This window comes from Sapajus apella, unplaced genomic scaffold (genome assembly GCF_009761245.1).
Source record: "Sapajus apella isolate SASKATOON/1434 unplaced genomic scaffold, GSC_monkey_1.0 scaffold18, whole genome shotgun sequence".
NCBI classification, from domain to species: domain Eukaryota; kingdom Metazoa; phylum Chordata; class Mammalia; order Primates; family Cebidae; genus Sapajus; species Sapajus apella.
This window is the reverse complement of record NW_022436958.1, coordinates 18,258,366-18,330,454: the sequence shown is the minus strand read 5'-3', so window position 1 is coordinate 18,330,454 and position 72,089 is coordinate 18,258,366. Positions and strand designations below refer to the sequence as shown.

The window sequence follows — 72,089 nt, the reverse complement described above, 5'->3', positions numbered from 1 at the left end:
TTGCAACAGAGAAAGTTTAATTCACCCACAGCAGGCTGAAAGAGACACCTTATTATTACTCAAATCAGACTGACACAAAAATCAGGGGCTAGGGGTTTCAAGAATAGTTTGGCAGGCAAGGGAATTCCTGCATCTGACTGGTTGGCAATGCAATCATAGGGGTGAGGAAAATGGTCCTCCTGTGCACTGAGTCTGTCTCTGGATGGGGCCACAGGATTGGCTGGCCATCTGGGTGGAGCCACTGGTCATCAGAAATGCAATATCCTGAATAGGCATCTCAAAAGGCCAATTTTAAGTTCTACTATAGTGATGTTATCTGCGAGAGTAATTGGAGAAATTGCAAGTCTTACAACTTCTGGTAATCCATTAATGTCTACACTTTGGAAGAATTCAGGCTCCTCCAATCCTCCTAACCTGGGGTTCTTTCATTAGCTTTACAAAGGTGGTTTAGTTTGGGGGAAGGGCTATTAATTATCATTTAAACTATAAACTAAATTTCTCCCAGAGATAGTTTGGCACAAGCCCAGGAATGATTAAGGGCAGTTTGGAGGTTATAGTTAAGTTCAGGGCTGGTTAGATATCTTCCACTGTCATCCTTTTGTCATTCCTATAACTTGTGCAAAGGTGGTTTCAAAGGTTTTCTTATTTTTAAATGGAATTGCTTCCCCACTAACTTACCGGATATTATGCAATTTTCTTTTTCATATCTGCATGTGCAACATCTAGCAGAAGACTTGGCTCATAGTGAGACAGGAATAATACAGGGTGATCATGAGGAATAAAAAAATATCTAGGCAGCAGTTTCACATGGCTAGCAAAAGGAAACTGTTGAAATAGATTCATAAGCTAAGAGCTTATAAGATCCTGAAAAACATGATATCGGCCAAGCTAGCTAATGCCCACTGGACCCAACATGGCGTTGGATTTGACCTAGGTTTTATCTAGGACCTCATTACACAGTCATTAACATGCTAAATGACCATACTCATCAGTGCCATAACAGTTCTGGAAATATCTATATTTGGTATAAAAATGGGCAGCACCACAGTTCCAAAACATCTTCATCTTTTTCTAAGAATCTTCATGGACACTCTACCCCTGGGTTGAAGAAATCCGTATCATGAATAATCCACCCCTGGGTTGAAGAAACCCGTAAAAGTAAGAAGCCCTGAAACCTCTTATGAGACTCTCTAAGTACACCCTCTCTCCCTTTTCTTGAAAAGTGTACTTTTCACTTTGCAATAAATCTTTATACTTTCACTATTTTTTGACTCAGCCCTGAATTTGTCTCATAATTGTGTTAAGAACCTGAACACTAACTGAGGTTGAGGTCCCACTGGCGTTTGGGGACTTCTCCTAGCCCACCAATATCCACAGGAAGCACTCAAGTATGATTGTTTAATTTGAACTTGATTGCTATTCAATGCAGTCCATCAAGACATTACTTATAATCTCAGAATAGGAGCTTAATCAGCATCATTTGAATAGTCTATATCGTGGCTATTTATTAGTGAGGAAGTTGTTCAAGGTAAGTATATTTAATGTGTAAGACTTGGCTTTTTTATGAAACTATTTCTTAATCAATATGTTATTTTCAAGGTAGTATTTTTCCTCTATGGGGAACATATTATTTGAGGAATCCAGAGTGACTGTCAGAATATGGTACTTAGAGATGTAACAGAAATCCATTTAATTTACAAATGAAACCGGAAAAAAATTCAAAAATTCACACGTGAATTTTTTTTCATTTTATAATCATACATGGCCCTTTCCCTGTTAAAATCTTCCTGTGTTCAAATGCCAGTGAACCAGCTCAGCACAAGTAAGACAACTTCCTGAATTGAAAACAACATGGTTTTGCAAAGCCAGGAAGATTTAGCTTTATTTTTATTTTTTTAATTTATTTTTTTGTAAATTTGCAGTAAGTATTCCATGGCATACTCAGGAAGATCAATATATCTTCAGCTTTGTTTTATACAGCAATGCAGGCACAATGGTGAGTGAAAGCTCATCTGGGTTCTTAATTGAATATTCTCCTAGAGATGCACCAAAACAGATCAAAATGACTTGCTTTTAATTTCCTTAGGGGACAACTTGCTGGCATGGCCAATGCTGAATTTCCATCTTGCCTCTTTCTCTTCTTTTTGAGTTTCTCCCTTTGAGCAATACTGTAATAGCTGCTGGCTATGCAATTAGGCATCTCTGCTTCCCCTTCAATATTTTTCACCCTATTAAGCTAGTAGGAAAATGTTAAGCCCTTAGGCATCTGCATCTATTAATAGGAAGAGAAGATTAACTGTCACTATTGCAAAGATTCATGATTAGTATACTGCTGACAGAGTTTCTTTTATTTCCTTCTTTTTGGCAAAAGCAAGCCATGGGCATCGTCATAGCATCATAAAGTAACTCTGCAGTAGGGCCTCTAATCTCCTTCTGATAGGAGATTGTTGGCCCTCAATCTTGAATTGTTCATTTATGAGATTATGACAAAGGAAACAATTACACTTAGTCCAAGACTCTCATGTAACAGATAAAGAAATAAAAGTCATGTGATCTTTCATGGGACATGAGGGTCATTCACGACAAAACAGAAACAAGTAGAGTATCAAGGTCACCTCCTACTTCTAACTCATCATACTGAAATTATTATATTTCCTACTATTTAAGAACCAGAAATTAAACTTTGTATAAGTCAAATACTCAGAAAATTATTCTTTCTGGGATAATAGAAAAAATTCAGGACAGAATTGCCTCAAGAGAATTACCAGAAAAATGGATAGTTGTAAAGTAAAGGCAGTGTAAATTGTCGGTGGTACAAGGCACTCCAAAAGATTTCTTTCTTTAATTAGAAAATGTTTTCTTCAAAGCATCTGGGAATTCTCAGTACATATCATTCATTTGGTTCTAGCTTTTATTTTTCTACAAAAAGACTATTTTAAAACATAATTATGTAAGCTAAAAATTATCAAACACAGAGAGGTCATATGTAGCATAATTAAGTGATTCTCAAAGTGTGGTGCCTGGACCAGCAGCCACAGGATCACCTTGGAAACTGATGGAAATCCAAATTATCCAGCCCTCCTGAATCTGAAATTATTGGGAAGGCAGATACCTGTGTTTTAATAAGTTCTTCTGGTGATTTTGATGCATGCTACAGTTTCAAAACAATTAGCAGAGTCATTAAGAAAACTGTCTCTTAAGTCACTGAGTTTGAATCCAAGCCTGCTACTTAGGTGTGTGACTATAACATATCACTTAATTTTTCTATTCTTCAGTTTCTTTTGTAAAATATAGGCTACATCTTTATAGTGTTGTCTTCCATCCAAGTACTAACCAGACCCAACTCTGGTTAGCTTCCAAGATCAAAGATCAAGCACATTCAGGGCGGTTTGGCTGTACACTTATTTCATAAGGTTGTTATAAAGATTTAGCGAGCTGATATATGTCAATTGCTCCAAAAGGTACTTGGCATATTATAAGCATTACCTGTATGATCATTCTTACAATTACTATGGTCACATGACAACTAATCTACCAGTTTAGCTCATTGGAATCCAGCTTCAAAAACGGCCTTGAGCAACAAGACTGCTAGAAATAATGGGTTAAAAAAAAATGAGAAATGTTCCCATGAGGAAGACAAGACTGAGTTGAAGGGCACACTGCAATACCTGAAAGTTAAGGCTACTCGTGGACTTAGAGATCTCTACACATAATAGTTGATATATTTTCCACAAAAATGCAGTAGAAAACAAGCTTCAATGCAGCACATTTTTCCATGAGCTGTCTAAGGATATGCATCCATTCTGTGGATAAAGGAGCTTTATTTTCCACACATAAGCCAAAAATCTCAATTGCTTCCATTTTTCTTTGTGAGAACCAATATGTTTCACCTGTCCCTGGCCTACAGTCACTTCACAGGAATCAGTAAAGACATATGTAAAAGAAGGAAATATTGAGAAATCCTTTGATTAGAAAACACAGGATTGAAGCTTGTCATCTTATACTCTTTCCTCTCCTTTGACCAAGGATTCTCACACTTTAATATGTGTACACTTGCCTGGGGATCTTGTTCAAAAGCAAATTTTGGGTTTCCAGTAGGGCTAGTAATTCTACGCTTCTAACAAGCTTCAGGGAGGTGCTGATACTGCCAGCTCAGCCTCCACACTTGCTATAGCAAGGATTTATAACACAGCTGATTACTAATAAATCCTGTTTAGTCTTTCTTCATGGACTTTTGGACATCATTTCCTCTGAACCATCCTCGTTCAGACACTTAATCATGCTTCTGATCTTCAGTCTTCCTCAGTTTAATTCAACTGTCCTACCACTGCCAAAGTCATTTTTTTCCAAGCAGTGTTTTGATCACATTCCTCCTGTGTTCAAAAACTTTCAATAGAAACCCTGCCTAAGATTCACGTACTGAGAATCAACCACATGTTGGGATCTCTGTTATATCCTGGAAATATAAAAATAAATAAACTATCGGCTCTATCTTTGAAAAGCTCAAACAACTAAATTTTGAAACAATAAAAAAAGGTAATAATACCTACATACCATGAAATACTGCAAAAGCATCAAGAAAGGAGTTTAAGAATTGCTTATATAAGCAACACACTACTTTTACAGGATGAATGAGGACCTTTGAAAATGAAACCCAATGAAAATGGCAAGGAAGGTCATGGAACAAGAGTAATGAGCGTGAACAAAGGCACAAAGTCAGTGGTGGGCTGCTAAATGTCTAACAGTTGGCTCTTGCAAGCAGGTAAGAGCAGACCGCAGCATATCACTGAGTAGAGATATGTAACAATTTGGAAAGGTGAGCAAGTAGTAGTTTGATTGAATAGAATATGAAGTATGAATTTGGTTGTCACTAAGATTTTTCATAACATAACCATTTTAGACCATTCAAAAAGCCTTGTGATTTTTCTTCCCCACAGTCACCTTTAGAAAAGTAGGGATAACAAGTCCTTAGCCATGCCAACTGGACACAATATATAAATAGTGTGATTGAAATTCACTGTCATTAGAGTAACCCGTTGCTACCAAAGCTAGAGTTTCTCAGCTCTCCAGGAACCAGACTCTTCCTGAGTCTGCGAGGAGAATGGTTTCAAAGGCAGGAGTTTCCCAGCCCCACGCCTGCATCCGGGAATGTCAAGTTCTTTGTCTGGGTTTCCCCATCAGGGGTAGGTAGAGAAATCCAGGGGGGCTGCTTTCTCCAAAAAGCCACCCCCCGACACCCCCCCCCCCCACCCCATACACATACACACAAAGCTCTGGGGAAGTTTGAAAGAACTCCTCTCATTGGACAAGAACATGAATGGGGAGGGAATAACTTAAGGGTTAAAACTCCCACTGCTCCTTACCTGAAGGGGAAATCCCTCTCAGGCTTCCCCTCCCACAACAGCATAGGAGCGCCCTCTCCCTCTTCCCTCTCCCCTCTCTCTTCTCCCTTCTCCCCTCTCCCCTCTCCCCTCTCATAAATCGCTTTTCCGCAAAATTCTTTGGGTCCACAACATTTATTTGAACAGTAAGCTCACGGTGCATCCGGAGTTACTTTCCCCATTCTTCAAGGTAAGAGAAGCCAAGAATCTTTTCGGAACTGGGAGGGAGCTGGAAGCGTTTAGGGACCCCCCCTCCCCCAACCCTTACACTAGGATTGTGGTCCTTTGGCGGCTCAGCTGGACTTGAAAAAACAAAGATATTAGGGTCAGTTGGTCCATAATAGTTGAGTCAGTTCTGGGGCTAGACAAATTTTCTACTACCTAGGGATGTGATCTTTGGAAAATATTTAAGTCAGCTTGCACTGCTGTAAAAAAGAATACCATAGACTGGGTGGCTTAAATATTTATTTCGTAAAGTTCTGAAAGCTTGAAAATGCAAGATCCAGTGTCTGGTGAGGTACTTCTTCCTGTTTTGCAGATGGCTATCTTCTTGTATCTTCACATGGCCAAAAGAAAAATCATCTCTTTCATGTCTCCTCTTAAGAGAGGGCTAATCATATTCACAAGAGCTACCTCGGGACCTAATCAGCTCCTAAAAGCCTCACCTTCTAATCCTAACATATTGTGGGTTAGGATTTCAGCATATAAATTTTAGGTGGGAGGTTAGGTGAACATTCAGTCTGTAACAATATTTAGCAACACTGTACTTACTATTTGTCACTGCGAAAGTGAAAACAATAATTGTACCTGAACTTTCAGAGTTTCTGAAAAGATTAAATCAAATATAATAAGAATAAAGTCCAGTTTAAGTAACAGGGATATGTAGGATTCTCAGTAAATATTAGTGTGATGGTTGATTTTTTTGTCAACTTGACTAGGCCACAGGGTGCTTGGATATTTGATTAAATATTATGCTGGGTATGTCTATAATCAGTAGGCTAAGTGAACCAAATGACTCTCCTCAGTGTGGATGGGCCTCACCTAATTTGTTGAAGTCCTGAACAGACCAAAAGGCTGACTAAGGGAGAATTTGCAGTCTTCGAGCTAAGACATCAGTTTTCTCTGGACTTCTGACGCAGACTCAGACTTGAACTTACACCATTAGCACTCTTGCTTACTAGGCCTTTGGACTGTGACTGGAACTATGCCATTGGTTTTTCCAGGTTTTCAGCTTGCTGGAGCTGGAACCGCATGAATCAATTCCTATGGTAAATCTCTTTCTATAATATATGTATATATACCACTCACTCTTTCCCTTGCAGCACATTTCCTATTGGGTTCTGTTTCTTATTGTTCTATTTCTCTGGAAGACCTTGATGTATACAATTAGTTATTGCTGTTATCAGAAAGACAGCCCAGAGGAACCAAGATTCAAAATCATCTGTTCACAAAGTTGGTGGTCAGAGTGAATGCTGTAGAAAGTCAGATTAGAACCCTAATGTAAGATCTGACCACGCCATGAATGGCATGGTAACCCCTGTGACCTGCACATACACCCCAGGTGAGTTCCTGGAAGAAATGATCAACCCCTGCGACGCCTAACTAACTTGAGACATTCTTCTATTGTTTCTTATTCTGGCCTCAGTTGACAAGGACATTGGACTTTGTAACTGACCTTGGTCAATGTCCTGACTCCACACCCTATGATCCTCCCCAAGCTTGCAAACCTACCACCTCCTCCCAGCTTGCAAAAAGCCTCCAATTGTAACTTCTGTAACTTTCCACTGTTTACCCCAAACCTATAAAACCAACTCTTATCCCTCTACCCTTCGCTGACTCCATTTTCGGACTCAGCCCGTCTGCACCCAGGTGAATAAACAGCCGCGTTGCTCACAAAAAACCCGTTTGTGGGAGGGGTCTCTTCATTCAGAGCATTTTAACACTTAAGAGTCTTCAGTGATTGTGATTAAGGTTTCTCATTTTCCACAACCTTTTATGCCAGCTTGGCCACACATTTGGGATGGGTGGCTATGAAGTTTAAAGGATTCAGGATTTATTATCTTAGACTACAATGGTTATTAGAACTCTTTGGTATCCATGTTGGTTATTCAACCCATGCTTCTGCAGTACTAATAGTGTGGCATTTGATAGCTGATGGGGGGGACAAGATGAGTTTCCCTGAATGCCCTGAATGTTCTGCAAGGTGTAATATCATGGTCACTGGACAAGTGGAGAATTTCTGTGTACAGAATCATCTTTCTACTTCTCAAGCTTCTCATATTTGAAGCTATTTATCTCATATTACATATATGCACCTCTGATAATGACTTGAGCATAATTTTTCTGCTACTAAAGTTAGCTTTCATTACCTGAAAAATATCTTCCATGTCCTTCAATGTCCAGCTTTAACTAACTTCTCCATAAAGCCTTCTCAATTTGTATCAAGTTTTGAAGTAACCACTGGTTCTTCTAAATTCCCAGAGGAGTATATGGCTAGACAGTCAATGGGAGTTTATCACATGCCCCATGATTTTTTTTTGAGATGGAGTCTCACTTTGTCGCCCAAGCTGGAGTACAGTGGCATGATCTCAACTCACTGCAACCTCCACCTCCCTGGCTCAAGCAATTCTTCTGCCTCAGCCTCCCAAATAGCTGGGTCTACAGGCGCACGCCACCACATCTGGCTTTTTTATTATTATTTTTAGTAGAGAGGGGGTTTCACCATGTTGTCCAAGCTGTTCTTGAACTCCTGACCTCAAGTGATCTACCCACCTCAGCCTCCGAAAGTTCTGGGATTACAGGAGTGAGCCACTGCACCTGGCCCCCTGCCTCATTATTTTTAAATAGTTTTATGAAGTTTTTAGAACATACAGGCAAAGATATTTCAGCATTTTTATGTAATCTGCAAACACTCCATATGCTACTTAGTATTTTAAAACTATTACAATGCTGTTAGCAAATTAAGAAGCACTTGCTTATTGATGAAGATGATTATTACTGGAGTCAGCACTGGGATAAGTTCTTGCCTTTAGAGACCATATGCAAATGGAAGATGTCTTTTCTGGAAGTATAATAAAGACTATGGAAGTTCAGAAATGCTCACAATTAATCTGGAGGAAAGTCATTTCTCGATAATGATTTCATAAATATTTTCAAATATTAAACAACCATCCTTGGAGATTTGGATTGGATTATTATTTGTGACAAAATATTTTGCTCTACATTTTTGTCATTACTTCCACATTTTGGTTATATGGGCAATTTTGGAAAAAGAAAGAAGCCAGTACATGCGGGAATCAAGTCTATGGGAACTGACTAGCGATCTAACCATGCTCAAGGCTTCATAACTTGCACTTCACCTTGCTGATATCAGAAGATTCACAAATTAGGACTGGATCAGAAACAAGGCAGTGTTTCTGAATCTGGCACTTGACCTCAGTGCCTGTGACTGAACACAGCTAGGAAAGGCAAGGCCTAATATGGAAGAAGTGGTCAGAAATATCATGGTTTAATATTTTTGAAAAAGTCCTTTTTCACTATTAAGAAAGTTTTCTTGTTTTTTGAAAATGGGTGTGAAACTATATAACTAACAGATTTTCTTGTAAAACAAGACAAGCTTTCAGTAGAAAACAAATACCAACAGGGTTTCCTAAATTGTTCACCTCCTCTCTACCCAAAAGTGATAAGGAAGCACAGCACAATAAAGGTAGAGAACCTCTGAGCATGGACCAAAGTTGATAGACAATTTATGGCAAGAAAAGGCATATCTGCAATAAAGACTTAAAAGCACAAAAATGAAAAATATTGAGGTCGATATCTGATACTGTTGATATATTTTCTAAAATAAATTTTCCCTTTAGAAAAGTTTTAGATCAACAGAAAAATTACAAGAAGAATTCACAGTTCAAATTTCCACTGTTTCCCTATTTTTAACACCTAGAACCTTAGTATATATTTGTATTACAATTAAAGAACAAATATTTATATTTTATTACTAACTAAAGTACTTAATGTTATTCAGATTTTCCCAGTTTTTTCCTGCTATCCTTTGTCAGCTCCAGGATTCCAACCAAGATGCCACAATACGTTAGCCATCACGTCTCTTTAGATGCCTTTAGGCTGTAATGGTTTCTCAGACCTCTGGTGTTTTTTATGATCTTGAAACTTTTGAAGAATACTAATCAGATATTTTGATATATTGCTAGATAAGTTTTCTGATATTTTATTGAGGATTTTTGCATCCATATTTATCAGATGTAAATATTGGTCTTTAGTTTCCTTTTCTCAAAATATTTCTATTAGGTTTTAGTATTAGGATAATGTTGACCTCATGGAATAAATGTGGATATATTTCCCCTACTTCTATTTTCTGGAAGACATTTGGAGAACTGGTATTATTTAATCCTTAAGTGTATGGTAGAAATCACCAGTGAAACCATATTGTCCTGTTACTTCTTGTTTCGAGAAATTTGGCTCTATTTCTTTAACAGATATAGACGTATTCCTAATATTTATTTTTTGATTCATGTATATTATACCTTTAGTAAATGTTCCATAGTGCTTAAATATTCTGTTATTTCCATTCTTCCCTTTACATTTCAGTTTGAAAGTTTCTACTGGCATATCTTCAAGCTCACTGATTTTTTTCCTGGTTCATGTCCAATCTATTGATAAAACTGTCAAATACATTCTTCATTTCTATTACAGTATTTTTTCATTTCTAGCATTGCCTTTTGATTCTTAGTTTCCATCATCTCTCTTCTTACATTACCTATGTGTTCTTGCATGTTGTTCACTCTCTCCATGAAAGCCCTTACCATATACATAATTTAAGTTCACTGTTTGATAATTCCACATTTGTTTCCTATTGGAGTCTGGTTCTGATGCCTGCTTTTCTCTCCATACTATTTTCCTTACGTTTAAGAATGCCTTTTGATTCTTGGTTGAAAGCTTGATATAAATAAATCGGGTAATTGAACTGAGGTAAATTAGTATTTAGTGTGAGATTCTTATGTTAATCTGACAAGGACATAGCCTGTGGTTAATGTTTTCTGTACCTATAGGTGCCAGAGACTTCAAATTCCTATACTGTCCTTGCTCTTGTCTTCCCTATTGTTTCTGGGCTTTTTTTGGAAGTCCTACTCAAATATACTATTTGTGTTAAAGTACTTTCAATTGTAATTTGCTGTTTTTATACTGAAGGCTTGTTGGTATAGCAGTAAGGTATGGGAGAGGGGAAGCACTATAATCTTATAGTTAAATTTGGCTCCTTTAATGGGCCTGTCCCACTTGGTTATGATTTTCACAAGTGTTTTTTGGCTTTGCCTTCTTCCCTTCCCCTTCCCTCTCCCATTTTGGTGAGACAAGGAGGCTAAAGGGCACTAGAGTTGGAGAAATTTCCTTCTGCAGCAATGGATTAGGCTCTAATAAGGTCTTTTTCTCTGGCAAGTAGAAATTTGTTATTGAGAATGCTTTGATCTATTTCAAATTCGTTACTTTTCCACTGTAGGATTCTCTGTTCCTCACCACAAGAAGCCAATGTGGCTACCTCACTACATGCCCCCAACAGTTTGTCTCTCTCAGTCTAGTCCACACTCAGCCTCTAGGAGTCTGTGGAAATTCCTATTTAAGTGTTGTTACCGGTTCATGGCTTGTTTTAAAATACAGAGTATTAATTTTTAAAATGAAGTACAGTAAGGCCAACATATCAGGAAATGATTGCCACTGACAAGACAGTTACTCACAGTTCCCAAGAAGAGAGGGTGTGCCATGCCATAGGGGCCACATGAAGAATCAGGGCCAGTCAAGGGGTAGCAGAAGAAGAGAAAACTGTTGGCAAAAGCCTTATTGGGTTTTTCTGTTGGAAGGAATGGGAAACATAGAGTAAGCAGTTTAATAATTGACTAGTTTGAATAATTTCAGCAAACTCTGAATACGAAGGCCGTCCTTTGCTGTCTGGTATCTAGGCTTGTGAAACTTTATTTTGCAAAACACTACAGAAATGTAGAACAGAAACATTAATAACTCCCATGCACATCCACCCAAGGGTGGTCAATTAAAAGAAGCAGAGCGCTTCTAATACTGATTGAAAGAAACCCCATTCTCAGACCACATTCATGTTAAGAATGAGTAAATTGAGAAGCCAAAGAGCACCCAGAGACAAGGAGCCCATAGGTTTTATATTCTTGACTCTCTTCCCTTCAGCTGGGCAAGAAAGCCTAGATGACTCTGATGAGAAAAATAAGTGGTGCATAAGCAAGTGTAGGATGACCAATAAGGCTCATCAACATAAGCAAGCGAGTGCCCAGTTTCTCAGAAAAGTTAACTAAATACGTAGATTTAATTGTCTCTGTGAGTGTGTACTGTTGTTGCTGGCTGATAAAGTCAAGTGGGCAATCCCAGCACATATTACCATGTCTGTTGGCCAGACCAATAGACAACTTATGTTCCTGGCTTGACAATATGTCTTTTCTTTCAGCAGTAAATCAAACCCAAATGACAAACTACAGGCAGAAAATGCTATGAGACTACACCTTGTGTAATAACACCAGGCAGATAACTTTATTGCCCAACAAACATTTGTCCCAGGTGTGTCATAAAGCACAGAGGGGAAGAGAAAAATTCCCCGTTTTCTCCAAATACATTCCTATTTTTAACATTGAAAGTTGTGAAGTTTTATATTACCCACCGTTTGTATCTCTGTTCCATAACACACACAGCTATGTCTTGTCAAAGTGCAAATGACTTCACTTCCTCAGGATATTTAATGTTGGAAAGGAATGAGGAAGAGGCCCAGCATTTCTTGAGCACCTGCAATGTAGCTAGCTCAGTGGGAGTGGATACATGTTAGAGGGAAGTAGACGGCAAGGCAAGCTAACTTGGATTTGGATCCTTGGTTGTGCGTGCTGTGTGACTTTAGGCTATGAGCTTACTTTCTCATTACATAGTTTCTCCCCCCTCATTTGTAAACTGGGGATAATAATGCAATTTGCCTTAAAGGATTTTGGAAACAGTAAATGTAAAACTATGTCACTATCCCCATGCAGCAATGCCAGCTATTTTTTATTTGCATATATTGTCTCAGACCATCCTTTCAGGAGCTCTATCAATTAGGTATCTTCTACTCCAATTTTATTTTAAAAAATAAAATTAAGGAATATGCTCAAATGAGAAATATGGCAGAATTTGGTGAGGGTTTTACTTACTCCTGTATCTGGGCTTTTTCATTCTAGTCTGGAATTTTGGAATAACATTACTAATATAAAATATTAACATGTATATATATATAAAACATGTATTAACATAATGTATATACCATATATGTTATTGTACTTATTATTTTCTCTTTATTTTAAAATATTAGCTTTATTTATGTCTTCCTTAAAGCTCAAAGTTTAAACTTTGAGTGAAGTGGTAACTAATCTCTCAATTAAGTATTTTTCTTTGTGAAAAAATATTTATACTACAGTGAGAAAGAGTAAAAAGTTCAGCAACTACCAATTTGGTTTATGTGTTCACGCCTTATGTGGTCATTGTACTATATGTCATGTGTCATTGTATTGTATGAATCAAAAGGTAAATCACTGAAACAAATTACAGATAGTAAATTAATAAAATACCTATCTGCATTGCAAATATTATTTGAATTTGTTTTTGAAAAATTGATATAGTTTCAATAAATTGTTAATTATTAATACTAATTTCTGATTGCTTTGTATTATTTCTTGCATGGCAAAATTATAACTAGATCTGAATATCAATCAATTTTCAAATCCAAGGAAAATGTAGATCATGTAAACTAAATTTACTAAAGAAATAGCCTACATACTAAATTTCAGGGAAAAAAGTAAATTATCCAAAAATATATTATATTTGGGATCATAAGCTTAACTTGTAGAAAGAAACAGATTCTTTAAAAAGAATTTCAATAAGTTGAAAATAATTACGTTCTTTCATTTTGAAATTTGACTGCAAATTGAGTAGAATCATATGCATTTTATTTAATTCTAATAATATGCTTGAAAGAAAAAATTATAAATGAATAGTGCATGGGATGTCATATTTTGATTATGTAAATTAAAAATTTTGATGTAGAGTTATTAAGCAATTTTCTCAGATGCTAATATTTAACAGAGCAATGCTAATTTTCTTTTTCTTGCCTTGACTAATTAATGCTACTTTTATAAATTTTTTTAAGATTCTTGCTTAAACTTTAATGAAGCCAGTTAGTCCCCAAAAGAGAGTAATAATATGATGTCTGTTGTTGAAAGATAAGTATAATATTCAATTATTTCAATAAAGCAAGCCATTTCTCAAACATGGGCACTAATGATAGTGGAAAAACTACCTTTTGAGGGTGGGATGGAAACACAGCTTAATGTGTGAGAAGATTTTGAAGACAATGACAAAGATGAAAAGAATCATGTATGTATTGTAAATTAGCCTGCTTTTTATAAATAAAATAAGAGCAATAATAAATGAGATTACTTTTCTTTGCCTTCTAGAAAACAATTTATAGTAATTTTCAATGTTTCAAAGGTTAAAAAAGCAAAGAACTGAACAGTTCATATAATAGTTATATTTCTATATAAAAAGAAATTATATAAATACACAAAATATAGACATACTTGTCCGTTTTTGCAAACACACACACGTGCACGCGCGCGCACACACACACACACACACACACACACACACACACACACATATACACGAGGTATACACCAGAAGCTAAAACAGAGTAGGAGGCAAGAGGAAGTGTGTGATAAAGATAAGAAAGGAAAAGAGACTTCCATAAATACAAGATTTTATATAATTTTGACACACATGTATGTTTTATCTACTCAAAAATATAATGTTATATAAAAAAGCTAATGCTAAAACTTGGAATAATGAATAGAAATCAATGATCCTAGCTATTTGTCAACTTGGACACATTAATACAGAGAGGAAACATTTTTCAAGAGACTTTTAAATACTGTATTCTGTATATTCTTGGTGACATATATGTTAAAGACCCAAAAAAAAAAAAAAAAAGAAAATCAAGCAAAGAAGTCTTTAATCTAACTCACCAGGTATAATGTTAATAATATTATTACCATGGTAACCTTGAAACTATTCTAAATATACCACCAGCATAAGATAAAGAAAACAAATAATTATGTTAATATATTAATTCTATTAGGAACCAAGGTTTTCTGTGCAATAAAAAATAGATGCAGGCCGGGTACAGTGGCTCACGCCTGTAATCTCAGCATTTTGGGAGGCCGAGGCAGGTGGATCACTTGAGGTCAGGAGTTTGAGACCAGCCTGGCCAACATGGTGAAACCCTGTCTCTACTAAAAATACAAAAATTACCTGGGCATGGTGGCATGTGCCTGTAATCCCAGCTACTTTGGAGGCTGAGGCATGAGAATCTCTTGAATTCAGGAGATGGAGGTTGCAGTGACTGTACCACTGCACTCCAGCCTGGGCATTACAGCAAGGATCTATCTCACAAAAAAAATAAATAAATAAATAAATAAAATAGATGCAGATATAAAATCAACCAAATTAAGTGAAAAAATATTAATATGATCGCAAGATGTTGATTTTAAAAAGTTTTCTAGCTCTGGTCTCTGAATGTAAAAAGAATTGAAGTTATCTCATTAGCAATGAGCATCCCTTGTACCTAAATCTTGGTTTTAAATATTATTCTTAACTAAAACAAATCAGAGCTTCATAGAGAAATTGGTATTCCATATAAGGGACAAAAAAATACATTAATTGTAGGACATCTTGTTATGCCAGAAAACAAGGAAGAGTTCAAAGACTACTGATACTGTATCAAATGGACCCAGGATCTTGATGAAATTATTACTGGAATTGTCACTGGCCAAATTAGGTACAACATAAAAATCAAATAAATAGCATCTACAATTGATATTTATATACTCAATACTTAACAACCCATAAAGTCAAAAAGAAAGATGAAATAATTCATAAGCCAATAATCAGATAATTACAGGACCTCCTTACACTGAAATTGAAAATTAAAGATACAAAATTAATTAGTCTGATTTTCTTTTTCTGAGACAGTGTTTTGCTCTTGTTACCCAGGCTGGAGTGCAATGGCAAGATCTTCGCTCACTACAACCTCTGCCCCCAGGGTTCAAGCAATTCTCTTCCCTCAGCCTCCCTGGGACTACAGGCATGCGCCACCACTCCCAGCTAACTTTGTATTTTTAGTAGAGATGGGATTTCTCCATGTTGGTCAGGCTGGTCTCAAACTTCAGACCTCAAGCGATTTGCCTGCCTTGGCCTCCCAAAGTGCTGGGATTACAGACATGAGTCAGCATGCCCAGCCTAGTCTGCATTTTTATAAGACATTGGAGTTGTGGTGTGTTATAAGACACCTGAGTGGCTGATGATCAGACTCTCACCATCAGGTAACAATGCCAGCTAAAATGAGGAGGGAAAATGACAGAATTAGAAAATCACAATTTTGTAACACCCAATGAAATAACTGATTCATACGAAGATCACTAATGGTTGCTAAAATCATTAGGTGGAACAGTTGAATGAAAGCAGATATTTGTATATTATCCAGTAGATTACTTTCTGAATGCAAAAGAATAAAATTTCCAAAAAAAAACAAATCTGGCTATCACTATCGTAGCAAGTGATCAAATATGTTACCACTAATAGTGGGGCCACCTAACACTGTCTGCTATTCAATATGATAAAATATGAAATATACAGTATGACCTATGAAATATTCTTGCCAAAAGTATATTATAAAAAAACCAATCAAGCTTTCAGTTCTAACTTATAATGCCTATGTAATATAATTATTAGAGATGCAAATGAAATAAAACCATGTGTGAACCATCACATGAATCCAAAAATATTTTCATTGCAAGATAATTGTCCTGTTCTCTTCAAAAATTATGGTCACGAAAAAAAAAAAGTGAGGGCCATTCTAGAATGATGGAAACGGAAGCAAAATAATGGCCAAATTAAATGCATGGAACTTAGTAAAATTTATTGAAAAAATAAAATATTTGTTGTCCAATGGGGAAAATTTGAATATGAACTGTGAATTAAATAATATTGTAATTAATTAAGATTATCTTATGTGACATGACATGCGATTATCTAAGCGCAAGTTCTTATTTTAGGAGAGGCAAAATGCAATTTTACAAATTAAGTATGATGTTTGCAACTTGCTTTGAAATGTTTCAGAAAAAGCATAGACAGAAATAAAGCAAACATGGCAAACTGTTAAAAACTGCATGTATGGCTGTTCATTATACTATTGTTTTGTTGCAAATAAGTGTTTTTAAATATTAATGTTAAAATCTTTAGAAAAACTGAAAAAAGTGTGAATAAAACTTTCATTTTGAGTAATGGGTAAGTTAAAAAAAATAACTTTTTATGTGTTACCTATCACTGTTTCTCTTTGTGCTTGAAATATCCTGATTTGAGGCAATGAGAATCGCTTTCCACAGCATGAGTTAAACTTAGCTGATTTGGTTTAACCATGTTATTTGTTCCAGAGAAGCCTGGAATATGATAGTCCCTTGGCAAAACTATAAATTACATTAACTACAGATAAGTGATGTCCTTTAATTACAGGTCAGCAGGACATACCTGCCTGTCAGCGTTATTTGGCAATGATAATTGGACTCATGTTTTGCACGTGGTTTTAGTAGAGACCCAGGGGTTTTGATGGTTAAGGGTGATTACAGAATTGGAAAGTACCTATAAGACTTGTGCTTAATATAAGAGATTCTTCTCACAAGCAGAACTGGACTTCCTACTACCAAGCTGCTTCACGAGCATGCCAGCCATGATCTAAAGTTGAAGATTTGTCTTGATTTGTCAGTGCTTCCTCTGCAACCCAGTGGTGGAAAGACAAAGAAACCTAACCCCAAGATCTCTAGATTCCTTTCAATCCATATCCTTGCCCTGCAGTTGTTGTACTGCCTCTTTTGCCTGTAATAAATCTATTACATGAATGAAACCACTGAACTCCTGGGAGTCTTTTTCAGGATCCAACACTTAAAGCAATTAGCATGTAGTTAAACTTATTCTATATGCTTTTGGCACACTCCCTTATTCTTTTAGCATTTCCTTGCTTTTTGGATTAAGGTATCCTACATATATCTTGTACATTTCCTGCCCTAGACCTGTAATCAACTATTTCTTGAAGGAGTTCTAATTGCTTTTAATGGAATATTACATTTAGAAAACAAAATTGGGGCCTTAAGGATGCTTTACTGTTTCTAGCCCCTTTCAGTGACAAAACTAGAATATATGTTTTTAAAAATAGAACAGTTTACATTAGTATTTCCAATTCCATTTCCAATATCAATATGGTTTTTCTGAACTTTGTTATTTTATATTAGTATATAAGCATATATTAATGCACTAATGTAGTATTAGTGTACTAGTATATAAATGTTTTCTTTCTCTAAAAACATTGTTTCTAAAATATCACAACAAAATTCCTGCAATTTGTATATAATATATAAATTAAATGGTTTTAATCTATAATATCAACCATAATATTAAAAATAAGATACTGTCTGAAGTTTAAGATTTCTTTGTTGTTTATATCTTCAGGATATAGTCCTCTAAGAATGTACAGAATGCAGTCTTGAAATTTTTTCTCTGTGTGGTTATGTTACAAATGTGGTGCATTAGGCCAATCTTGCACTGCTGTAAAGAAATACCTGAGACTGAGGTTTAATTGGCTCATGGTTCTGCAGGCTATATTTGAAGCATAGCAGCATCTGCTTCTGGGGATCAGTCAGGAAGCTTACAATCATTGCAGAAGGCAAGCGAAGAGCAAGCATATCACATAGTGAAAGCAGGAGCAAGAGAGAGAGTGGAGGGGGTAGGTGCCACATACTTTTAAATTATCAGATCTCACAAGAACTCACTATCACAAAGACAGCACCCAGGCATGAGGGATCGGCCCCCATGATTCAAACACTTTCCACCAGGTCCCGGCCTCCAGCATAGGTGATTACCCTACAACATTAGATTTGGGCAGGGATAAATATCCTAATTACAGCATATGGTAAATAGACTATTCACTTATTCACAATCCTGAAACTTCAAAAGCTTTAAATCCAGAAGTTTGCTATTTTGCTATTTGTAAGGTTGAGATCAAAGCTAGTGATTTGCTTCCTCTTGTATTCAATAGTATGGAGTTTGGTTTGTTTTCTAACTAATTTTATTATTTAATTGGTAAAAATTTTAAATTTTGTAGTCAAAGATATATTTAAAAGTCTGTTGAAAGAAATATTGCATCCATTGCTAGTTCCCTTTGCCTATCTCCTCCCATGCCATAGGCAGGTGTTCCTTTTTGAAACTAGGTAAATTATTTGGGTCTATAGATTTCATTATTTTTTTCCTTTTCTTCTGTTACTCAAAGGAAGTATGCTACCTATATTATTCTGCACTTTGCTTTCTCTCCTAGCATGTGTCTTAAATATCTCACACATTCAATATAGAAGATCTTTCTCATAATTCTCATGGCTGCATTTAATCACAGAAAGCTTTTTTTCACTGTCAGTCTATAAAATAATTAATGCATTTTTGAAGTAATTGTTTGGCTTGATTTTTACAAGTGGGATTTCTGACTTATTTGGGTTTTATTCTAGTGTGTGGTGTGAGGTAAGGATCCAATTTTTTTCCAATTTTTCCCCCCAATGGCCATCAAATTCCTCACTCCATTTATTTAAAAGTATAAGTTAGGCCAGGCGCGGTGGCTCACGCCTGTAATCCCAGCACTTTGGGAGGCCGAGGCGGGTGGATCATGAGGTCAAGAGATCGAGACTATCCTGGTCAACATGGTGAAACCCTGTCTCTACTAAAAATACAAAAATTCAGCTGGGCATGGTGGCATGTGCCTGTAATCCCAGCTACTCAGGAGGCTGAGGCAGGAGAATTGCCTGAACCCAGGAGGCGGAGGTTGCAGTGAGCCGAGATCGCACCATTGCACTCCAGCCTGGGTAACAAGAGCGAAACTCTGTCTCGAAAAAAAAAAAAAGTATGAGTTTTCCTTAGTGATTTGAGATTCACATCATACATGATATATTACATAACAAGCTTCCATCTGTACTTATCTCTATTGCATTAGTTTCAAAATAAAATAAATTTCCTTTTAATTTACCCCAGTCTGATTTCTCATTGTTTTCCTTTTCAGAACTAAGTACCGCCTTGAAATTTGTGTATATTATTTCAATTTGTGTTTTTATATTTTAATACACTTATATGTATAAACAAATTATTTTGTCTGATTTTAAGATTTTATATATAAATGTTAAACTGTGATAAGTATCCTTATGCAACTTGCTTTCTTTCATCTAAACTGTGGTTTGAGGCTCTGTCAAAGTTGGTATACATGATCAACTTATTTTTAACTCATGTTTAGAAGGTCCAAAGTCACTTATTCACAATTCTGAAACCTCAGAAGCTCTAAATCCAAAAGTTTGCTATTTTATTGTTTGTACATTTGATATCAAAACTCATTTTTAACAAAACTCCTGAATTTACATTGATGTTATTATGTTTATCAATAGCTATATATTTTACTGTATATTAATGAGCTTGACTATAAAGAGGTATTCCAGATTCTGCTTGAGGTCTCAGTAAATATTTAATATATGCAGTTAATCACTTTTCTACAATGAAAAATGTCTGAATTTGAAAACACTTCTAACCACAAGGGTAGACTGAAGAAATGGCCATGATAATTTGCAACTTCTCATATGAGAAGGTAGTGTGTATTTATCCACAACTTGAGTCAGGATTGGCTATTTGATTGATTTGATCAGTAGCATGTTAGCGATGGATCACAAGCAGAAGCTTGAAAGGTGCCCCCATATTGGATCTTGATTAGTTGTTGTTCTTAGAAATCTTGTGACTACCACCATGACAAAAAGCCTGGGCTTGCTTGATTGCTGATTAGAGACACATGGCTCTGCTATTCCCTCTCCCCAGACAGCAGCCAGCCAACTTCCAGACTTGTGAATGATGCCACATACCAACAGCTGCCTGCAGATTCATGGTTGAGTCCAGTTACGACCAAAAGAACTTTTCGGGTGAACTCAGTTTAAATTAGCTACCCACAAATACATAAATCAAATAAATGGGCATTGTTTTCAATTATTAAATTTTAAGCTTGTATTATTATGCAGCAAAAGCTAATATAGATAAGAAACTATGAACCTGTATTCCATCAGATCCATATATAACTATGTAGGTATTTACTTCCTTATTAATGGATATTTAGGTTGTGTCCAATTTGCCACCTCTAAAATAATGCAATGAGTATGACTCTTTTGAGAACATGAATAAGAACTTCTCCAAAGTATATGCTTAGAAAGAAAACTGAGGAGTTCTAGGAAAATTTTAATTTCACTATATATAGCCACATCCTGTCCCATAATTTCATTACATTAGCACCAATAATGTATAAAATTTATATTTCTTCAAGCTTTCCAATTTTAACCTGTTTTTCTTCCTACTTATGAGTCATTGAATATGAATATTTCGAGTGTTTTAATTTTCATTTCTCCGATTGCTGGTAAATTGGAATACATTTTTAGACACTTTCACTTTATGAACGTACACATTTTCTTTCCCCTGAAATGTTAGCATGAAGAGTCCATGTTTCTATTTGTAGAAGGTGTTTCACATATATGTTACATATTTACTTAAATATATTAAAAATAATGTTTTTTAGTTCTGTGGTTCTCAACTTTGGTAACATTAATAGATTAACCAAGGAAACTTTAAACGCTACCAATGCCCAAGGCTGTTGATCTCATATAATAATCACAATCTTTTTATATTTTTTGCACAGTCCATTATTGCCATGTTTCTTGTTGTTGTTGTTGTTGTTGTTTTTATAAATTTCCTCTTAGCTTTGGACATTGCGAACAGAATGTTGCTTTTGAGTTCTCTTTACCACCCACCTCCATCTTATTTTTTGCTTGCTTGGAGTAAGTCTAAAACATTGGCCAAGACTCCTGATATATGTTTCTTTCCATTTTTGGTCTACATAAGTGTTTAACTTGTTGTATTATTGGTTTTGTTTAGACCACCAATCCTTTTTATTGTTTATATGCTTTACATTTCACTGTTTTTTTCCTGATGTTTTATGGAGAGATTTTAAAAAACATAGCAGGATGGGATGTTGACTTGGTCCTCTTCATTGTTAAATCCAACAACTACCTAGGTAATTAAAATCAGTAATGATTTTCAATCCTTATTTATTATTCAGTCAATGAGGTAATAAATACCTTTTTTAAAATATTTACTGTGGACTCTACTAGGCACTAGTTGCAGGATGGTAAAATCAACATCTGCCTCCCAACTCCCATTAAAAAGAAAAGAAAAGAAAGGAAACCAAAGAGCAAAATGCCTGTGGTGTAGCTCACAATCTGGTGGGAGAGCCAGCTGTCAAATAATTTCGTAAAATGTAAAATTACAACTGTGGTAAGTACTAAGAAGTGGACATAATTGAAGCTATAATAATGTAAAATTTAGACAGTTGAATCTATGTCTTATGTTAGGTAAATCTCTTCTGAGTTATTGATAGTTGATCTGAGATAAAAAATTGAATAGTACAAGGAGTTAGCAAGATTTTCAGATTAAGATACCCCAGGATCACTCCCGCCTATAAAAATACAATTAGAAACTATTCAAAGATAAGACTATCACCTGGAATTCACTAGACTTTTGGGAGAAGTGAAGAAGCCCCCTGGGCCCACAGAATCAAAAGAAGCCATGAGGAGTAAGAGAAGGGGTTATTTTAGACTGTGTTACCCTTCCTCAAAACTGGCATAATTCTACTCACAGATTTTCCTAGACTCATAGTTTCTAAGCAAGAGGGGAGAATTAAATGTGGAAGTTTTATCTCCCCTCTGTTCTGGGAATCTTCATGGGAAGCCTACTTTAGTCCTATTTGAAGCATTGAAAGTGCCAGGAGGACTGAACCAACTGGGGTGAACTGGGGACAAAGAGTGGGGTGCTGAGCTTAGTGACTGGCACAAGGCTGCTGATGGCTACTTACATTCTAATCAATGGAGACACTACTTTGAAGAGATTGGCCAGTGCTATAGCACTCCAGGGGCACAATTTATGAAAAAACCCAAATAGCTAATAGGATTTTCCACAATTCCCAGGTTGCTTACATGGAGCCTTCCTCAGGTCTGGGACACTGTCAAGCAAATTAACCTCTCCATAATTGTAATTTTCAAGAAGACGAAAGCAAAAATGGCCTAGAAAGCAAATTTAAGGAAATAGTACAGAATATTTTCCAACTCTAGAGAAATACAACAGCATACAAGTACGAAAAGTTCCTAGGTCATCAATCAAATTTATCTTGAAGAATAATTCTCCAAGACACATCATAATCAATGTAGCAAAATTTGAAGACAAAGAACGAATACTCAAAGGGGCAAGAAAAAAGAAACATGGCATTCAACAGAGCACCAATATGGTTTTCAGTGGATTTCATACCAGACACCTTGCTGGCCAGGAAGGAGTGGATTGCTACATTCAAAGAGCTGAAGGAAAATAACCGCCAACAAAGAATACTCTACCCCCCAAAACAATCCTTCAAATATGAAGAGCTCAAGACTTTCTCAGAAAAACAGAAGCTGAGGGAATTCATCAGCACTAACGCTGTCTTACAAGCAATGCTAACGTGAGTTCATCATTCTGAAATAAATGAACACTGAAGTGTAACAAGAAAATATCTGAAGGTATTAAACTCACTGGTAAAAGAAAGAAAACAGATAACTTTGTAAAACTCTAACACTGTAATTGGGGTAAGTAAATTACTTATATCTTAAACATAAAGACTAAAATACAAAGTTATTAAAATAATAACTACATTGGTTAAGAAATAGACAATATAAAAATGTAAATAACATCAGAAAGGCAAAAGATGGGGATAAGCTAGTGTTAAAGCATAGAATTTGTTTGTTACTTTTCTATGCATTCAAAGTTAAGTCATTATCAGTTTAAAATAACTTGTTATAGTGATATGATTTTTTGTAACCACATAATAACTACAAAGCAAAAAGCTATAATAGATACACTAAAAATAAATAGCACATAATCAAACATACTACTGCAGAAAATTACTTCACCACAAAGGAATACAGTAAGAAAAGAAAAAAGGAAGAAGTGATCCACAAAGCAACCAGAAAACAAGTAACAAAATGGCAGTAGTAAATCCTTACCTATCAAAAAATGATTTTGAATACAAATGAAATAAATTAATTAAAAGACATATGATGGCTGAAGGGATTTTTTAAAAAAGCAAGGCCTAAGTATACGATTTCTTCAAGAAACTCACGTCACATATAAAGACACGTAGATTGAAAGTGAAGAGATGAAAAAAGATAGTCATATAAATGAAAAACAAAATGAGCAGAAGTAGCTATACTTATATCAGATAAAATAGGCTTTAACTCAAGAATAATAAAAAAGGACAAAGAAGGCCATTATATAATAACAGATATATATATATATATATATATATATATATATATCTAACATTAATGTACCCAAATACATAAAACAAATATTAATAGACCTAAAAAGAGAAATTGACCACGATATAATATTAGGGAAACTCGAAACCCTATTTCAGCAATGCAAAGACCATTTAAACAGAAAATCAACAAAGAAACATTGGAGTTAAACTGTACTCTATACCTAACAGACATTTATAGAACATTCCATCCAACAGCTGCAGAACAAACATTTTTCTCAAAGGCACATTGAAACCTTTCCAGGAATAGACCAGGTGTTTGTCCTCAAAACATGTCTTAAAAATTTTGGGGAAAAAACAAAATAATGTCATGTAATTTTTCTGAACAACAATGAAATAAAACTGGAAATCAATAAAAGAAGAAATGTTGGAAAGTGTATAAATACATGGATATTAAACAACTTGCTCCTTAACAAATGGGTTAATAAAGGCATTTTTTTTTTACTTTAAAAAATTTCTGAGACAAGTGAAATTTAACACAAAACCTACTGAAACCTATGGGATACAGAAAAAGTTATAAAAGGGAAGTTTACAGCAATGAATGCCTATATTAAAAATTAGAAAGACTTCAAATGAAAGCCTAATAATGTACCTCAAAAAACTAGAAAAGCAAGAACAAACCAAACCCAATATTAGTAGAAGGAAAGAGTAAAGATCAGAGCACAAATGAATAAAAATAAGTCTAAAAAATACAAAAAATCAACAAAACAAAAAGCTGTTTTCTTAAAAAAAAGACAAAATTGACAAAACATTAGCTAGACTCAAAGAAAAGAGAGAAGACCCCCACAAAAAAAATTAGAAATATAAAAGGATATATTACAATGGACCCACAGACATACAAAGGATCATTAGAGATTATTATAAAAAACTAGACATCCACAAATTAGAAAAACTTAGAAGAAATGAATAAATTCCTGAATACATAGAACCTACCAAGTTTGAACCATAAAGAAATAGAAAATCTGAAGAAATCAATAATAAGTTTGAAGGAGTTATAAAAAGTCTCCCATTAAAAAAAAAAAAAAAGCCTAGAGAAGGACTGGACAGTTTTACTAATTAATTTTACTTAACATTTAAAGAACTAATACCAATTCTACTCAAACTATTTCAAAAACATTGAACAGAAGGTACTACTTTGAAATTCTTTCTATGAGGACAGCATTACTCTGAAAACAAAACTAAACAAGGATGAAATTTAAAAAAAAAAAAGAAAACTACAAATATCTATGATGAAGATAAAAGCAAAAATTCTCGGCAATATATTAGCAAGCAAAATTCAACACAACATTAAAAGCATAATTCTTCATGATCAAGTGGGATTCATCCCAGGAATATAAGGATGGTACAACATATGCAATAAATAAGCATGATATATCACATTATCAGAGTCAGAACAAAAACTATATGATTATTTCAACATATGCTAAAAAGGATTCAATACAATTTAACATCCCTGAGAGATAAAAACTCTCAGCAAACTTGGCATAGAAAGAACATACTTTGGTGCGGCATGGTGGCTCACACCTGTAATCCCAGTACTTTGGGGGGGCTAAGGCAGGTGAATCACCTGAGGTCAGAAGTTCCAGACCAGCCTGGTCAACATGGTGAAACCCCATCTCTATTAAAAATACAAAAAATTAGCCAGTCATGATGGTACAAGCCTGTAGTCCCAGCTGCTCAGGAGGCTGAGACAGGGTAATTGCTTGAACCAGGAAGGCAGTGTTGCAGTGAGCTGAGATCATGCTACTACATCCCAGCCTGGGTGACAGAATGAGACTCCATCTCAAAAAAAAAAAAAAAAAAAAAAAAAAAACCTCAAAATAATAAGGCCCTATGTGATGAACCCACAGCTAGTAATGTACTAAATGAGAATAAATTAAAATTCTTTCCTTTAAATTCTGGAGCAAGATACACCCTTTCACCATTTTTATTCAATACAGTATTGGAAGGCCTGCCCAGAGAAAATAGGCAAGCAATGGAAATAAAGGACATCCAAACTGAAAAGGAAAAAGTCAGATTATTCTTGTTCATAGGTGTTTTGAGCCTAAATTTAGAAAAATTTAAAGATGCCCTCAAAACCCTGTTAGAACTGATAAGTGAATTCAGTACATTTGCAGGATACAAAATCAACATACAAAAACCAGTAGCATGTCTATAAACCAAAAACAAACAATTTGCAAAATGATCAAAAACAATCTCGTTTACAATAGCTACCAAAAATACTTAGGAACATAAAAATGTGAAATATCTCTACAATGAAAGCTATAAAAGACCGATGAATAATTGAAAAGGACATGAAACAATTGAAAGATATTCTATGCTCATGGATTGGAAGAGTTAATATTTTTTAAATGTTCACACTATCCAAAGAAATCTGCAAACTCAATGCAATCCCGCTCAAAAGAACAATAACATTCTTCATAGATGTAGAAAAAAAACCCTAAAATTCATATAGAAACACTAAAGACCCAGAATAGCCAAAGCAACCTTGAGCAAAATGAACAAGCTAGAGGTATTACACTTTAGCTTCAAAATACACTACAAAGCTATAGTAACCAGAACAGTATGATACTGGTTTAAAAGCAGATATACAGACCAATAGAACAAAATAGAGACTCCAGAACTAAATCCATGTATTTATGGCCAATTTATGTTCAACAAAGTTGCAAACAATATACACTTGAAAAATGGCAGCCTAATCCATAAATGGTCCTGGGAAAACTCACTATCCAGAAGCAGAAGAATGAAACTAGACCAACATTCTCAAAATATATAAAAATCACATCAAATTGAATTAAACACTTAAATTTAAGACTTGAAGCTATGAAATTACAAGATGAAAACTTTGAGGAAATGCTTAAGGACATGGTTCTGGTCAAGGACATTTTCAGTAAGACTTCAAAAGCACAGACAACAAAAGTAAATATATACAAATGGGATTACATCAAGATAAAATGCTTCTGCACAGGAAAGAAAGGAAAGGAGGAAGGGAAGAAGGGGGAATGGGGGAGGGAGGAAGGAGGAAAAGGGGGGAATAGAGGAAAGGAGGAAGAGAGGAAGGCTGGAAAGCAGAAAGGAAGGAAGGAGGGATAGAGGGAAGAAAGGAAGGCAGGCCAGAGTGAGGAACAACCTAGAGCATGTAAATAATGGGAGAAAATATTTGCAAACTATCCATTGGCAAGGCATTAGTAACCAGAATATACAAGAAACTCAATCAATTGGAAAAAAAATTATGTATTTTATATATATATATATATATATATATATATAATTTATATATATATGTCAATTCAGATCATTTGCCCATTTTAAAATCATATATATATATTTGATTTTATATATATTTGATTTTATATATATATTTGATTTTAAAATGGGCAAATGATCTGAATTGACATTTCTCAAAGAAGACATATGAATGACCAATGGAAACATGTAACAATGTTCAGCATCACTAATCATCAGGGAAATGCAAATCAAAATCAGTGACATATCTTCTCACCCCAGTTAAAATGGTATCAAAAAGAAAATAACAGTTGCTGTTGGGGATGCAAACAAAGGGGAACACTCTTACACTGTTGGTGGGAATGTAAATTAATACAGTCACTATATAAAACAGTAGGGAGGTTACTCAAAGAACTAGAAACACACCTACCATATGATCTAGCAGTCACATTGCTGGGTATATGCTCAAAAGAAAGAAAACTCAGTATTTGAAAAGATAACTGCACTGTTATGTTTCTTGTAGTACTATTCACAATATCCAAAGTATGAAATCAACCCAGGTGTCCATCAGTGAATAAACAAAGAAAATATGGTATATATACAAAATGGAATGTTATTCCACCATAAGAAAAGAAATGAAATTCTGTCATTTGCCAACAACATGAATGGAACTGGAGCACATTGTGATAAGTGAAATAAGCCAAACACAGAAAGACAAATATTGCATGCTCTCACTCATATGTGAGCGCTAAAAAAGTTGATCTCATGGAAGTAGAAAGTTAAAAAATGATTATCAGAGGCTGAGAAAAGTAAGAGGGAAAGGGAGATGAAGAGAAATTGGTTAATGGGTCCCAAAATACAGTTAGATAGAAGAAATACACTCTAGTGTTCAATAGCACAGTAGGGTGACTATACTTAACAATAACTTATGGTATATTTCAAAATAGCTAGAAGACAAGATTTGGAATGTTCCTAATACAAGAAATAATAAATATTTGAGATGATAGGTATCCCAATTACCCTGGTTCATTACACATTGTATGTATATACCAAATTGCACGACAGCTAAATTTCCCTTTATTTTTTGCTGTCTTTAAAAGATGGTGTGCTACTGTGAAAAACAACACACTGTTTGAATCATCAAAGAATTATCCAATATTAAATAATTGATTTCCTGTTATTACATCACCAAAGATGAAGATTATCAGTTATCTTTGATTTAATTACTCTAGCAAAATCCAAACATCTCATAATATAGTCTTTCCTGATTGCAAAGCAATTATGTAACAGACATGAACCTTAATTTTTAAGAGAATCCCAGGTATACTGCTCCAATAGGTGTATCTTTCCATTTAAAAGTACTTGTGACTTATGCTTTTGAAGAAATGCTAGCTTCTTTATACCTCTCACTTTGCATTAACTTTATCATCTAAAACTATCTCCTGTATTTTTATCTAATAGGAATGAAATTTTCTTTTTGTTAGATGGAGTTTCGCTCTTGTTGCCCAGGCTGGAGTGTGATGGTACAATCTCAGCTCACTGCAACTTCTGCCTCCTAGGTTCAAGAGATTCTCTGGCCTCAGCCTCCCAAGTAGCTGGAATTACAGGCATGCATCACCACACCTAGCTAATTTTGTATTTTTAGTAGAGACAGGATTTCACCATGATGGTCAGGTTGGTCTCCAACTCCTGACCTCAGGTGATCCATCTGCCATGGCCTCCTAAAGTGCTGGGATTATAGGCGTGAGCTACCACATCTAGCAGAATGATTGATTTTTTGATAATGCCTTTTAAATGCTCTTAGTACTAAATAAAGCACTTTGTCATTGAGACTCGATGGAACACTGATTGTGAAAAAATTGTTTGAATGTTTAAAATTTTCTAGTACAACTTCTCAATGAAGGTTCTCTTACAAATACATAGAGATGCAACCTATTTGAAAAAAATATATATTATGTCAAAGTTACAATAAGAAAAAAATAATAATTTAACAAATAGCAAACAGTAGTGATGATGTCACTTTTCTACAATAATATTTGGAATCCAAAACAAGTGGTAATTATCATTGGGTTACTTTTTTGTTATAATTACTTAGTTCATCTATCAATAAGGACAATTACACAAGGTTTTTAAAATTCTACATGCAGGAAATAATCTGCCTGTTATTCTGGCATAATAAAAATATTCATTCCCCAAAATTATGCAAAATATAGAATACCCAATCACACAAATATATCTGTCTTTTATAAAGACAAATCATTTGTAACAAATGTTGGGAGAGTACACATTCACATTTATCATGCAGATGCTGGCAACTTGCCCATATTCTATAGACATAACTCCAAATAAACTAATTTTTGGGAAAAGTTTCCTTATTTGCTCCAGAAGCTGGAAGAACTGGAGATAGTTAACTTGATGCTGTATTATAAAGAAAAACTAAGAAAATGAACACAGTGGAAAGTAAGAGAGAATATATGAGAGAAATGAGAATTATAGACAATTCAGTAGTCAAAAATGAGACTTTGCTCTTCAAAGTGCAAGAGTTTTATTTCAGTGCAGTTAGTGCTTGATTATACACAGAAAACGCCAATTCGTCGTTGGTTTCTCCTGTATACCCAGTCAACAGTGAGTATAATTTCAAGTACATCCACAGTTTTAGAGAATAACAATTTATCTTTACATATATATGTATAATTATGTAACTTTCATGAATACTTTAATGTTAATAAATAATGCATTTCTTAATAATCTTTTTTCTTATTTCTCCATTGCACAAATGAGGAATTTTGACTCATTCAGCATTTTGAGATATTCTAAAGCAGTAGGACAATTAATATTGGAATGAGCAGTATAAAAAAAGTCCTCTACTCCATGGAAAATATTCTGTCTTTGCAGTCATTCAGATCACAGTCTCAAAGCAAGGATGTTTTCATTTGTAATGAATTCATTATTTCTTTCTGTCTTTGTTTTGCTCTTTTATAAGTTGGAGAAAATGAAATTAGTCCTACTCTAAAATGATTTTTTGAATTATGGTGAAAATTGAGAAAGACTGAGTGCTTACCCACCTACCAAAATACTTGTTTTGCATAGGTGTTCTAACATGATACACAAGAAGATCTATACTTCATGTTAATTTGCCAGTCATAATCATGCATAACATAATGAAAGTATAGAAAAATCAACTTGACTCCATTAAAATATAACCTTATGTGTCATTATATTAAACCAGGTTTACTTGTTTAGCAACAGTTGCATAATTATTTGTACTGTCATACATGACTATAATAATCAGATAGCATAGTTTTCCTACTATTATTTACCCCTTTTTACTCAAAATATTCTGGTTTGGAAAATTCTTTCAAAACCTCTTAAATTCTGACAAAGCAATGAATGCTTCTGCTGGGGGATGCTTCAGCCAGAGATTTGGCAAGAATTTCATTGAACTATGAATTATAAATACCACTGGAGCACTTGGCTCTTAATGTCAAGGGACTAGCAGGTAGAAAAGTCATCGACCTGAAATGATTTACTAACATTAATTATTAGGAAAAATGGGGCTACTATTACACAATGGGAACATGAAAGCATATGGTTCACACTCAAGTGAACCACTTTTTATGCCCTTGGCCAAATTACTACACTGCCCAATCTTGTTCCCTTTCGTTACTTTCCGCAGGTATTTCCCCAAGAGCTCTGCATCACAAATCTCCTATTGCCTAAAAAGCAAATGAAGCAAAAAATAATCAACTGTGAAAAATGGAGAATTTAAAGCATATATGTCAACACTTTATGATTAAAAATAAGTTTATACGTTAGTTGTATTCTACATACATGCTGTATATAATCGTTCAGTATCTTCATTCTCATTTCTTACATATTTTTGTATATCCGAGCCAGGAAAGTAAAACATTCTTTCCCCAGAATCCATTACTGCTAAAGTTCTGCATATTGTTTAATTTTCCTTAATGGTGGGAAAATGGGAGGCCTGTCTTCCAGTGAAGTGGCCATTTTCCAGAGACTGTGTCTGCTGTTCAGCAAGGCTCATGACAGTTCAAGCCAAACTGAAAGAACTCTGCAGGTTCACTTGCTCAGGACTAAGTAGAGGTAACCTAGGTAACCTATTAACAGGTGCTTCTTACTGCCTGTGCCTCATGTAGCCCAGAAAAACAACTGTGAATGGAATAAGATAGCGCCCTTAATTATGAGATGTTTTAACACTGTAGACTTGGGTTTTTCATTTCAATCTTTAGGGGTTTTTTTTTTGAACAGAGTTACTTGCATTTATTTTTTCAATTTAAAAATTGAGACATAAAATATCAATAAAAGAGTTTTTTTTTTAATTGCATCCAGAAAATGAAAGGCTGATATTTTTTTTCTCATTGCCTGAATAAGCAAAGGGAGCCACCACAATTGGTTTGATCCATATAAAGCAATCCAAGACATCTTTAGAACATAAATTCCCAATCCCTGTGCCAAGTTCTCATCACCAAACTCTACAAAAATTTCCAGCAGACTTGTTATATGAAATTTTAAGAGCTTAAATTAACTAGTTTCTATTTTATGTATAAGATATGCTATTTAGAGGAATAGCACACACTTTATATATACATATAACTTAGGTTTTAAAATACATATTTCTTGAAGAGCTTCTGTGACACATCCGACTATTTAAAAATAGCTCATATAACATTATTTCTTCTGCTAGGAATCATTTGCTCAGTAGGATAATTCTAACACTTTAGGTTGAAGTATATGGTTCTTTGGGTAATGTGTATGATATTATAGTTCTGCACACATTTTAACAAACACTATACATTTGAAACAGATCTGTATATATGCAGTGCATATTTTAGGAAAATGATATACAGTTTTAAATAATAAGCTTTCCAGTTATAAAAAAATCTATGAATTTCATCACCTTTATGCCATCTGAGTCACATAAAACTCCAGTGTAATTCCTCAATTTAACCTCTTGTACAGAAATCTTCCCTACCTCACTCCACACTCATCCTTGACCTTCTTTTGGCTTCTGGTATAATCTGAAAATAGCAAAAGCAAAACAAGTTTATGCAAATTTTGGAAAAAGTTAAAACTCCTTAGAATTAATGGAGTTTTTGTAAGCAAATAAAATGATTTCTAAAGCTCCACAAGGAACGCATTTTAATACAAGTTTATATCAATGACACAAATGTCATTGCTGAGATGAATATTGATCTTGAGTCATATATTCTTAGTAAATAGTTTGGCAAGAACATTTTCTTTTTTGTACCTAATTTTAGAATGGTGTTTTAAAAGTCCCATTTTATGAAAATTTTACATGCCAAAGGGAGATATAGTTTTCTAGCAAAGCCATGTAAGCTGTATATAAGAATGTGATAAATTACCAGGGCTGTCCCAAACCAGTTTGTTAGATAATAATAATTTTTAAAAAGCATTAAGAATAGCCTATATACAGGGAGTAAGAAATTCCAATCATAATTTCTGTTATGGCTTGAATATGCACCCCAAATTTCATGTGTGAGAAACTTAATCCATATTATAATGACATTAAGTGGTGGGAGCTCTGGGAGATAATTAGGGTTACATAAAGTCATCAAGGTGGGGCCCCCATGATGGGACTGATGGCTTTATAAGTAAAGGAAAAGAGGTCTGAAGTGGCAGGCTCCTGTCTTCTCACCCTGTGATGCCTCTCATCATATTATGACAGAGCACAAGGCCCTCACCAGAAGCCCACCAGTTGTGGCTGCCTGATCTTGGATTTTCCAGCCACTAGAACTATAAGAAAAAAAAAAAAAAAAAACTCTTTTCTTATAAATTACCCTATCTCAGGTATTCTGTTATAGCAACACAAAACAGATTAAGACATCTCCTACAACTAACAGCCCTTTGCAGTAAATTGTTTGAGAGTAAGTCTCAAGACCTTAACAACACTGTATGTCATAATTTATTCCCATTTCACATCCCTAAGTCTTCAAATTGCTTTATATCTTGTGTTATATCAGTCCAGGCTAGGGAACAGAAACCATTCTATGTATTTCCAACAACAAATAGCTAATAGAAGAATTGGCTATAAAAGTGTTAGAAGGTTTAGAGGTGAAAGAGAAAATGGTGCTACCTACAGCTCTTTTCTGTGGCTTCCTTGCCATCAGAGTGGTTTCCTAGCAGGCAGCTATGAGCCCACACCATGATACTGCAGGAGCCTAAAGTCCACTCTTCCACAGATGCTGCTGGCTTTCCCTATTATTGGAGCAAATGGCTACTTCCGGTATCCTGCTAGGCAAAAACAATATGGCCTCCACTTTTTAGAAAATTTCAGTCTAAAATAAGTGCCTTGTTTTGACAGAATCCAACCAGCACACAGTTCACAAGGGAGCCCAAAAATATAATTTAAAATTCCAGCCCCTCATAACACAGGAGAGAGTATGAGATTGAACTCAGATAAATATTTGGCACATTTATTTATGCAGTATTACTAAAGAGATACTGTGCAATTGTGTTTTAAGGTTTATTTTGGAGAAAATATTAGGATATGTAGGCATGTTATATAACATGAGAAGGGTGTGCTACACTAGTATGGTTATCAGAAGCCGTGTTCTGAGAAGAGTAGGGTTAGATTATTGTTGATGAACGTCCAGGCCCTTTCACCAGTTTCTATTTTACACTGGAATAATTGTACACATTTAAAACAGCAAATGATGCCATGAGCAAATATAGGTCCAGTAATAAGCATTCAACTGATCCTTAAATAGCTCATCATTATTTGGTTTGAGGCTGCCAAGGGCACAATAGGACCTGTAATACAAACTGCTGATGGCTAATTCCATTAAGATCTTTTATTAAAAATAGCTTTTTGATCCCTGCTTGTGCTTTACACTGCAGTAGTTTCTAAAGCATGTAAATACACACATGTATGATGAAATGGTCACTAGACTCATGAATTTCCAAATAAAACACTTCAAATAATTTTTACATATTTGGGTAGACAACTTGTATATGTGCGAAAGTATGCATGTGTGTATATAAATATATTTCAAGGACTTTACACATAAATCTATGTGTGTCTACACATATCTGAATACTTAGGTATATTAAAGTCAAGGTTACAGTGTTAAAACAACAATACAGTAGCCAAAGAGAATGTTGGTCAAAGAGAAATCTATTCTATATGCAGTTTTTCTTGCTTTCCTGAATTGGCTAGGACATTCAGACTTTTTCCAGACTCATTAATTTACTTTAGAGAAAATGATCCTACCACTGTGACTCTAAGTATATTATTTCTCATATATTTCAATCTATCAAGTTTGGACATTATTTTCTTTTTCTGGCTTACTAGGTTGTATCAAATATATTTTTGTCTTTTATTTTTGTGTGTGTGTACTTTATTAACATAATTAAGTTTACCATGTTGCCTAGTGCTAAATCTCCTTGTATTTCTAGAATAAGTACATAGGTATGTTGTACTAGTACTCGTACCCGTTGCTAGATTGCATAAACAATTATGTATTTGGAATATTTGTAATTATTTTGAATTTGGAATACTATATTTCTAACAATCTTATTTTATTGTGAGGTGTCAAGGATATTACACTGATAGAGTACTTTGAGAAACTATATTTTTTTTTGTTGGGGAGAAAAAATTATATCCATAGAAATCATGTTACTTGAAGTTGCTTGGGTCTAGCAATTTTAAGGGTAAAACTTGGGATGGTATATTAGATTTGGCTATCATTTATATTTTTGGGGAACTAGTAGAGAATTCAAGTTTTATGGTTTTCCTAATCAAGTTAGGACATATTCATTTTATGAGATTTAGTGAATAATTCACAAAATATCAAATTTTAATGCAATTTTATAAATATATTTAAAATTTTTTCCAAGTATGTGTGTCTAACCCTCTTCTAACACTTAATATAGTTTCCTAATATTTGTTGCCTTGTGCTAGGGACTGAATTTTGTCCCCTCCCAAAAATTCCTATGTTGAAGTCCCAACCTCTAGCACTTCATAGTATAACTATATTTGGATATTGTCTCTTCAAGGAAGCAATTAAGTTAAAATGAATATATTAGCCCATTCTCACATTGCTATAAAGAACTGAGACTAGGTTATTTATCTGTTTATACATACCTACCTACATACATACATACATAGATACCGGGGCATTCCTGAGTTTATTTGGGGCACACCCGGGCGAGGGCCCTGCACCTCCAAGGTGTTGGGCCTCTTGATGGTGAAGCGTGGTTCGTGCTGAGGGCACAGGACTCAGTGGGGCAGTGGGAACTTGATCTCGGAGTTGTGGAACTGCTTGACCGACCGCCGGCAGCACTTGCAGGCTGCGATCTCCTCCACTTTCATGATCTGGATGGAGTAGGCCGGGCGCGGTACCTGGCGCCCAGGTCTCAGTAGCACTGGGTGACAGCGCCCGCGGTGGGCAGGTCCCGGTATTCCTGGTACATGTTGTGGGTGCCACTTCGGAAGTCATAGTGCAGCCAGATGCTGAAGTTCTTCATTCGCAGGGGGGACTTCTCAAACACCTGGCCACACTAGACAATCTCCCCTGAAGACTTCTTCATCTTCTTTAACTGAGACATGAACTACCAGAAGCGGGACTTCGCAATGACACGATTAGGCGCAAAGATTCGCATGTGGTAAAGGGGCGGTGTATGGCACTTGGGGGTTGGCAGGCAGCGACCCACCACCTTGTACTCTCATAGTGTGCCCGAGGCTTTCATGGAGTCTTCTCCACACTGGCTGTCACCCACAAAAGGAGAAATTAGGTAATTTATGAAGAAAAGAGGTGTAATTGACTTACAGTCCTGCAGACTGTACAGCGAGCATGGCTAGGAGGTCTTAAGAAACTTGCAATCATGGCAGAGGTGAAGGGGAAACAAGCAGGTCTTACCATGGCAGAGCAGGATAGGGTGAAAGGGGAAGTGCCAAATACTTTTAAACCATCAGATCTCATGAGGACTTATTTACTACCATGAGAACAGCAAGGGGGAAGTCTGCCCCCGTGATTCAATCGCCTCTTACAAAAGGCCTCTCCTCCAACACGTGGGGATTACAATTTGACATGAAATTTGGGTAGGGACACAGAGCCAAACCACATCAATGAGGCCATTCAGGTGGTCCATAATCCAATCCGACTGGAGTCCTTATGAAAAGAGACTAGTATATACAGGAGGAGACACCAGGGATGTGAGCACACAGAGAAAAGGCCATGTGAAGATGCAGTGAGAAGACAGCCATCTGCAAAGCAAGAAGAGGAGCCTCAGGAGAAACCAAAACGACTAACACACTGATCTTGAACTTCCAGCCTCCAGAACTGTGAGAAAACACATTTCTATTGTTTAAGCCACCCAGTCTGTGATACTCTGTTACGACAATCCTAGCAAGCTAATAAACCTGTATCGATCAGACACATCAAAGCCTTGTTATTTAATTGTTCTTTTCCCCGAAACCAACTTTTGGTTTTATTTATAAAATATATTTTAACATTTTTAATCTTAAGCATTTTTTTGTTTTTTATATTTTAAATGTAATATACCTTTGCTTCTCAAATTGAATTTTTTTTTGAAACATTCATTTTTTAAAATATGTACTAAGGCTTATTCCCTCTATTTATCTATGCAGTCCGTGTTGTCCATTCATTTCTAAGATATGTAATTTCAGTGGAAACTGTTTTTATCTTTAGAGTTAACTTATAAGGGGCTTAGTTAGATAGAGATGGATTTTGATTTTTTCTTTTTTTATCTTTTTGAGATAATTTCTAGAGCATTACATTGCTTTCTAAAAACATATTTTATATTATTTCTAAAGGAAATATTTTTCTTGTAGCTAAAAACATGTCTTATTTTGAAGTGTTCCATGAGTACTTTATTCATTCACTCATTTATTCAGCAAACTTTTGTTGAGCAGTTATTTTCTCGTGCCAATCTCGGGGAAAGAAAGTGGATAGTATCATGAACAAAAAACAAGGTCACAGTGATACAGGTCACATTTTGATTGTGGGAGACAGACAAAAGTAAGCAGTAAAATAAAATCATCTCAATTCATAACAAGCACTTAAAAAACAAACAGGAGCTGAACTAGAGTATTCTACCCTAAGAGTCTACTCTAAGTAGAATAGTCATGGAAGTCATCCCCCAAAAGAAGACACTATCTGATATGTTGAATTAGAGAATCAGGAATTAGCTAATCAGGACAGTAGCACTGGTGGTATATGAGGGAAAATGGAGCCTCACAGGAAGCCCAAAGCCAGTGGCCTTTTCCCCATAGGGGAAAGTGAGGCTTACCACTAGAAAGCCTTTCCTCCAGTACTGGGGATAGCTTACCTTTGACTCTAGCTATAACAACCAGCTTTCTGGTGGCCTAAGTAATCTGTGGCACTCACTGTTCTTCCTCTTTGGCCCCAGTGCCAACTCTGCAAGTCTCTTTGGTAATAATACCCTGCTTATTGGGAGAATTATATGCACAAATTTAATTGGAGAATGATGTAATAAATATAAAAGTTCTTCCACTTGTTCTACCCCTTTGGTCAGCACACAGCACCTCTGATGATGTTCTACCAGGGAAATGCAGCTTTGTAGGAGATTTCCATTTTCATTTTTATGAGGTAGCAGATTTCTCAGTTCTCTTGGGTTTCTCTCTCAAGTTGATAGCATCTGCTTTGTAACTTTCTGAATTCCCATCTATTTTGGCTTGCTGATGGCACCTTTCCAGCTTGCTGCTGCTATTTTTAATTTATTCTCAAATCACATTTTCTCCCTGTACTTTCAGTGGGATTTGGGAAAGGAATGGAAGTAAATACTTGGGACCAGTCAACTTTGTTTATACTGGAAATCCTAGAATTTATTTCCAAAGCATTACTCTTATTTATTTAAAAAGTTTTTTTGCAATTCACAAGCAATCGTAAATCTGTTAGTAAGTTTATAAAAACCTCTATGAATGCACATGACCTTCTTTCACAAATTGATATTTCTTTCTTTCCATTTTCTCTCATTTTTCTCTCTTTCTACATATTCTTCAGTCCTGAATAAGTGGTATTTCAGTTAATTATTTAATAAATGAATGAATAATGCAGGATTACTTGATACTTCATATAATGCATATAAACAAAATAAAAAGTAAGCAACATTTATTATGCCCCACCAAAGCAGTCTACAGACACACACACACACACACACACACACACACACACACACCATTTAGTCTTATAATAGCTCCAAATACACTGGTTCACTTGTTTAAGATCCCAAAGTGGGCAGCTGGTCTAGCTACGATTGGGACCGTGTTTATTGATTCCAAATACTTACTCCTCTCAATCCCCAACAAAATCCAAAATCCATGGCAAATGAAAATAAATGATTTTTGGATAAAATTATCAGTGTAAATAATGGGTCTGCAAATTCCAAAATACATTGACTTGGAAAGACTACATTATATCCAGTAGGAATCAAAGAGGCAGGAGAATGAATAATTCCAGAATGGTATTTCTAACTAAACAAGGGTAATTGTCACTTACTTCAATGAACATCACCCCACAACACCATTCCCATACATGGCAGCTTATGAGAGAACACAGTGGCTTGAGCATTTGTTGCTATGAGAACATTGATTACATTTATTTGTTTTCTATTTCAAGCTGCAGATTTCTCCCTTCAGTACTTTAAATAGTCACAAAAGAATAGCAGTCCCATTCATCACTCATCTTTCACTTGGCATGCAATAAAAAAGCATTTGGTCAAAGTAATATTTTATAAGCTTGGCAAATTGCTTAATTTTTAGAAATAAATTTTGCCCAAAATATGAAATGTTGCCAAGGCAACATAGCAATTTATCCTGTACCAAAGTAACTGAAGTGTGCTGAAAGGGTAATGTAAAAATAAAAATAATAAAATTAGTACAGGAAAATGAAACTGACCTTTTTCCTTGATTTACATTTCAAAAATACATTTGATACAATAAGAACATTATTAAATAGCACTAGAGAATTTCTAAAACTGATTTCCAAAATATCCTAGGTAAATAAATGATACACAAGTTAGGTAGGCACTTTGATAAAGAGAGTATCTTCTCAAGACCTGCTTTCTCCCACCTAACTGCTGCTCTAAAGCACCAAATCTTCCACAAGGCCCTGCATATCAAAAAATTCATTAAAGAAAAGAAACAAGAGAAATTCCAGTGGGATTTTAAAAGGGGTGGGTGAAGGATTGCTAATTCAAGATAACTAACTTAAATCAAATAAACATAAAAATGCAGAAATGATTGAAAAGATAATAGAAAAACAATCCAGAACAGCTCTATAAACCACAAAGTGTTACCAGAATTATATAGAAATATTGAGGAGTTTCTAAAAAATAAAAAGCACATATTAATGGATATTCTCTCTCTCTCTCTCTCTCTCTCTCACACACACACACACACACACACACACACACACACACACACACGTGAGCTTCCCAAGAGCTTTATGAATTTTGACCCTAAGATTCAATAAGTAAAGGGAGAAGATTTATAACAATAATCCTAGGAAACTGTAAAGTGAACTCTGACAGGAATTCATTCCAATATTTCTAATTTGTATAGATTAGCGCATTGAAAGAATAGATCATGAACACATTCACATGTATATAATTTACATGTAGTGTGCTTGGTTCATTTTCATACTGCTATGAAGAAATACCCAAGACTGGGTAATTTATAAATAAATTTTTAGAAAAGAGGTTTAATGAACTTGCAGTTCCACATGGCTGGGGAGGCCTCACAATCACGGCAGAAGGTGAAGGAAGAGCAAAGGCATATCTTACATGGCAGCAGGAAAGAGAGCATGTGCAGGGGAACTGTCCTTTATAAAACCATCAGATCTGATGAGACATTCACTATCAAGAAAACAACGATGGAAAAACCCACTCCCATTATTCAATTACCTCCCAACAGGTCCCTCTCATGACATGTGGGGATTATGGGAGCTACAATTCAAGATGAGATTTGGGTAGCAACACAGCAAAACCATGTAATTCCACCCCTGGCCCCTTCCAAATCTCATGTCCTCACATTTCAAAACCAATCATGCCTTCCCAAGAGTTCCCCAAAGTCTTAACTCATTTCAGCATTAACTCAAAAGTCCAGAGTCTAAGGTCTCATCTGAGACAAGGCAAGGCCCTTCCTCCTATGAACCTGTAAAACCCAAAGCAAGTTAGTTATTTCCTATATGCAATGGGGGTACAGGCATTGGGTAAATACATCCATTCCAAATTAGAGAAATTGGCTAAAACAAATGAGCTACCAGCCCCATGTAAGTCCAAAATCCAATAAGACAGGCATTAAACCTTATAGTTCCAAAAGGATCTGCTTTGACTCCATGTCTTACATCCAGGTCATGCTGATGAAAGAGGTGGGCTCCCCTGGTCTCGGGTAGCTCTGCATCTGTGGCTTTGCAGGATACAGCCTACCTCCCAGCTGCTTTTACAGGCTGGCATTGAGTGCCTGCACCTTTTCCAAGCACATGGTGCAACCTGTTGTTGAATCTACCATTCTGAGGTCTGCAGGATGGCGGCCCTCTTCTCAGAGCTCAACTAGGCTGTGCCCCAGTGAAGACTCTGCATGAGGGCTCTGACCCCATATTTCCCTTCTGCACTGCCTTAGCAGTGGTTCTCCATGAGGGTTCTGCTCCTGCAGCAAAGTTCTTCCTGGACACCTAGGCTTTTCCATGAATCCTCTGAAATCTAGGTAGAGATTCCCAAAACTCAGTTCTTGATTTATGTGTACCCACAGGCTCAACACCACATGGAAGCTGCTAAGGCTTGGGGCTTGCACCCTCTGAAACCATGGTCTGAGCTGTACCTTGACCACTTTTAACCATGGCTGAAGTGGGTAGGACACAGGGCACCAAGTCCCTAGGCTGCACACAGCAGGGGGTTCCTGGGTCCAGCCCATGAAACCACTTTTTCCTCCTAGGCCTCAAGACCTATGATGGGAGGAGCTGCTGTGAAGGTCCCTGACACACCCTGGAGACATTCTCCCCCCTTGTCTGGGTGATTAACATTCAGCTCCTCATTATTTATGTAAATTTCTGCAGCCAGCATGATTTTTTTCCCTGAGAATTTTTTTTTTTTTCTTTTCTACTGCATTGTCAAGCTACAAATTTTTCAAACTTTTATATTCTGTTTCCTCTGGAGTGCTTTGTCACTTAGAAATTTTTTCCACTAAATGCCCTAAGTCATCTTTCTCAAGTTCAAAGTTCCATAGATATCTATGGCAGCAGCAAAATGTCACCAGTTTGTTTGCATAGCAAGAGTGACCTTTTCTCCAGTTTCTACGATTTCCTCATCTCCATCTGAGACCACCTGAGTCTGGACTTTTGGATCAAAACCATTCAACAATTCTCTAGGAAGCTCCAAACTTTCCCACATCTGTCTTCTTCTGAGCCCTCCAAACTGTTCTAACCTCTGCCTGTTACCCAATTCCAAAGTTGCTTTCACATTTTCAGGTATCATAATAGCAGTACCTTACTCTACTAGTACCTATTTACTGTTTTAGTCCATTTTTATACTGCTGTGAAGAGATACCTAAGACTGGGTAATTTATAAAGAAAAAGAGGATTAATGAACTTAGTTTCACATGGCTGGGGAGACCTCACAATCATGGAGGAAGGCAAAGGAATAGCAAAGGTACATCTTACATGGTGGCAGGCAAGAGTGTGTGTGCAATGGAACTACCCTTTATAAAACCATCAGATCTGGTGAGACTTATTCACTAGCACAAGAACAGCACAGGAAAAACCTGTGATTCAGTTACCTTCCCCTGGGTCCCTCCCATGACACATGGGGACTATGAGAGCTATAGTTCAAGAAGAGATTTTGGTGGGTACACAGCCAAACCATATCACAATGAAATGCACAGATTTAAGTAAGCATTTCAATGAATTTTGATACATGTAATCACTCATGCAACCTACTAATCCATCAAGATCAGGAACATTTTCATCACCCCAGTAAGTTTCCTTATGTTCCCTTTCAAACACTGCCATTCATTAACAATCACTGCTCTGACTTCTATTTGCTTGTTCTTCACCATCGTAGAAACAGGTTCCTGCCAATGGATTTTTTAATATGGGACTTTTACTTAACTCGGCATTATGTTTTTGAAATTTATCCATGTTATTTTTGTATCAGCAGTACATACTTGCTTACTATTGTCATCCCATTATATCAATATAACATATTTCCTTTTTACATTCCTCTATTGATGGACAGGTGCTTTGAGTTTTATTGGCAGTAGTAGTCTTTGTAAATGGTTGAGGATTTTCTGCCCACAAAATTATGTCATTTGCAAATGTCGGCTATCTTACTCCATCCTGTTCTGTATGTTGAATTTTATTTCTTTATCTTGCCCCCTACACTGTTAGTATGACTGGTACAAAATTGATAAAAATAGAACAGTCTTAGGACATTTATCATTTCATCATTAAATACAATATTAGCTATAGGATTTTGATAAATGTTCTTTAGCAGGTTTTCTTCTATCCAGAGTTTGCTGAGGCTTTTTACCTATTTCTTTTTTTTTTTACAAAGCTTATTTTTGCATCTAACTAAATGGCTATATGAACATTCTTTCAGTCTGTAAATGCATGAATTACATTAATTTTTCTATATTAAATCTTGTATTTCTATTGTGGATGCAATTTTATCAGGTGTACTGTCCTTTTGTATATTGTTGGACAATTTGATGTTTTGTTTAAGATTTTTATGTCTACATTCATGAGATAAATTACTTTTTTTCCTCTTGGGATGTTTTTGATTTGTTTTGGTATCAGAGCTGTAGCAGTTTCCTAATATGAATTAGAAAGTGTTCTTTTGGCCTCTGAGTTTTTGCAGGAACGATATTTTTTATTCCTTATTTTTAAAGATTAATCGATGAAGTCATATGTGCCCAGAATTTTTAGAAAGTTAATTATAAATTTAATTTCTAAATATATATATAAAGTTATTCAGTAAATTCTTATAATTTCTGTCATTCAAGGAAAATTATTTAAATTATAAAGTTGTTTATATCTTCTCATTCATAACTTATGTTGCTAAATTTTTTTTCTTTTATCGTTACTCTCATTAAACTTCTATCATGTTTGGAAATCATCCAAAGAATGATTATTTGTTTCAGTCTATTGTTTGTTTCTACTTCATTGACTTATGTTCTGATTTTTACCATTTCTTTTTAAAATTAATGTTATTTAATTTGCTCTTCTTTTGAAATTCTTAAGGTGGAAGCACACTGCATTAGTTTTAAGCCTTTTTTCTTTTAAGGATTTAAAACTGAAATGTCACTCTAAGGACTGCTTTGCCTAAATCTCACACAGTTTTATATGTTATGTTCTGGTTTTATTCATCATAGAATATTTTTTAACATTTACCTCATAATTTTTCTTCAGTCCATGGATTGCTTAATAGTTCATTTTCAGATCTCCATGTTTCAAAATCTCCAGAATTTTTTAAGTATCTTCTTATTATTGATTTCTAATTTAATTCCACTTTGGCTTAGCATTTGTTCAGTCTTGGTGAATGAGCCACACATGGTATTTTTGTTGGGTATATTGATTTAAAAATGTCAATTAGGGCAAATTTGTTAAAATAAAGTTAGTTGATATTATTATTCAAGTCACATAGATCTATATTTTTTGTAGGAGTCTACCTTTTCTATGTGAAAATGGAGTACTTCTCTGATATTAATATAAATCTGTACATATTTCACTTTTGTTCTGACATTTTTTCATGAATTGGAAAACTTTGTTATTGGTTTCATACTCATTTGATGTTTATATTTTCTTAATTAGTTGGCTCTTTTTTCATTATGAAAGAACTCTTTACTTGGCATTCTTCTTGAAGCCTTCTTTGTTTGATATTGGTATAGTCAAAACTGTTTTCTTAATATTTTCCATTACTTTACTTCCAATCTTAATGTGTTTTTGTGTTTTGAGTGTATTTTGTTTTTTGTTTTTGTTTTTGGTAGAACACAAATAGGTGGTTCTTGTTTTATTATAACTCCAGTATGAAAATCTTTTCCTTGATTTGAAGTATTTAGTCTACTTACATTTAATTTAAATATTGGTAAGTCTGGATATAATTCCAGCCTTTTAGCATTTGATTTCTATTTGTCACAACTGCTTTTTCTTCCTCTGTTTCTACGCCCCTGCCATTGTAGGAAATGACATATTTCTGGTATTCCATTTTATCTCCTCTAATAACATTTTAGAACCATATCTTTTTGTATTTTTTGGTGTTATTTAGAATGTGGATCTATTCTATTACTATTCTATTACTAAATCTATTCTATTACTTCACAAATAATTGAAGAACAATGTAGAAATGGTGTTACATGTCCAATTAGCATTCCCTCACTTTTTATTTTATATATTTTATTTCTATACCTCCTCTCAAATGCATGTTCATTATTACTTTAAATAAATGTCTTTCATGAAATTAATATGTATAGTATATAAAGATAGAATAAAAGCTGTCTGATAACCTTTGTACTTTTTCTAGTGTTTTTCCTTTGCATAGAACTTGGTTTCTATCTATCATTCCCCTTAATCCTGAAAAACTTCCTTAGATACTTTGTATAGAATAGTCCTGGTTTTGACCATTTTTTTTCACCTATTATTAATCTGAAACAACTTTATTATTCACTTTTGAATAATATTTTTATTGAAGCTAGAATTCTAGTTTAACAGGGTTTTTTCTTTCCTCCAGTATTTTAAAGATGCTCCATTCTGGCTGCAAACTTTTCTTATGGGAAGTCAGCATCATTTTTATAGTTTCCTTACATGCAATGTGTCCTGTTTTTTCTCCTGTAGCTGCATTAAAGATTTCCTCTTCTCTTTGATTTGTAATGGAATTGAAGCACCTAGGTGTGTTTCCCTAGCATTTATCATGATGAAGATTCATTAAGCTTTTTGACATTCTTCACCAAATTTGGGAAATTTTAGACTGTCTCTTCAAAATTTTTCTGTCACATTCTCATTTTTCCTTCTGCAATTTAAATTATATGTATGTTATTAATAAATTCTCCTTATTGCCCCTCATGTCTTTTAAGATTTTTTTTTCTCTCCATTCCTCAGGTAGAATAAAGTATAAAAATCTGTTTCTAAGTTTACCAATTCTTTTTTCCATCTCTAATCTCTAATCCAGTTAATTTTTCGTCACAGTTAATGTACTTTTCAACAAAATTTCCATTTGGTTTATTCATAATTTCTATTTCTCTCCTGACATTTCCCAATCCTCATGTTCACTTATGAAGACAATCCTTGCCTGTAATTTCCTATTTTCCAATTACAATTCTGAGTCATAGTGGCCATTTTTCTACTCATTGTTTTTCCCCTTGGATATTATGGGTTGCATAACCCTGTTCCTGGCATGTTTAGTAATTTTCTGCGTACTGTATCTTAATTATGGTGGATGACACATTTTACAGGCTATATTGTTATTGTTCTCTAAAATGTAAAACTTCTCTATTAAATTATGTACAGACCACACTGAAATTTTGGAGACTTGATTTTATATTTTATTAATGTTTGTCTATTTCAGTTTAGCCCTTAGTCCAAGGTAAATCCCTTTGTTCTGTTACATAGTGTTTACTATGTAACTTGTGACTCTTAAAAGTTTCCATTGCAAAACCAAGACATTTACACACAGTCTCTAACTTGGCAGAGGTCATATTCTAAACTCTATGTCCCCTTAATTATGCAGAAGGTGAAATATATGCCTAGCTTTTTTTTTTTTTTTTTAATCCTCAAGCTACTGCTTTCTGCTGAGCTCCCTGGAATTGTGCCTATATATGTATACTTAGGGGTCAGGCAAAGAGTGATTTTTTTTTTTTAACTCATTTCTAAATTTCCCTTCTTGTAGGCTACAGAGTGCTGTAGGGGAAAAGCCATATAAATGTAAAAGATCTCACTAAGTGCCTTGCCAATCTTCCAGGGATCAAATTCCTCTCGTTTCTATCTGTTTTTATGTTGTTCAGTATCCTCAAAATGTTATATACTCAATTCACAGTTTATACTCTATGTTGCTGGGATTAGAATTTTATATAATCAGCTTTCAGTTGAAGAGAAGTTCATACAATTCCACTCTTAACACCAAACAAGTGTTTTAAGTATTTTAACATAAGAAAAAACAACTTGCTTAACTTGATAAAATATATCATACAGAAACTTACGGCAGCATGCATTTAAATGGCAAAATATAAGAAACATTTTCATTAAAGAGTACTTTGTAAAATAAAACAATAGCTAACATAGTCATTTAGTAAGTTATTTGGAGTCAGCCAAGGAAAATGTTAAATTTTCTGTTATTTGAATAGATATAACACCTTAGAAAATATTATGTTTCTTACTGAAACAGAGTTTTCCTCTGTTGCCCAGGATGGAGTATAGTGACACTATCTCGCCTCACTGCAACCTCTGCCTCCTGGGTTCAAGCAACTCTCCTGCCTCAGCCTTCCAGGTGTCTGGAATTACAGGTGCAAACCACCACACCTGGCTAAGAACAAACCAAAAAAGGGGAGGTATAAGTAAAGGCATCAATGTAACAATTTTTTTTTTTTTTTTGCCTACCAGATAGGCAATATATTTTTGAGAGAGAGAGAGTATCTGTCATTGATAAAGGTATGAAGAAATTAGCACATTTATATATTATTAATAGCAGGGTGAAATGTGACATTCTTTGGATGGCAGTTAAGTCAGTTGGTTCATTTATAATTTTAACTTATACTTTTTTTTTTTTTTTTTGAGGCTGAGTCTCACTCTGTAGCCTAAGCTGGACTGCAGCGGCACAATCTCAGCTCACTGCAATTTATAAATATTTCTATAAAATATGAGATTTCCTATCACATGATGCAGCAATTCCTCTTCTATCAATACGTACTATGGGGATGAGAGTACTCAGAACACTGATTCATCAGGGCAATAAGTTAGAAAGCACCTACCTCTTCATTAGTAGGCACTGTTTACATAAATTACAGCAGAACATACCATACACTCTTTATTTTAATAAAATATAGCTTTAAAAATAGAAATTATTTCATGATATATTAAATAAAAAGTCCCTATGATCAAATAGAAATATTTGATTCCTATTTTTTGTATAAAACATTGATTTAAGCACAGCTATAAATATTCATATTCTTATAATTGCATAAAAATTGATCTGTTAATGGTGCTACTTCTGGAGACAATTGAGAATAAAAAGAGTAAAGAACTTTTCAAACCAATAGAAAATATTAGTAAAATAAAAAATAAAACAGAAGTGAAAGAGGGAAGTGTTCACTGCAAAGCTTGCTCTTGTATGCTCTGACACATCATACAAAATTGGCTTTATGGAATGTGCTCATTTTTCTGGATAACTTGGTATCTTAGTTTGTTTTCTATTGCTTATAACAGAATGCCTGAAACAACAATTTGTAACAAAAAGGAATTTACTTAATATGGTTATCGAGGCTGGAGAAATCCAAGTGTTCTATAGTAGGTAGGCCTATGTAAACCTACCCCCAAAGTCCAAAGAAGCTGAGCGGCTGAAGAAAGAGTCTGACAAATCCAGTTTCTTAGAAAGAAGGATTCAATAGGAATATATGAACAGAAGTTATGTTTGTGTCTCAGTTAGTGGAGAGACCAGATGGGAGAGACCCCACGCCGTTATACCCCCAGACCCAGGGCTTATCTACGATAGGGAATGGGTGACTCAGAAGGGATGTGTAGGACAACTGAAGTATAACAATATCAAATGTCGTTTGATCTGAGGGCAAGATTTGTGGTAAATATGTGTTCTTACAGAAGGAACAATAAACCGGAAATCTTGCAGGCCTTGCTGAAATAGGGGTAAATCAGAAGCAAACATGGCAGGTTAGCATTTCAGCATGAATATCGAGGTCGAGGATTGACATCTGGTGAGGGCCTTCTTGCTCTTGTGGACTCTGCAGAGTCCTAAGGTGGGGCAGGGCATCACATGGCAAAGGAGCTGAGTGTGCTAACTCAGGTCTGTCTTCTTCTGCTTACACTATTTATAAAGCCATCAGTCCCAATCCCATGATAAACCATTAGCTTATTAATCCATAAAGGGCTTAATATACACATGAAGTTAGAGCCCTCATGATCCAATTATCTCTTAAAGGCTTCACCTCTCAATACCGCCACATTAAGGATTAAATGCCTACATGAGTTTTAGAGGGGACAAATATTCAAACCATAGCACTTGGGTACTTTTGTGTGAAATAATGAATATGCATTTGGGGAATAACTACATAAACCAATTAAAGTGCCTGATGGAGACTGAATTTATCCAGGTTAATTTAGGAAAAAGAGTAGATAGCACCTGCTTTTAACTTACTGTTTACTTAAAAATAGAGACTTTAAGAGACAGCATTTACCCTGGATTCATCTTTTATTAAAATATAAAATTTAGAAACTTTATCTCATTCTATTAAATCTTTTTTTGTTTTTTGTGGTTTTTTGTTTGTTTGTTTTTCTTTCATTCTATTAAATCTTAAGCATTGTCAAGTGTCCATACTTTTTTCCTGCTGAGGAGAACTGGTTACTATAACAACCACTGCAGCAGTATTACTAACTACAGACACAAAACAAAACCTGCCTTAAACTGTTGAATGTTTTTGTGTTCACAGCATAATCAGGTAATTTAGAAATTGACAGTAATATAAGGGAGAAAATGAAAGGAACTTGAAAATAGAATATTAATCCAGGAAGCAAGTATAAACAAAATAAGGACAGAGGAAATTGACTAAACATCTAGGGTAGCTCCCACCTTCTGCTTCTGGCAACCTAGCTCTCTAGGCTGGGATAGCAAGACACCAGTGCTCCCATTGTTTAGAGAAGCAATGTCTCAGCCTCATGCCCCAGCTAATATTAGGGCCATGGATGATGTGAGGAGAGAGAATTATTAGGCCAGAAACAAAGCAATGAAGTATTTACATCCAGAAATAGACCCTGATTTCATAATAGACTACTGGGAAAGGTAAGAGCTACTGAATAAAAGGAAGCAAGAATTTTGAAACTTCTATTTGTATTTACCGTAAAACAGAAATAACATTTTTCTGTTTTCCTTATCACTGTGAAAGTAAAGTTACAAAATCTTCTTAGAATGTGATTTAAAAGCTATTAAGCTTTATAAACTATAAATAACATTATCAATAGAATTTAAATGACCAAATATCTACAATTTACTAATAAACTACTTTTTGTCATAATATTTTTAACACTGACCTTTCTCCTTTGAATAAGAGAAATGTTTATATTAAATCTGACAACCAAACAATATCCTTTTAATACTCTTTAAATAAATGTAAGCCTCTGGGAATTAAAAAAAATGAAAATATATAAAAAGATATCCACATATAGATGACTATAGTGAATTTTGAATAAAAGAGTTTATGACTCTGAGATGGTACAAAATATATTATCAAGAAATAACCCTTATTTAAACTCTTCTTGTATATCTACATTTGTAGTCCATCAGCAACCTATTACTTTTCAGAATTTATCTACATTTAAAATGACAAGTTCTTGTTCTTGCTATATATATTTCCCGCCACCTAAAAGCGTAGTGACCAAAAATGGTTTTACTCAATTAAGTGGAGCTATTTTAGTAGCTGTGAGAGAGTAGCTGTAAAATGTAAAATGACAATCTCTGATTTTAGCTCAGCTTTTCTGAAACTAACATGTAGTCAAAATAACCTGTTTTAAAGAGAAACAAAAGCTTGTGTGACCATCTTGCCTTGACAGAGTTCATGTACACCACATTTTAAACTATAACAGTATTTTTATTTTGCTAAGTGATAAACTGCTAAAAATAGAGACTTATAGACATATTGTTGGTGAGCGTTAGATACAGAGCTGAATGTATTCCTGTAAATCCTTACCAGACTTTTGAAAAAATCCTAAATGATTGTTCAATTTGTTAAAATACAAAAACAAAGAATGATAGGATATGATAAAAAGGGTGTGAGTGTGTAGGCTTAGGAATAGTGCTGGTTTTGTTTAATCAAGTGATATCTATGATTAGTTTTATGAATCACCTATAGTGTTAACAAAGTTAGAATCTATAGAAAACCAGCAGATAACAATGACAATATTGTGTTTCTAGACCTTAGATTTAATGTATTATATTTTACATAAACAATCTTTAATTATTCTATAAATAAATATTTGTTTTATTTTTCCTATTGAACATGATTCGGCCAAAAATGTTTTGTTCAAAATTTTTCTGTTGTTGTAGTTTATTTAAATATTTTCTAAGGGGGTTTCAAATCTGCATTTTTGATTTCTGCTTTCACTGTAAAACAGATGGAGAGATAAATGTAACTAAACTTAGAGAAATTGTGATTTTTAGCTAATTAATAAGATTTGGGCCAATGCCAGTTGAAAACATGGTACAACTTCAGACAGCATTCTTAAGAAAATTTGATCAGAAGATAAAATACATTCACAAAAGCAGTAGCCACTTTATCAATTTACCATTGTTTATGGAAAAGTCAAACTTCTAGCCTAGTATGCAAAGTGCTCTACCATTCATCACTGCCTCTCTCTATGTATTTCTCATTATTTCTTTACCTCATCACTCCAGCAGCCAAGTCTCCCTGGTCCATACAAGCTCCTCCGCTTGTACTTAATTCCTGCCAGGAATATTCTTAATTTTTCATTCACAATTGACGAACCCTTCTAAGTCTAGCTCAAGTTCCTTCTTCATGAAGTTTGTCTGTGCACATCAGTCTTAGATAATCTATCCTTCAGTGTGAATCTCAACACACATAGCGAAGTTTAAAATTTTCCCTTGAAGATTTAATATTTGAGTTTGTAAAACAAACTAATACACTAATTACCAGAAAAAGAGCATACACATTTTATTACATGCACACATGTGCACAAGATTCATACAAAATATAAAAACCCAAAGAAAGCAAGATGTTGATAGTTTTGTATCATCTTGAGGTTATAGAAAGAATAGAGGATTGGATCCTGGCAAAGACAGGTTATGGGAAGAAGAGAAGAGGAAAGACCTGCAGAAAAGGCATTCTTTTTAAACAGATAATGGTACCAGTACAGGGTGTCTAGGTTCTTGCAGTTTTGATCAAAGAATTGGACAAAACATACACAGAAAGCAAGGAAAGAATGAAGCAAAAAAGCAGAGATTTGTTGAAAATGCAGGTACACTCCATAGTGAGAGTGGGATGATCAGTCTCAAGAGCCCAGTTACAGAATTTTCTGGGGTTTAAATACCCTCTAGAGGTTTCCACTGGTTACTTGATGTAAACCTTATGTAAACGAAGAGGCTAAAGTGAAGTTACAAAGTTCTTTCCTTTTTTTCTTTTTTTTTTGAGACGGAGTTTCGCTCTTGTTACCCAGGCTGGAGTGCAATGGCGCGATCTCGGCTCACCGCAACCTCCGCCTCCCGGGTTCAGGCAATTCTCCTGCCCCAGCCTCCTGAGTAGCTGGGATTACAGGCACGCGCCACCATGCCCAGCTAATTTTTTGTATTTTTAGTAGAGACAGGGTTTCACCATGTTGACCAGGATGGTCTCGATCTCTTGACCTCGTGATCCACCCACCTCGGCCTCCCACAGTGCTGGGATTATAGGCTTGAGCCACCGTGCCCGGCCACAAAGTTATTTTCTTGACGTACACCCTATGTAAATGAGGAGAATGAAGTAAAGTTACAAAGTCATTTACTCAGTGTAGACCTTATGTAAACGAAGAGAATGTTTCTGCTCATAGCTGACTTCCATTTGATTTAGTTCTAGGAAATCCTTAGGTTCCCTGCCGCCGGGCCCTATTCTCCTCCCTAAATAAGATATAGATGAAATCTCACAGGTAGCAGCTCTCAGAAGGAATAGATGGTAGCCAGTAGTAAATGTTTCTGTCAGACCTTTAAAAGTTTCTAGATATGTTCAAGAGGGCCTTCAGAGAAAGTCTGTTTGCATCTGTTGTTTATTTTACTATTTCCTCTACAGATGCAAATCTCCCTTCAAAAGACAGCTTTTTAGTTATTCTTGTACTTTCAGCTCCTCTGAATAGCCATCTTGAAATATGTTTAAAAAGTATGTTTTGAGATGAAATAATTTCAGTTTCCTTTACACAGCCAATGTCCACTGTTCAGTTGGCACATATTAAAGCCTGCTATGTAGTCTGTCACTTTTATGAATATCCCCTCTCTTTAACTGCATTGTAATGTACTATGGTGATACAAAGGAGAGAGGAGTCTAATTAACTTTTGCGGTTCCACAAGAATTGCAGATTTTTGCCCACAATTATAGCCGTAATAACAGCTACATTTATGAACCAGATATTATATTTACTGTGGAGAAAAGATAGAGAACTGAGGGTAAATCCAATTTTCACCATATATTAGTGTTAAAGCTGTCATCAAGTTAGTCAAAATATGAAAGGCTTCACAAACGTGATCTAATTTAATCTTCAACATAATCTTGCACAAGTTCTATTACTAGCTCAATTTTAAAATGGAGAAAAGTGAAGACTAGAGAGTTTTATCTAATGTCAAAAGACCAAATTGCAACAAATTTAGAGATCTAATTGGTATTTGCAATTCTAGAATTGGGCAGCATTTTAAACTATAGAATAGAACGAGTGCTCCACTGGTCATGGCAGAAAAGTTGGTTTTTGTAAGATGGGAACAAGGAAACACAATGGAGCAAATTGGATTGGTTAACATTAGGTTACTTTAGGCTACTTTTCTTGTAAGGGTTAGAGCAGAGAGAATTTCCTTATTATGCTAACTCAGGTTGACTGCCTTTTCTAATTGGTTGCTTTGACTCTCCTGTTTTCAGGGAAAAGAAGTCTGTTTAGGGATAGCAGTTTTCTTAAAGTTTCATTAGATTATGTAGAATTTTGCATAAGTAAACCCTACATAGCTTGGTCTGGTCTGTTGGTGCCTAGTGCAGGAACTGAGTTGAAAAAATGGCCTCCCAATAAAATGTGTTTCACACTAAGAATAGTGGCTAGTAAATAAAATAAAGGGTCCAGGATTTCCCTGACTGAGAACACAAGCCCTGGTATTAGAGAGAAGTGTAAACTTGCCCCCAAAAGACTGTTGAGTGTATAAGTACTTAGCCTTATACCTGCAAGCAAAACAGATTTGAGAGTTATTTGGGAGCTTACAACAGTAGTGGGATCTTAATAATTACAGTAAGAACCAGGCACCTTAGTTCAAAGAAATTTTTAATACTAACAGAGGAAACTTTTAAAGGACTACTTCCTACTTGATCTACTGACAGCAAAGCTGAAAGCCAACTTCCCTCCCCTATATTGATGAATTAGGTATTATTGGTTAAATTCACTCACAAGGTTTGCCCGAATAAGGAAGGACATGCCTGAGCAGGTCTGACAGTCAGCCATTGTTACATGGTGCATTTGTCTTCAACTAGAATTGGGCATTTGAAGTTGAAGTGGGTTTCCAATTAACCATTCAAAATTAAGGCAGAAAGTGTAAAGAACGAACAAGGAAAAACTTCATATACTTTTGCTTTATAATAGGTTTGACCTTTTTAAGGTTGAATTTTGTGACAGGCTATGCCACAAGAAAATCTGGAGGAAATAAAACTGGAGAGAGTTCTAAAAATATGAAGCATATACATTGTTCATTTTAAAAAGCTTGAGCCTTAAGTCAGCTAAGATGACAAACAATGCCTCTTAATTATCAGGCCAGCCCCCCTAAGCTATGCAAATAGGGAGTCTCTATCCGCCCCTCTTACTCTCCTCACCAATTTCACTCCTCAGGGCAAGCACTTTCAGCTCTGTTTTGTCGTAACTTTTCAGCAAGTGTTAAGTTGAGAGTCATTGATTACTTTCCTCCAGGGCAAAGCCAGCACTCTCTTCTAAGTGTTTATACATGCTCATGTCTCATTTGCACAGAAGTGGCCAGCCATTGTGTTACACAGGCCAGACAAAAGCTAAGACCTGGTTTAAATCCTAGCTCTGCTGGTAACCAGTGGAATGGTCTTGATTAAATCACAGTCATTCTTAATCTCAGTTTTCCAATTTGTGAAATGAAACTCTTATACTAGACTACAGCCAAGCATTTAACTCTTTAATTTTATACCTATAAATCTAACTGCTCCGTGTAGCTTCCATAATCGTACTCTCCTCCTTATCTTCTTTTTCTTTCTGGCATTAATTTATTTTTCTTTACTACCTATTAGCTACTATTATCCCTGAGGTCATTTTCAAGTCGTCTTTATTTTTTCACTGCTTTCACTCCTATTCTTTTTCCTTCTACATTCATTCATTCACAGGATTTCAACTATCAATTATTTGAGAGTGAATACTAAATTTTCAGTTTTTCATTCATAACCATAAAGCCATATAATTTTTCTAAGTCATTTATTTTAGCAGTAAATATCACAGACTCTTCCCACAAAGCATTGTCTTATCCTCCAAGTTCCTAAATTGATTCTCAATTTAGACTCTTTCAACATTTTTGCAGTTAATTCACAGGTAAGTCTTACTATTCTCTCTACAAACTTTCCTTGTGAGATTTAAAACTGCTTTTATCAACAAGTCAACTATTAGGACTGAGAACTGAGGCCACCTACACCTATGTCAGCAAGACTTAGCTGTTTGTTCAAGGGAATATTTGCCTAGGAACGTAAGACTATATATAACCCAGCAGACAACTTTACAGTTTGTTTCAGGAAGAAACAAATTGCTTCATAGCAGATATGAATTTCTTCTTTTTTTTTTTTAGACTGAGTCAACCCAGGCTGGAGTGCAGTGGCATGATCTCGTCTCACTGCAACCTCTGCCTCCCAGGTTCAAGCGATTCTCCTTCCTCAGCCTCCCAAGTAGCTGAGACTGCAGGTATGTGCCACCACGCCCAGCTTATTTTTGTATTTTTAGTAGAGATGGGATTTTGCCATATTGGCCAGGCCGGTCTCAAACCCCTGACCTCAAGTGATCCACCCACCTTGGCTTCTCAAAGTACTAAGATTACTGCATCCAGCCAGATATGAGATTTTAATATCCAGTAAGAACCTACTAATGTATATGACTATCAGCCCTACCTCTCTACTCTTCACATGGTTGCTAATTTCTTTTTTTTTTTTTTAATAGTTTGGCCATGTACACACACTCCAGAATCTACAAGGAGTTTTTTTTAACCTGCAGAGCCAAATTACTAATACATACAGTTAACGCCCTTCTCATCAACCATCCCACCTTAACTCTGTTAGCTAACCGACTTTAAGCTGCTTTTCTCATTATTGTCTTACATGTATGAGAATTCTTTCCCATAGGCACTTAATTTCCAGCATTTAGTCATCAACCTCTAACTTTCTGCTTTTACCAGGGGGTCTGACTATAAACACTAATCCACATTTAACATATTCTTTGCATCTTGCCTCAGTGGTTCTCATTTTTCAAGGAAGCATCTAGCCATAATAATTGGTCAACTTAATTTAAATCACTCTTTTCATTAGAGTCTTCCCAAAGCTTATTATTTATTTGTACTTAAAGAAACTTTGTGAAAATATCTTTCAGGTTTTAATCTTTGTTCCCTCTCTATGGCAGAGTGAGTTCCCCTCATCAAACATTCCATCCTCTGCCTCACACATCCCTGCCTCTTTGCAGTTAGATAGACCCATGTGAATAGTTCTGGCTGGAAAGTAAGTGAAATGTGTCATTTCTGAGCAAAAGTATAGAAGAGTAGGAGCTCAACTCGCCAGTTGTCTCTTCCACTATAAGGCTTCCTGTGCCAGATGGCACAGCTACAGGATGGGAGAGCCTCCATTGGTGTGGGCACCCAAATGATGCTATACAGCAAATCTTCAATGTGGCCTATGCTGGACACATAATGAGAGCAAAAGCAAACCTTTATGTGTTAAGGTGCTGAGATTATAAATAATAGAGTCTTCAAAGTTAATTAGTCAAATGACTTTTGTTTTATTCAATTGATTTCACAGTTTTCTCCTCAGTATACGGTATAGTCTCTATACAAACATAGTCAATCAATACTTTTGTCTACAATGTTTTGTATATATTTTTCGCTCAACATAATTGAACCCAGAATTTTATTGCAATAGAAACAAAATCAATAATGTTCTATAACTCTTCTTTATATCATTCTAAGTGTTGCATTTCAGATATTTTAAAAATCTGTTATAAAGATTTTGAAGAAGATAGTTATCTGGTGTATCTGTCAGGGATTAATCAGGGAAGCTGAGATCTGAAGAGTTATAAGATAAGGGACTTATTTTAGAAATTAGGCCTTTCACAATTGAAGGATGCAATGGGTAATGGCAGGATTGAAAGAGGGAGTAGAAGAATCAGAGGAGACACACATCAGTCAATGTAAAAAGTCAGCAAGTGCAGGCACTGAGGTGGAAAGACAAAGGGTAAGCTGGTGGAGAAGTCCTCAAGAAACGGTGGACCCTATGGGTCTTCAGCCAGGTGTCTAGTGAGGGACTTGGGGCCACTCTTGGTTAGCAGGATCAGCAATTGTGTCGGAGCTGAACATGGAGTGGGAGAGAGTGAAGTCACCACAGCTAATAATAGAGACCTTTAGAGAGTAAGGATTATTACTTCATTTCCACCTCCCAAACTTCGTGCAATTTCCCATTTAGCTCACGTAATCCAAAACTATACAAAGGAAGGGATTTGATAAGCAGAAGGAGACTGGGTCTGTCAAATGGAGAAGTTTAAGTGAAAGTAGACAGCCTGAGAGAAAAGAGTAGAGGGTAGAGACTGCCACAAATTCTGTACCGTTTCTCCATAAATGAGGAGACTATCTCCTCCTCCACTGAATCTGAATTGGCTTTGAAATGTGCTTTGGTTTTCAGCAGGAGTGAAGTTTTGCCTATTCACACAACGTTGCCTTTTCCTGCACCTAACATAACATTCAACAGAACCACCACAAGGATACTACAGATTATATATACCAGAATATACTTAATAAAATCAAAGCGAATTATGGATTGAAAAAAACCATGATAATCATTTAATAAAATCAGGATATACATATGCATAGTCTTTCATTAATTGTACTATTATTCTTTTTTGTCTCCTCTTTATACCCATACTTATTAGATTTTTCATGAAAAGCAATTTTACACTAAAGCTGACTGCAAATGTTTCTAAGAAAAATTTAGAGCAATAACTGTGGATGACAAAAGCTTACAGATTTACTGTCATCTATCATTTGATAATATTTTACATATAACTTACCAAATAATCTAATCATTTAATATCTCTACAAGATGAGAAACACTTTGTGAGGTTTCTCAGAAGCCCAACTGGAAAATCCAAAAGTTAATTTTAGACCCAAAAGGCTTAATTTAGTATATTAGTCCTGGAGAAACCTGCTAAAAATGTCAAAAGGTTTAAAACACCTAATAAAAACAGAATCACGGGTCATTGTAAAATAACAAATATTTAACCAGAGCAATAATCAAAAGACTTACACAAAAACCTTAACCTTTGAAAGCTCAGTTTTCCCAAGTAATTAAAAAATCTAAATAAGACAATACAGGAATTATCTTGATAAAACGTAAAATCTTTGTTTTTCAGGCTAGTTACCAAAAAGATCAAGAAAACTTCCTGTGTCATGATTACATCTCCTTATGTGAAGCCCATTTGGATAAACTGGAAGTCAAAACTGACGAAAAGGATACTTGAATTTAGGCATGGAAAGAACATGTTCAGGGTTATGAGTACACGTTATATTTTAGAGGAATGTAAACAAGAGAACTAGTACCTTGAACTGGGAGATATATGGCTGTTACTAACAGGTTGGGACATTTCCTGGTTACACTGACCAATTTAGACATACCAAGCAAAGCCAAGTGCACAGAATAAAGTTACATGTAAGGAAAACATTGCTTTTCTAGACCTTCAAGATAAACATTTCAGCATCAAGCTATGACAGTAAAGTTAGAACCAGAGGAAAAAACCACTGGGATTGACAAAAAGGCTGAAGAGAAGAGTTATGATCCCAAACAAAAATAAAAATGTATCTTTTTTAAGACGAGAAAGAACAGAAGGCAATACCATATGACTGCAAATCACATGCAGCAAGGTACAGCAAAAATTGAACTTCTGAGATATATATCTGGGAAGTTTCAGAAACCAACAGATTATAAAATTTAAAAGATGTAATTTTTAATTTTTAATTAAAAATATAATTTTATTAAGAGTCAATCAATAATTTAAGAAAACTTTGTTGTCCTAACATAAGGAACCAAAAGTTTTAGTTTTGTATTAGTGTATTTTTAATATCAATGTTCATTCTTTTTAGGACAAGGGAGAAGAGCAAGATGGCCGAATAGCAGGCTCCATTGACTGTCCCTCCCACAAGGACACCAATTTAACAATCTACACACCTAAAAAGCACCTTTATAAGAGATAAAAATCAGATGAACACTCACAGTACCTGGTTTTAACTTCATGTCACTGAAAGAGACACTGAAAAGGTAGAAAAACCAGCCTGGACTCACTGACGTGACTCCTCCCCCATCCCCTGTCAGCTGCAGGGCCGCACAGAGAGCATTTCTGTGCACTGAGGACAGGGAGAGTACAGCAGCTGTGAGGCATTGAACACAGTTCTGTCCTGTTACAGCAGAAAACAAAACCAGACCAAATTCAGCTGATGTACAATCACGAAGGGGACATTTAAGCTAGCCTTAGTCAGAAGGGAATCCCAGATCCCAGCATCTGAACTTGAGTTCCCACAGCCTCACCACCATGGGCTAACGCGCTCTTGGGCTCCAAATACACTTGAAAGGCAGTCTAGGCCACAAGGGCTGCAACTTCTAGGTGATTCCTAGTGCTGACCTGAGCCCAGAGACAGTAGCCTTGAGGGCTCACTGAGACACCAGCTGTGGCAGGTGAGGGAGTGCTGCCCTTACCTTTCCCTTAACCTGAAGCTGCAGAGCTTGTGGCTCCAAGAGAGACCCCTCCCTTCTGTTCAAGGAGAGGAGAAAGAAGAGTGGGGAGGACTTTGTCTGGCATGTTGGATACCAGCTCAGCCACATCTGGAAAGGGCACTGGTCAGAGGTGTGAGGCCTCCATTCCAGACCCTACCTCCTGGGCAACAAGCCTAGATATACCTTGGGCCAGAAGGGAGCCCACTGCCTTGAAGGGAAGGACCTAGTTCTCATGGGATTAATCACCTGCAAACCGGAGAGCCCCTGGATCCTGAATAACCAGATGTGATACCCAAGTACTATATCAAAGATGTTGGGTGAAACTAAGCACATTCCCAGCTGTGGTGGATATCGAATGATACTCCTTCAGCTCCTTCAGAAAAGGAGAAGGAAAAGTAAAGGGACTTTGTCTTGCACCTTAAATACTAGCTTGGCCCTAAGGTGCAGCTTAGATACCAGCTTGGGGCCAAGAGCAGTAGAGCACCAAACAGGCTCTTGGGGTCCTCAGTTCCAGGACTTGGCTCTTGAACAGCATTTCTCGACCTTCCTTGGGCTAGAGGAGAGTCCACTGCCCTAAAGGATGAGTGCTAGGCTAGGCACCATTCACCACAAGCTGACTGATGAGTCCTTGTGCTTTAAAGGAACATCAGCCGTAGTCTGGCAGTACTCCCCTTGGGCCTATGGTGGTGGTGTGGTGGTGGTGGCCACAGGATAAAGCTCCCTTACTTTTGGAAAGGGGAGAGAGGAGTGGGAAGGACTAGGTCTTGCGGGCTGAGTGCCAGACCAACTGCTGTAAAATACGATACCATGTAGACTTCTAAGGATTTTGACTCTCGACCTAATCTGGGGCCTGGGAAAACTTGTCTCCCTGAAAAGAAGGACACAGGCCTGACTAGTTCTGCAGACTATAGAGCTTCAAAGCCCTGAGTGAACATAGGCAGTAGCCAGGGAGTGGTTACAATTGGTCTTAGGTGAGACCCAGTGCAGCCCTAGTGCTGGTGGCCATAGGAGTGCTTCTGCCACTCCACTCCAGCTCCAGATAGCACAGAACAGAGGGAGACTCTGTCTGTTTGGGAGTAATCAAGGGAAGAAAACGAGAGTCTCTACCTGATAATTCAGAGAGTTTTTCAGGATCTTGTCCAAGACCATCAAGGTAGTACCTCTATGAGTCTGTAAGAATCACAGTATTACTGGGTTTAGGGTACCCCCTAAAGCAGATACAACTTATATCACAATACCCAAGTCCTTTTGAATATCTGAAAAACCTTCCCAAGAAGGATGGGTACAAAATAGGCCCAGACCGTGAAAGCTGCAATAAACTTAACTCTTCAGTGCTCAGACACAGAAGAAAATCTACACATATCAAGACCATTCAGTAAAACATGACCTCACCAAATGAATTAAGTAAGGCAACAGGGACCAATCCCAGAGAAACAGAGATATGTCACCTTTCAGAAAGAGAATTCAAAATAGTTGTTTTGAGGAAACGCAAAGAAATTCAAGACAGCACAGGGAAGGAATTCAGAATTCTGTTAGATAAATTTAACAAAGAGGTTGAAATAATTTAAAAGAATCAAACAGAAACTCTGGAGCTGAAAAAATACAATTGGCATACTGAAGAATGCATCAGAGTCTTTTAATAGCAAACTTGTCCAAGCAGAAGAAAGAATTAGTGACCCTGAAGAAAGGCTATTTGAAAATACATACAGCAGAAAAAAAAATGAATGAAAAACAATGAAGCATGCCTATAAGATCCAGAAAATAGCCTGAAAAAGGCAAATCTAAGAGTTATTGCCCTTAAAGAGATGGTAGAGAAATTGGGATAGAAAGTTTATTCAAAGGGAAAATAATATAGAATTTTCCAAACCTAGAGAAAGATATCAACAATCAAATATAAGAAGGTTACGGAACACTAAGCAGATCTAACCCAAAGACGACTACCTCAAAGCTTTTAATATTCAAACTCCCAGAGGTCAAGGATAAATAAAGAATTCTAAAAGCAGCAAGAGAAAAGAAACAAATTATATATTATGGAGCTTCAATATGTCTGTCAGTGGACTTTTCAGTGGAACCCTTACATACCAAGAAAGAATTGTGTGACATATTTAAAGTGCTGAAAGAGCCTGTAATCCCTGCACTTTGAAAGGCCGAGGTGGGTGGGTCATCTGAGCTCAGCAGTTAGAGACCAGCCTGGGTAACATGGTGAAACCCTGTCTCTACAAAAAATACAAAAATTATCTGGGTGTGGGGGCACATACCTGTAGTCTCGCTACATGGGAGGCAGAGGCAGGAGAATTGCTCGAGTCTGGGAGGTACTGGCTGCAGAGAGCCATGACTGTGTCACTGCACTCTAGCCTAGGCAACAGGAGTGAAACCCTGTCTCAAAATACCTACAGTGAACTCATTTTTGACAAAGGTGCCAAAAACATACACTAGGAAAAAGACAGTCTCTGCAATAAATGTTGCTGAGAAAACTGGATATCCATATGCAAAAGAATAAAACTATCTCTCACCATATACAAAAATCAAATTGAAATGGATAAAGGACTTAAATATCAGACCTCAAACTATGAAATGACTAAAAGAAAACATTGAGGAAACTCTCTAGGACATTGAAGAAAACATTCAGGAAATTCTCTAGGACATTGGTCTGAGCAAAAAATTCTTGAGTAATACCTCATAAGCACAGGCATTCAAGGCCAAAATAGACAAATGAAATCACATCAAGATAAAAAGCTTCTGCACAGCAAAAGAAACAGCCAATAAAGTGAAGAGAAACCCACAAAATGGTAGAAAATATGTGCAAACTACCTACAGGTATTGATCGACCTATGCAATTTACGGCCATTCGACTTTACAACCGCAATCGCTAGCCACGACTGCTGCACTGTAGATTTTTGGAAACACTACAACATTTTGATGTGTATCAAGAATATCGCTACCACCTGGGAGGCTGTGACGACAAAGTGCATGAATGGCATCTGGAAAAATTGTGTTAAGCGCTATGTTAATGATTTTGACGGACTTGACAGTGAACATGAACTTGAAATGATTCGGGAAAAAATAGTAAAACTCGCTAAAGACCTTTCTTTGGAGTGTGAAATGGAAGATGTCGAAGAGTTGCTAGACAAAGAATCCGGAGAACTTACAAATGAAGAGCTAATTGAACTGGAAGAAGAAAGAGTGGCAGAAGAAGAAAGAAGAGAAGCAGAGAAAGAAGATGAGCAGCCAGAAAGAAAGTTCACCACTAAGGGATTATCAGACAGTTTATCTTTACTGAATAAACTTCTTATACATTTTGAAGCAATGGACCCAAACATCGAATGATTTGCAAGGATTGAACAGATGGCACACGATGTGTTTCGTCCGTATCGTGAAATTTATGAAGAAAAAAAGAAACATACAATTCAGACAAAGCTCACCATGTTTATGGAAAAACCAACTCCGGTAACCCCAACTGCTGCCTCAGATGACGACATCAACAATCCGCAGCCAAGCACCAGTGGCCAATAAAATGTTTTGTGCATGTTTATATATTTTGATATGTTTTGCAATTGAGAAAATGTTTCCTATGGTATTTTTTACACCTGTATTTTGTATTTTTGTATGCACCTGTATTTTGTAATTTTGTATGATTTGCAAATATTAAACCAGTTGTACTGGTAATGCAGCGTTTTACTTAAACCTGATGAATGTTAAAATAAGAAACAAAATGGTGTAGAGATGATACAAATGGCATAAAATGAACAAAGAAAATTATGATATAGAACAATAATGAAAGAAAACTGATAAAATATGACTTAAAGATTTTTATAACATCATTTCACAGTACATACTATACATATAGCCTACTCAACTTACGACCAAATCGTGTTACAACCAGTCTGTCGGAACCAATCGTGGTTGTAAGTCGAGCATTAGCTGTATGTCATAAGGATTAATCACCAGAATATATAACAGGCTCAAACAACTGTGTAAGAAAAAAACTAATAATCTGATTTTAAAATGAGCTAAAGATTTGAATAGACATTTTTCAAAAGAAGACATGCAAATGGCAAACAGGCATATGAAAAGATGCTCAACATCAGTGCCCATCAGATAAAGCAAATCTGCAATGAGATATATTACCCTAGTTTAAATGACTTACACCCAAAAGACAGGCAGTAACAAATGCTGGTGAGGATGTGGGGAAAAGGGAACCAGGGTACACTGTAAGTGAAAATGTAAATTAGTACAACCACTATCAAGAAGAGTTTGGATGTTCATCACAAAAACTAAAAATGGAACTATCATATGATCCAGCAATTCCACTGCTGGGTACAAACCCAAAAGAAAAGAAATCTTTCTATCGAAGAGATATCTGTACTCCCATGTTTGTTGCAGCACTGTCCGTAACAGCTAAGATTTGGAAGCAACCTCAGTGTACATCAACAGATGAATGGATTTTTTAAAATGTGGTACTTATACATAATGGAGCACTATTCAACAACAACAAAAAAAAGAATGAGGTCCTGTCATTTACAACAACATGAATGGAACGGAGATCATTGTGTTAAGTGAAATAAGCCAGGTGCAGAAAGACAAACATCCCATGTTCTCACTTATTTGTGGGATCTAAAAATCAAAGCAATTGAAATTATGGAGATAGAGTGTAAAAGAATGGTTATTAGAGGCTGAGAAGGCTAGTTGGAGTGGGAAAGGATAGGTGGGGATAATTAATGGGTAAGAAAACAAAATAATTAGAATGAATAAGACCTGGTATTTGACAGCACAACAAGGGGACTACAGTCAAAAATAATTTATTGCATATTTTAATACAACTTAACAGTATAATTGAGTTGTTTGTAACACAAATGATATATACTTATGGGATATCCCATTTTCCATGATGTGATCATTATGTATGCCATGTCCATACCAAAATCTAATGTACCCCATAAATATATATACCTACTATGTACCTACAAAAACAAACAAAAAAAAAATTTTTAAGAATGGAAACAGAGAAAGAAATTACATTGAACAATTAGGAGGTTACTTGAGACCTTCCAGATTTCAAATTCATAGAGTGAGAAATTCCATTTCAAGGAGTACGTAACCTACTAACCACAGCAAAAATATCTTTAAAAAGGACTTTGGAATTCAACATAAGTAGATTTTTCATGTTCCAGTTTCCTTATAATTCCTGGCTGGTGGGAAATGGACAATTCTTTAAATTCCCCAGTTAGTATTCTGTGCCACTTTAAAAAAAGAAAGAATTATTTAAACCAGGGAAATAAGCCAATCGAAATGCATAAAAATAATTACATCATTTGAGTGCTATCATTTGTCAGAAAATGCTTTCCATATATGATCTCATTTAATCTCTTTCAAAAGATGTGGAGTAGGCAGTACATATTAACCCCATTTTGTAGATGAGGACTATGATTCACAAGGGTTAAATGAAATTACTCACATTTACACAGCTGGAATTAGGGGACCCAAATTTTAAATCCAGACAAAATTCTGGCGTCTATATCCTTTTATTTATAATTTAATTTTTTAAACTGTATTTACTTTTTTATTTTAAGTTTTACCATCACATGGTTCAAATTGCAAGTGTTAACCATCAATGTTAGCAGATTTTTATTTCCAATTTATACTGAGTAATTTATAAGTTCTGGGATACATGTGCAGAATGTGCAGGTTTGTTACATAGGTATACATGTGACATGGTGGTTTGCCGCACCCATCAACCCATCATCTAGGTTTTAAACCCCGCATGCATTAGGTATTTATCCTAATGTTAGATTTTTATGTATCCTAAAAGAAAAAAAAACTGCATAAATAAATATATATATATATATATATATATATATATATATATATATATAATGTGCATATATAATCTCTCCTTTCTAAACAAAGTATCATATAGAGTAATATATATTCCTCTATAACTTGCTTTTGCAACTAATTTTCAATATAAGCTTAGGAAAAATATTTTTATTTATGGCTACCTAATCTTCCATAATATGATTATATCACAATTTGTTAGCCATCTACTATTGATAGGCATTTAGATTAATTGGAAGTAGATTATTAATTTAGAAATTAATAATTTAGATTATTCCCAATCACTTGCTATCATAACCAATGCTCTAATAGCCTTGTACTTACCCCACCCTGCATTTCCCTCAAACCCTTCCAATTTATTCATTTCCCCATACTATCTCTCTCAGGGACTCAAATAATTACTTTTGGCAATTGTAACTCTGAGATAATGTTTTTGAAAACAAAAGTAAGAGCATTTTGAAACATCAGTTTCTCACTATGATATTTTCCATTAGGCAAAGAGTTCTAAACCTGAATGTTCTGCTCAGAGCGATTCTTAAATTGATGGCTTGAATAGGGTCTGATGTTAGAAAGAAGGGTGAACATGATATGAGAGCGATTAAAGTGGCAATCAAGAACAGCCTTCAAGAGTCTTGTTATTTTATAATGAATCTCTTGATGTTTTAGAACTACTGCAGCATTCCTCTTTAGAAACTAACATCCCACAAATATATATACCAGCACATGTTTTGCTGGCTAATTCTCTCACTAAACATTTGTCTGATGCCTAGTCATAGCTGAGAGCTCGAGAAGCTACTGGTTATGTGTTTGTTTTCCTCACCCACTTCACTTATTTGGAGAGGCAACTCATAAAACCGAACAACTTCAGCAAATCCATTTTATTTCAAGCTTTTTGAAGGATTCGTGCTATATAAATCCACAGTAATGTTATAAATGGTATTGTTCCTTATTAACAAGGCCTTTGGAAGTTTTAATGCTGCTAGGAAGATATTTATTAACTGTACCTGTTATGCTCTGAACATTTGCTCCTCCTGACTCCTTTTTTCTGATTATGCAAATTCTATTCCAAAGCAATCTTATCTCACTTCATTAAAAAGAATAAGCATTATTAAAGTTCTTTAAGGGCAGTTCAGTAGCGTGAAACCTTTGTATGTTAAAAGTCAGAGGCTTAGAAGATATTCAATAAATGTTATCGCTGTAATGATAAAATGACATTTACCCAAAGATAAGTGGGAATTAAGACACAGGAGCCTTTAGCCTCAGATTTCTCATCTTCTTTTAATTCCTGATGATTGTGAGTTGAGCAGTCTAATTCTTTACTCAAACTACCAGTAAAATGTTTGTTGTTGTATATTTAGATTTAGAGATTTTCATGACATACAAATGGTAAAACAAAAATATCTGTCACACAGACTAATTTGCATCTAGCTATTGACTTCAATTGAATGATTATGAAGACATTAACTGAGTGAAGCTATCACCTAAGGAATGAAAGAGCAGAAGCTATTTCTAAAGTATAGGTGAACATGAAAAAACTATTTTTTTATGCAAGAAAGCAGTATTATTCAGCTGTAAGTTAATCAAGTCTTAACTACGGGTCGACTTTGTACCAGCTATCTCTGTATAATAGAAGATACATATATAAACAAATGAATGTAACAGAATACTATCGGTGTTATAATATTAAAATAATTAACAAATCGAATGACCAATACATTTTATTTCATCTGCCAAACTTCATAGGTTGATGGTAGCTTCTACAGCATGAGTTAGAAGGATTTGAAAAGGTATCTACAACAGGATCAACTGGTGATGACTGCCATTGGTCTGGGATGGAGAGGGTCAGTCTGCCTGTTGTCTATTTGCTGTCTCTGCTGTGTGGTGTAGAACAGGTGCACAATGAGGAGGCAGAGGTTTTCAAAGGATCATTGACATTTGTGAAGAGCCTTGACACTGGACCTAAATATGAAGAAGGTGAGTGGTAATGAACAGTCAAAGCAGAGGGGAAAGTATGAAGAAAGGCCCAGGTCATAAAGTAACCTGTGTTGTGCTCAGCACTTCTATAAGTGCGAAATTGGTTGGGGAGGAAGTAGGGTGGGTGCCAGGCTAGAGAGCTCCACTGGCATTAATCTGAGGAGCTGCAACATAATCCCCTTGTTCTGGAAACCTGTATCGGAATTACCTAAGGTGCTTGTTAGGGCAACCAAATTAAATTATCTGGATGTGGGGCTAAAAATCTGCATTTTTAACAAGCTCTCCAGGTGATTCTTAAGCACACTAAACATTGAGAGCCCACAGTCAAAGACTATTATAGCAGGAACATAAAACTTTTCAGGAAGTTTTCATGCTGAGCAGTAAACTCATGCTGTTTACAAATAGTTCCCACTCCAGAAGCGGGTCAAGCTGGTGTTCATATTAGCATCCACATGCAAAGCCTCCCAGAATCCCCTTTGCAAGCCAAGCTGCTATAGCACTTTTAGCTCATGAACTTTAGTCAGGAAGAACCCTTTGCTCAGTGTGCAAATTATAACACTAGAATTCAATTGTAATTGAAAATATATACTCAATTTAATTTGAGCAGTTTTTAGTAAATCGGATCAAAGGGGGATCTTTCATCCTAGAGTCAGAAACACGTTTTCAGCTGTAAAGATAAAAAGATTTAGTAAGAGAATAGTATGCTTTATTGTCATGGTGGTCCAGACTACAGCGAGGTATGCAAGAATTACCTACTCTCAGCTGCAGGCTTTTCCTAGTTCACTATAGAAAACAAAGAAAAAATGCTACTGCTATTTAATGGAACCCCTTAGTTTACTAAATAAATCCTTCCTATAGTTAAGTAGACCACAACTAATTAGGATCAGTTCCCTGTTACATATAAATATATACCAGTAGTTTTTTTGTTTGTTTTAAATACAGCTTTCTAAAACAGAAAGTACTGATAAAGAAAATCCTAAAATTTGGGATTGGATTATTCTATTATTTTATTGTATACATTATAGAAAATGTTTATTCATTTCATAACATATAATCAATATGGGTTTATTCATTCAGTCATTTTTTCAAATAATATTTTCTTGATAGGTACTGAGGACAATATTTATTGCTAGGTATTGAGGCAAGTAACAAACTATCTCCTGCCCTCATGGAGCTTCCTGTCTAGTGGAGGTAATAGCTATATTAATCAACAATCAACCAAATATCAATTTAGTTTCAACGGTCTTAAACGCTTTGAAAGAAAGTTACATAATGCCATGAGACTATCCAGCAGGAGAAACCCCATGTTTTGGGAGTTATGGAAATCCCTGCAGAGGGACAGTTGGTTTTGAGTTGTGAATTAAAGGAAAGTAATTATGAATTTGGGAGATGGTGGTGGATTCTAGCTAAAGGGAACTTTATATTTGCAGACTAGGAGGGTGACAAGTTTAGGAAATATAAAATATAGACGGGGTGAGGGAAACTTGAACAAGTGTACAAATTGAGGATGAAGAGTTTGGTAGGGGCAAGGCAAAGTCTTGTAGCCATGTAAAGTCTTTAAGTATTTTATTCAAACACGTAATAAGATCAGTTAACACTTACTACATGCCAGGTTGTGTGTGTTAATTTTACAAGAATGATGAGGAAAGTCTATGGTGTTGCCCAGAACCTGGTTTCAGTACTGAGCACCATTCCCTTAGCCGCTGGGCATGTTACTCAATGACAGGAAGCCTAGTCCCTTCCCATAAATTTCCCTTGAGCAAAACAGTCAGGGGAAATTATGCCTTTCCTAAATTACACCACTCTCTAAGTCAACCCTCATCCAATGACTAGATTTTGCATATGTAAAAATCCCATCCTTCCCCCCTTACTGCCCCCAACTGCTCTACTAGGGTGAAGTGAAAACATATCCAGGAAAATTATGATGTATTATGTAAGATTTCTCATTGAATGAGCTCATAATACTCATTTTAGCAATTGAACTGAGTAAGCATAATTGGAAAAATATAGAATATTTAATAACATCTATAAACTTGTATACCGATTTGCCTCTTCATATAAAATAGAAAAATATAATATCAATAAAATATTAGATTGTTTTTTAGTATAATTTGTTAAGTCTGTTGAAAGAGGCAAGCAGATTTGTAAAGATGGTTTCATTGATCCATAACAATTCATAAACTGCCAAATTTTAGTGAGTGTTTTTCTGTTCATATCCACATCACTTGACACTATTTAAGTTTCTTTTTCCTTAAACTCTGTTCTTTTGCCTTAATGACAGTGTATCCTCTGCTTGCTCCACAACTTTTCTGCCCATTCGTTTTCTCTTCCAAGTACCCCTTCTTCATGTACCCATCCTTGCAAATTTAAAAGTCATGCAATTCAAGACTCAGATCTTGTCCTATTACTCTTCTCATTTTAAGTATTATCATAATTTCACCTATTTGTATGATTTACCTACTACAAAAATGATGGTTTTCAAATCTCATTTAATCCTAAACTTATTCTCCAGGCTTAAACTTTACATCCTCAGATGTCTGCTGTACATTTCGCACTGGAAATAAAATTTAAAAAAACGAAGCAAAACACAAAACCTAAACTGAAATATTAGTTTTTCTTTCAATGTCATTTCTTCCTCTATCGTCTCTATCTCAATTATAGCTAAAATGATTTATGTTCTGTGAATTTTTTTCTCCCAAATATTCCTGAAATCAGTCTACTGTCTTAGATTCTAGCCTCCACTTGGCAGAAGTGAGTTTTCTGTCTCTCACACTTTTGTTTTTGAACTCAAATTCATTTTTCATGCTACTGCCAGAATGATCCATGGAAAAATGCAAATTCAATGTGTCATCCCTCAGCTAAAAACTCTCCAATATCTTCTTATTTTCTACAAATAAATTCCCAAATCCTTAGCCTGTCATGCATATTTTTGAAGATAAGACCTCTAATTACCTTTCTAATACTAGATCTTATCTTCACTTAAATGGCTCATGGAGCACTTTGTATGGTATTTAGTTGTGCTCAAAAAGTGTTCCAAAATGAATGAACACCAGAAATGTGTTGTAATATATCATTCATAACTAGACAGATCTTTCAACACAAAGGGAGATTGTGAAGTAAAGTACCCACATTGTCAATAGCTAAGCAGTAGTGGTGGTTAATAAAAATGGCTGATACAGCAATTAGAACACATGTACTGAACCAATGAGATAATTAATGTGTGCTCTGATTTATACATGTCCACTCTAAGACAGATATATATATATATATATATATATATATATATACCACTCAATGGAAATTAAATGAAAGCTAAAATCACTTAAAAAAATAAAGTGTATATAAACTTACAACTTTTTAAATATTTCAGTATTTTACTGAGTTTAGCTTAAAAACATCTGCTGTAATAAATCTCTAATTTCCTTCATGCTTGGTTAAGTGGGTTTTAAAGTTACATCAAGAAAAATTTTGACAGTATTATATTATTTTAATATAGTAGATGATCTAGCCAAAAAGCAAATTATTGGTTTAAGAATAGTAATGGATCAGTTTAAAATTAATTTTTGATGCAATGTACCAAATATTTCCTTTATTAAATTAAATAAGAGATGTGTCTGTATGCTCATAGTCCTGGAGAGGTATGTGCTGAAGTAGATGATGCTTGAACATAGGTCTATAGCCACAGAAACAAATATAGAAGACAAAAAAAGGGGTATTCACATTTAATCTAAAAAAATCCAGATGGTTGAGCTATTTATGCTTTAATTTTAAAAATATATTTTTTTAGACTTCCAATTTTATTTTTTATTTTTGCATTTTGGAATTTAGAATACACACAGGCACAAATATAACAATGCTTTGGCATTACTCAAAGTATTTAATTAAAGACTAATATTGTCATCGTTTTTTCAGCCCTACAGGCAAAGCTTACATTATTCAAGGAAAAGAGAATGAAGAGCTGAGCAGTAAGTGGGTGATTCAGAGCTGTTATAAATACCTCTCCTGGAGTATTCATTCAAACGCTTATCCTTCATCAAGCTCAGGATTTAGAGTCAGAATTATATGGACAATTTCCCCATCTTGCCACTTTGCCATCTGTCCTAAAGTAATCATTATTTTTCAACAACAATTATATATTGTGGAATCTTCATTAAGGAACAAACTACTACTTGGAACAATTAGGCTGGCATTGAGGCTGTTGGCCCAGCAAAGCTCACTATTCGCAAATCCCACATGCTCCACATATGTTAGTCCTATTGCAGACAAAACTAGGAGTCTATAATTTTACCCTGATTTGAGAGCTTAGAATAAAAAACTAGTAAATCAGGTAAATCAAATCAAATATCAATTTATAGATAAGGAGCAAAAGTCAAGATCTTTTGAAGCCTTCTTAATTGTAGGCAGGAATGGGACAATTAATACTTTCACTTTACTGATGTATTCATTGACCACAGTTCTGTTTAAAACTTCCCATTTGATTCTTTTTTTTTTCCCATCATACCCTGCAGTCAGCAATTACAGTTATCTCTGTTGAAATGGCTTACAACCACTGAAATGGATGAGAGGTTTTGCGGGCTTGACAATCTAATAATGTTATGCCCTACTAACCTTCCCTAAGAATTGAAATAATTTGAAATGATATGCATACTAGGTAAAAAAAAATAAACCAGATTAGTGTTCTATGTATTCTTTTGTTCAATAGCATGCAATCAATACCCACAGAAGCATATGTGATCATTATGAAGAGGCCTTGAAAGAAAAGAATGTTTAAGCAATGGAGAGATAGTTGTGCTTGCATGTTATACAATAATGGATGGAACCGAAATAGTAGATTCCATCAAGCTTTGTTTTTAATTTCTGGAGCATTATTTATTTCTCTTGCTTATTTTTGGTCTCTGTTTGGCAGTGAGTAAAAATCACAACAAAGAGCATTTTCTATACCTAAAATTTTCTATGAATTCTTTTTCTTAAAAGACTTAAAATATTTAATCACAAAGTTTTGTATTCCTCATGGCTGACAGAAACATCTGGGATATTTTTGACAGACTGAAAAATAGAGAATATCAGGTCAGTATCAAAGCAATGGCAAGTTGGCATATGTCACATTTGCACTTATTTATCATTTATAAATTCCTTTCTATTTATATAAAAAGAAAAGTGTTCTACTTGAACAAATATAGTA

General features: G+C 35.4%; 1 pseudogene; it reads right to left on the bottom strand.

Moving 5' to 3' along the window:
• Window positions 1–35,256: 35,256 nt before the first annotated feature.
• On the bottom strand, window positions 35,257–35,898 carry LOC116557021 (annotated as a pseudogene).
• Window positions 35,899–72,089: the final 36,191 nt, after the last annotated feature.